This window comes from Vigna angularis, chromosome 2, assembly GCF_016808095.1.
Source record: "Vigna angularis cultivar LongXiaoDou No.4 chromosome 2, ASM1680809v1, whole genome shotgun sequence".
NCBI lineage: Eukaryota > Viridiplantae > Streptophyta > Magnoliopsida > Fabales > Fabaceae > Vigna > Vigna angularis.
In genome coordinates this window covers 14616761-14688849 of record NC_068971.1, presented here as the reverse complement: position 1 = coordinate 14688849, position 72089 = coordinate 14616761, and the positions used below count along the sequence as shown (strand labels likewise).

At 36.5% G+C, this 72089-nt stretch overlaps 4 protein-coding genes, 1 long non-coding RNA gene and 1 pseudogene across 5 annotated transcripts; 3 read left to right on the top strand and 3 right to left on the bottom strand.

The window, feature by feature from the left end:
- Nucleotides 1–451: 451 nt before the first annotated feature.
- LOC128195548 (uncharacterized) lies at nt 452–1515 on the bottom strand. Its single transcript, XM_052873499.1, has 4 exons — nt 1239–1515; nt 938–1158; nt 694–855; nt 452–616 (listed from the first exon to the last, which is right to left on the bottom strand). Exons 1-4 carry the CDS (start codon nt 1500–1502, stop codon nt 508–510), a joined length of 756 nt encoding a protein of 251 aa, XP_052729459.1. The 5' UTR covers nt 1503–1515; the 3' UTR covers nt 452–507.
- Nucleotides 1516–21313: 19798 nt separating this feature from the next.
- LOC128195286 (uncharacterized) lies at nt 21314–23420 on the top strand. The gene is made up of 3 exons (XM_052872526.1): nt 21314–21681; nt 21944–22523; nt 22854–23420. Exons 1-3 carry the CDS (start codon nt 21314–21316, stop codon nt 23418–23420), a joined length of 1515 nt encoding a protein of 504 aa, XP_052728486.1.
- Nucleotides 23421–28539: 5119 nt separating this feature from the next.
- Nucleotides 28540–29748, bottom strand: LOC108328855 (uncharacterized). The gene is made up of 2 exons (XR_001832160.2): nt 29665–29748; nt 28540–28752 (listed from the first exon to the last, which is right to left on the bottom strand). It is a non-coding gene; the product is annotated as an uncharacterized LOC108328855 (long non-coding RNA).
- A 13826-nt stretch (nt 29749–43574) lies between these two features.
- LOC108328274 (protein trichome birefringence-like 34) lies at nt 43575–45946 on the top strand (annotated as a pseudogene).
- A 1014-nt stretch (nt 45947–46960) lies between these two features.
- On the bottom strand, nt 46961–51128 carry LOC108329630 (proteasome subunit alpha type-4). The gene is made up of 2 exons (XM_017563940.2): nt 51000–51128; nt 46961–47925 (listed from the first exon to the last, which is right to left on the bottom strand). Exon 2 carries the CDS (start codon nt 47917–47919, stop codon nt 47167–47169), a length of 753 nt encoding a protein of 250 aa, XP_017419429.1. The 5' UTR covers nt 47920–47925; nt 51000–51128; the 3' UTR covers nt 46961–47166.
- An 18218-nt stretch (nt 51129–69346) lies between these two features.
- Nucleotides 69347–71534, top strand: LOC108328350 (uncharacterized). Its single transcript, XM_017562209.2, has 3 exons — nt 69347–69555; nt 70864–71039; nt 71161–71534. The coding sequence occupies exons 2-3, from the start codon at nt 70878–70880 to the stop codon at nt 71302–71304; spliced, it is 306 nt and encodes a 101-aa protein (XP_017417698.1). The 5' UTR covers nt 69347–69555; nt 70864–70877; the 3' UTR covers nt 71305–71534.
- Nucleotides 71535–72089: the final 555 nt, after the last annotated feature.

Sequence of the window (72089 nt, the reverse complement as noted above, 5' to 3'; positions counted from 1 at the left end):
GCAGAGGGAAAACCATTTCTCTGAAACCTGCTCTGCATTTTACCGAAGGCTTTTGCCCTTCGGTAAATGCCCTCGTCTGCCCATTATCGAAGGCTTTCGCCCTTCGGTAATTACCGAAGGCTTTCGCCCTTCGGTAATTACCGAAGGCTTTCGCCCTTCGGTAATTTCCGAGGGCTTTCGCCCTTCGGTAATTACCGAAGGCTTATGGCCCTCGGTAATTACCGAAGGGCGAAAGCCCTCGGTAATGGTTAGCGACAAGGGATTTACCGAAGGATTTTTGGCCGTCGATAGGCCTTCGGTAAACATCCATTATCGACGGCTTTTGGCATTTTCCGAGGGCTTCTGGCCTTCGGTAATGCCCTACTTTTTTGTAGTGAATCCAAGCAATCTTTCTACTCTTAACAATTGATCTCCCGTCCATCATCATACTTGCTGGAATAGAACTGTATATAAAAAAATGTTTTAGCATTCAGTTATATAACAAAGAAAGTCCAAACATTGAGGTTCTTACCAATCAATTGCTTGTCTGAGTTGTGTGGGAGGAGGCCTGTGCAATGAGCAGAACCACAAAGCATAGTTGTCTTGCACAGACATAACAAGAAGTTGCCAATGGCGCCTGAAATTCATAATAACGTAACTATTAAATATTAAAATCACATATGGAACATTATTATGTTAACAAAGTTCACTTACCCGGATATATAAGGCAAAAAGTATATTTTCTTGCCCCTTCGAAAACTGCTTATCATTCTCATGTTGATATGATCAAAATCATTTGATTCATGAATGTCTTGGGGATCAATGAATCCATAATCATCAGAACGCCCCAACTTATTAGTGACCCCAGACATATACCTGAAATCAAAAATTAACTTTGATATAAGGATACTTGATATATAAATCAATTTTATATATAAATAATTGGTCATAGACTTACATCGTCCATAGTTGAATAATTGAAATATTCAACTCTTGTGTTCCCGACGCAAGCTCACGGACATCTTGGCTATTAAGGTATATTGGGACCTCAGAGCCATGCCCAAATACATTAGCATCATACTGAACCTCCAAAGGCTTATCATCAAGGATGTCAGCAAGTAGATGCAATGAAGAAAGAGGGTCATCCTCAGATAGAGGAATCTTCTGTTGTTCCTGCGTCTGTTGTTACATGAAAAGATAAGATAAGTTTTGACATCAAAAACCTTTAAAATTGAGAAGTGTAAAGAAGAATTTCATACCGAGGGGTCAGAAACTGGTTTAACCAAAAATTTAGGCCAAGTGATAAACGACTTATATGCTTGTTCCACAGTGAAAATCTCTTCCGTGGACAGTGGAACCGAGGCATCTGGCATGATCATTTCATCCACTGAGACCTTCACCTCATCCTCTAATAGTTGCATACCATGACATACAGTCGCTGACCTAAACTCTGTTCCACGAGCTACCAGCACCATCTCATCTTCTTCTAAAATGTATAGCAGACATGGACTACCATCGTCCATGTCATCCTCTGGGATGGCTGATGCGAAACAACTTCCTTTGCCGCTTCTCCCTGTCAGAGTAAATGTTAGATTATACAAGAGATAGAAATAATTGCACATAAATGTTTATTAAGTTTACCTGTGGGAGGGGGAGGGACCACATGTTCCTCTATAGGAGACTGCATCGGGCGCATGCTCTGAAACTGCTCCTGGTAGAGCATCTGGAATTCAGCCCTCACCTCGGCCCTGATCTCCTGCATAAGGTCTTGTCGGACCTTTTTTGTGATCTCTTCTGTCATCCTTTGTGTATCGCTGTACGAATATGAAGGCTGACGAGAAGAGCTCCCAAAATAATCCGTAATGCCCACTCCAGGACCTGCAGCACGTACACGTCCAGGGTGCTCAGGTCGTCCAATTGCAGCAGCAAGAATATCCTGGCGACCCTCTGGAGTGAATTGGCCTTGGGAGCTCTGCTCAACCAAGGCGTCCTGTAACATTACAAAACACCATTATTCTTTAAATAGTTTAATGTAGTATGTATAATGACAATATTCATTATTTTAGGAACAGTGATAACTTACAATTTTTTCAGAAATCTCTCGTGCAGTGTCGGAAGAGTAGGTGCCTGATGGTCGCATACGGGCCAACTTCCATTTCTCATGTCTAGACGGTGGAGAAGGAGGCTGAGGAGGGCTACCACTCTGAGATGGTGGTATAGCATCTGCCTTTTGCTTGAGGATTTTCTCCTCAAGCTTCCTATACCCACCACGAGATAATAGGTGGGGGTTTTTGTTCTTAGCACTTGTTCCTTGTGCTTTGCTTCTAATTGCCTGTCACATACACATTAATTAATGAGTTCATATGATATATATTTGTTAATGAGGAATTGAATAATATGAACTACACTAACCTGCCATTCCTCTGACATCCGACTCTCTTTAAAAACCCGCCAAGTCTCCTCATCAATGGACTTATATGCATTACATGGAGTTTTATGTTTAAGGTGTCCAAAGATGTACCTTGATGTCAACTTGCTTTTAAAGTTTCTGAAATTTTCTGCAACAGTTGACAAACACTTATTTCTAAGTGTTGGGACATTTGGAATGTCAAATGTCATCTGAAAAAAACATAATAAAGTTGTATTAGTACAAAATTATCAATATAAACAAATTATAATTCAAATGCTATTAACTAACTTACCAATATATCTTGCCAAATAATGTTCCGATCACCCTCGGACACATGATCAAAAGATGGAATGAGAATGCTAATCTTATTACGTGCCACTACTCCAAGGTATGATCGGAAGTCATCTGCATGGGGGCCAGTTGCCACACCCGTGGTGACATTCACATTCACCGGAGTTCTTTCACCACTATTTTTCCTGATTAATAGTTGTTTCATCCTAGTGGGTCCTCTAGTGGATCTGGGTGGGGGAGCCTCATCCCTTGAAGAATGTGGATGATCAGCCATATATCTGTCAAAATAAATAACAACATTAAATTTTCTTTCAAGACTTATGTAATATCATATAAATTAACAAAACATGTAATAGTACAGAAATTGAAAATTCATACATAAAGATATGGATTCATCATATGTATATTCCCTCATCATGATCTGACCGAATTGCATGTACATCATCGTCAACTACAGATTGGTCATCCAACTTTGTTGTAGTTTGAAATGAATGGTTGTCAGCAATATCAATATTAATTAGATTGTCTTCGTTAACTTCAATTTGTTTTTTGCCTTGAAGAGCAACATACCAATGGTCAGACGAAGGATCTTTGACATAAAAAACTTGAGATGGTTGATGTACCATGATAAACGGTTCGTCTCGATAACCCACCTTGCGAAAATCAACCAGTGTCATACCCGAGTCATCTATTTTCACACCACTCTTATTGTCAAACCACTTACACTTGAACAATGGAACGGAAAACTTGGTGTAATCAACCTCCCATATCTCTTCTATTATACCATAATATCTCATTGATCCAAGTACAGGAGATTGATCTTTTGATGTGGAAAATTGAAGTGACTCAGCTTCTAAACTGACTCCACTATTTTGTACTGTGCTTTTATCATCCAAAGTCTTCGTATAGAATGTGCAATTATTGACTTCATAACCTGTACAACACACGACATCAAACTTCAAACCATTTGCAAGCCACAATAAAGTTTCAGAAGAATGTGGCTCTTTGTCAATTTCAGATTTGAACCAAGACATAAATGTTTTGTTATGCTCCATCAATTGCCATTTCTCTGATTGTCTTGGATTTTTATTCTTAACAATGGCTTTGTGTGCTTCCAAAAAAGGGATCACCTCATCTGTGTTGTTCAATATATAAAGATGCGCTTGCAACAATTCTTCGCGATCTTTTGTCACCACATTGACACCTCGGATGCTTTTACTTGTAGAAAATTTATTCAACCATGCTGTGCGAGGAACTCCTATTGGATTCGTTGATGTCATGTAATCTGAACAAAACTCGATACTTTCTTCAGCAATATACCTTTCAATCATCGAACCTTCAGGATGATATGGATTTTTAACGTACCCTTTCAAAATCTTCATATAACGCTCAATAGGATACATCCATCTTAAGTATACCGGTCCGCACAACTTGATTTCTCTAACCAAATGAACAAGTAAATGTACCATGATGTCAAAAAAAGATGGAGGGAAAAACATCTCTAGTTGACACAAGATGATAACAATCTCGCCTTGAAGTTCATCTAACTTTGTAGGATCGATGGCTTTACTACATATTGACGAGAAAAATGAACACAACCTGTTTATGGTGTGCCTAACATTTTTGGGCAAAATTCCACGAATAGCCACCGGTAACAACTGTTGCATTAAGACGTGACAATCGTGAGACTTCATGCCAACAAGCTTTAAGTCCTGCATTGACACTAAACTCTTCATATTTGAAGAGTATCCTTGTGGTACTTTGATACTCTTTTAACATACACAAAAACTTATCTTCTCTTGTCTAGACATTGTGTAACATGCAGGGGGCAAATAAGTACGTTTACCAATCTCCTTCGGTGCCAACTCTTCTCGGATATTCATGTCAACCAAATCCAAACGAGCATTCACTCCATCTTTTGTCTTTCCCTGAATGTTGAGTAATGTACCAATCAAGCTATCACACACATTCTTTTCTACATGCATCACATCTATGCAATGTCGAACATCTAACTTTGACCAATATGGAAGATCAAAGAATATTGATTTCTTCTTCCAAGGGGTCGTTACAGATGACTTCTTCGATGTTTTCCCAAATACATGATGTATTTTATTAACTTTTTGAAGAACTTCAAGGCCAGTAAGTGGATTTGGTGCTTCGTCCCTCTCTTGATCTCCATTGAATGCTTTTTTTAACCTTCGATATGGATGATTACGTTTTAGAAATCTCCGATGACGCAGATACACCGTCTTTCTTCCATGTTTCAATTGATGAGCTGCAGTGTTTTCTTCACATATAGGACACGCTTTATGACCCTTGACACTGTATCCTGACAAATTACCATAAGCAGGAAAGTCATTAATGGTGCAAAATAACATTGCACGCATCATAAAAGTCTCTGAAGCGAATGCATCAAATATTTCAACCCCGTCAACCCACAAAACCTTCAAGTCTTCAACTAGTGGGCTTAGATAAACATCTATGTCATTTCCAGGCTGCTTTGGACCAGATATCATCATAGACAACATCATGTACTTCCTCTTCATGCACAATGCAGGAGATAAGTTGTAAATTATCAATATAACTTGCCAACAACTGTGATTGGTACTCAGATTACCAAATGGGTTCATTCCATCAGTGGCTAAAGCAAGCCTAAGATTTCTACACTCTTTACCAAATTCGGGGAATTGTCGATCAATATTTTTCCATTGCTTTGAATCAGCTGGATGACGAAGCAGCCCGTCAATTTTTCTCTCATCTGCATGCCATCTAAGATTTTTAGCATCTTTGGGATTCGCAAACAAACGCTTAAGTCTGGGCACTATTGGAAGGTACCAAACTACTTTCAAAGCAGATCCATTTTTTTCTATCTGACCATTATCTTCACTATTGTTTTTTGACTTGTATCGTGATAAGCCACATTTTGGACACTCTGTCAAAAATTCAAACTCTTTCCTATACAAAATGCAGTCATTGGGACAAGCATGTATCCTTTTATACTCCATACCCATTGGACAAAGAATTTTCTTCGCATCATAATTACGAGTGGGCAGTGTATTTCCATCTGGCAACATTTCATTCAACAACGTCAACAGTTCTGTAAAACTCTTATCAGTCCATCCATTGCTCGCCTTCAAATTCATGAGCCTTAACACCGCTGACAAACGTGTGAACTTAGTTGAACCGACATACAAAGGTGTTTCTGCATCAGTCGACATCGTCTCATACACATGAGCTTTGGCAAAATTTTCTGCTCCAACATCGCGGATCATGTCCTCCAATTTGTCTTCATCCGATCGATCTTCTTCCATGGTGGAATCAGTAACATTTACACTTTGAGAGTCAGTGGGAAAATCCATTTCTTCGCCGTGCCAGATCCATGTTGTATAGCATCTTAGAAAACCATCACATATAAGATGTTCTCTAATTTGAGTTGCGTTCAACTTTCTCCCATTCAAACAGTTCACACAAGGACATCTAAACTTCACTTCATCATCAGTTCTCCCCTCATTACGTTGCGCAAATTGTATAAATTCCTCTACACCTCTCTCGTACTCAGCACTAATACGTGGTAAATTAATCCAATTTCGATCCATATTCCTAAATATTACATAAATAATATTTTAAGGTTTATAAATAATACAAGAACTACAACACACATTACCAAAACTATAGCAAAAACCATATCATACATTACCAAAACTATAACAATTTCATGCACTATCAAAATTAAAGCAAAAATTATACCAAAACTATAGAAACTTCATACATTACCAAAACTATAGCATTATGCAAAAATTAATGAAGCAATCACGTTAAAAATGCAAATGGACATAAATACCTGGAAGAGGAACGGCGGCGGAGAGGGTGAAAAACGCAACACAACGGCGGCGGAGAGGGTGAAAAACGCCAGGAAATCACGATTTTGAACGGCTAAAACTCGTTTTTATCGTCAAAAACGAATAATGACCGAACAATTTTGAGTTTAAACGGTTAAAAACGCAAAATCTGAGATGAAGTGTGGTTCGAAGGAAGAAGAAACGCGAAAACAGAGAGAACGCGCGAGGAAGACGATGCACTGTTCCAAGTTTTGTTTTTTAACTCTGAACGGGGGAATCTACCGCGGTTCACTACTTAACCGCGGTATAAAAGGGTTATATGCCGCGGTTTAACCCCCAACCGCGGCATATACTAATTTAAAAAATTATCAGAAATGGCATTTTTGAAATTATATTCAAACTATATGCCGCGGTTCAGCGGGCAACCGCGGCATATACCTCGAAATATTTCAAATGAACATTAAATTAATTTCATATAGGAGAATATGCCGCGGTTCCCCAGAGAACCGCGGCATATACCCCTGAAACGTGTTCAACACAACTGTCTCCCCAACTGCCTTTCAGAGAATTTCAGAAGTTACAGGGGGTATATGCCGCGGTTCTCTGGTGAACCGCGGCATATACCCCCTGTAACTTCTGAAATTCTCTGACTGGCAGAGAAGTTGAGACGTTACAGGGGTATATGCCGCGGTTCCCCAGAGAACCGCGGCATATACCCCCTGCAACTTTTCAAATTCTCCGACCCAGTCAGCACCTGCAATAAATTGGCAGGGTATATGCCGCGGTTGTGCAGAGAACCGCGGCATATACTCTGTTATTTAATTTTTTATTCATACGTGGCGTCAAAGGCTATGGTTGACTGGGGTATATGCCGCGGTTCCCAGTAGAACCGCGGCATATATGTTCGTTTTATTTACAAAACTGCCACCGCGCACCATTATGCTGCGGTTTTCGTTGAACCGTGGCATAATGTGCGCTGTAAAAACCCGATTTTTTACTAGTGTGAACAATAAAAGCTAGATAGGTTGAGAATAGTTTATCGTATTTGGTAAATTAGTCGGAAACTTGTGCATTTTCCAAATTAATTTTCTATATAGCAGTGATTTTGGCTGAGAAAATTTCATAGTATACATCGTAGCCGTTAACATGTTATACATTGTACAATTAGTAATCTTTATTGTTTGTCTGAAACTGTTGGAGGATATCTCTGCAATCTATCCTTTAAGCACACAATTGAATCTTATTGTTGTTCTCTCATGTAATTTTGCCTATCAGTTCTAGTTCCCTCTATTTATTAATTATTTTAAACTTGCTTTGACATCTATAGGTTCGGGTTTTGTTGCCTTTGCTTTTTTTTTTCCATGATGGTTGAGGCATTAATAAATAACTTACTAGTCACATATGGAAGATAAAGAAGTCCATTTATGATTAGTTATAGGAAGAGAATGTACTCATGTCATAGTTCAGATTCTCTGTATATTTGTTTTTTATCCATGGCTTTTCAAGGTTAAAGTCACAGTATACACAACTTTTATCAAACACTGTAGATACATGTTAATTTCATCCTAGGTATGTATTGATTGTTTGATTTCATATGATACATGTTAATTGTAGTTTGTACATAGTTTACTTATAACTTTGATTGATGATAGTTTGTCATTGTTGTAGGATAAAAGTCTTCATGGGCCTTTGGCAATGGAATTTCAGTTTTCAATATCTCCAGTGGGCTAGGACTTACCTGATGAACTGTCATTACATTGCATGCCAAGAAACCTAGAACTAAGCTCTTGTCATTACTTTGCATGGCAAGAACTCAGAACCGAAATCTGATTTTGTAGAGAAAAGATTAATGTGTAACTCAAGTCTGAAAAACTACTCTCTAAGTGTATCTCACGTGTTTGCCTATTACTCTCCTGTTCTCCCCTTTCTCTTTTCTGAGGTGCCCTATTTTTGCTAAAACTAAGGAAAAACCAAAGAAAATATAAGATTGTGTTAGCTTATTATTGACTAGCCCAAAACTGTCTTGGCCCAACTTCAACATTACAAGACTGATTTTAACAACACTAGGCTTCTAAGTGCAGTGCAACAAGCTGCAAAGGTTTACACAGCTCTGACTTTGGACTCCTTCTCAGCCAAACATTTCTTCAATGACAGCTTAACTCAAGTCCATACGCATTGAACTGATTTGTCATAGTTGCCTTATACATTTTTTCACTATAGATACTGACGAATGTAAGTTATCTTTATTGTCATAATTAAATTTATAGTAAAATTTAATTAACTAATTATATATTATTTTTTTTTCTTACAATATTTTTCTAGTTGGAGATGTCAACAATATCGTGACAGTCAAATTATTGAAGTTAGGGAAAATTAGTGTTTACATATAATTAGTACATGCTTATAGGTTATGTTTTGGTGATGTACATGCTTATAAGTACTGATATGATATATATGTTACGATTGTATATATTATCTTATAAAGCAATGTCATGTCATGTACTAGACCACTTAATGATTATATTTTGAAATATTATTGTACCAATAGTTTTTATTCATATTAATGAATATTCTTTTTGAGACTTTTGTCATATTTTTCTTCATACTTTATATTTTTCTTTGTATATAATAGAACGAATAGATAACACATGTTTGTACATAATAGAACTAATTTATATTTTCTTTTGAAAATATTATATATTTTTTGAAATATTTTATTCTAAAATTAATTATTATTTTTTTAAAATTTAGATCAATAGATAGCGCTTATTTAAAAAATTGCTATCTATTGGTGGCTGACAATAGATAGCGCTTAAAAAGCGTTATCTATAATAAAAAGCGCAAATAGATGACATTTGATATTCCAACTGTCACGAGCCTAAGGAGTAGGTCTTTATCTACAATTGCCAAAAGATTTCGAGGTTTTAAGACAAAATTGACATCAATATATATATATTTGGAGCAAAAAGAATTGAAACTTCATGTTCGAAATATTCTGCAACTAACGAAGAAACTTGGCGTCGGTTTGTACAACTAGGTAAGTGTAGGTAAAATCATTCAATTCATAATTCCCCCAATTTTATAAATTAACAATTGTTTCATTTTGTCACAGGAAACAAGGTCTAAAGTACAAGGTATAAATGCTCAAAATAAAAATTCACACTTACTATCTCGTGGTGGATATAGGAAGCTTGAGAAAAAATAATCAAGCAGAAGTCAGATAGTAGGCTTCCACTTTCTGACGATGGTGACCCTCCTCCTCCTCCTTTACCACCATCTTGGCACAAGAAGTGAAAGTTAACTCGTCTAAGATCATCGGGCTCCTACACTTCCGACAGTGTTAGAGACGTATTAGAAAGAATTGTAAGATGTCATTTCTCTTATTTTGAAAACATTTTTGTTATGTTATAGGACTTCTTGGTTGAGCAGAGCCCCCAAGGTCAATTCACACAGGAAGGTCGTTAGGATATTCTTGCTACTGCTATTGGATGACCTGAGCACTCAGGACGAGTGTGTGCTGCTGAAATTGGCATAGGCATTAGACAGTTCTTTGGGTCTTCCTCGCGTTCATCTTCATACGGATTAAGTAAAGAGTATGAACAAAAGCTGAAGCAGGACATCACAAAGGAGATCACACAGGAGATCACAAAGAAGGTCAAAGTAGAGTTGTATGATGAAGTCGCTGAAATGGTTATGCGTCAGTTCTAGCAGTATGAGAGTTATGGCATGTGTCCGCAACCATCTCCTAGCGAACATGTTGTGCTTCCTATAGGTAAACTTAATAATCATTTTTGTTTATTAATTTACTTTTTGTATAACCTAACATTTAATTTGACAGATAGAAGCGACAAAAGAAGTTCCTCAGTTGTCAGTGCCCTAGGGGACGGCATGGACTCGTCCATGTCAACTATATATTCTACACAATATCGGCACCATGCTAGTGGCTTGTGGCATAGTCTTTGAGGCCGTTGTTGATGGATTGGCAAGTATACCAAATCGCACAAGTAATATAAAATGGTACGACCAAGTATCGTATCCCTGAAGACTTTTGACACTAGAAAATTGTGTGATAACTCGATTAATTAAGACTTAAATAAAACGAGATCATTGGTTTAAGATGCAAAGACAGAAAATAAATATGAATGCAAATTAATCAATAGTAGAGTAACACAAAGATGAACAAAGGTTGTTTATAAAATGAGATGATTATGTTGTTAGGGTTTGATTTCACCACGTTTACTCTCATGTACATAAGAATTCTTCTTTTTGCATTAATGTTAACATCACTCACTAAATTACTTAGAACTCAATCCCTCGGCGCAATAAGCCTGCCTTAATTCCTAGTTCGTGCAATTCCTAGCGTTCCTAGAAAATTAAGTCTAAAGATCAAGAGCTTAAGACGACCAAGTACTCATACCCTCATCCTTGAGAAATATTACCCTTGGGAGAATTCAACAAGAACCTGAATTGTAAGGAACCTCCCGGCACTCACGCAATTCATAAATCATGCTACTAAATGAGTTAAATAGAGCAAGCGTTGAAACAGATGAATTCCCTAACAATTAATGAAAAAGCATATAAATTAAGAATCAATTCAAATACATGAGAGTTCACAAGGTTACATCATCCCCCAACAACAAATAGAGTTCAGTTCCCCATAGACATGGAGAAACTAGATGAATAATGGAAAAGCATGAGACAGTGAAACCCTAAAAGTAAAAGAGGAAGCTCCCGCCTCCAGATCTGCCTTCAAAGAGTAGAAGAGTGTGTTGTTGTGTTGCTCTAGCCAGAGATACAAAACCTAGAGTGCATGGGTCCTTTAAATAACATCAGAAAAGAGTAGAAATAGGGCCCGGTCCAAAAGAGTCAAAACAGAGCAAAAACTATGCCTAATCCATGACGCACGGCGCTCGGGCGTCCCATTCAGGGCGCCCTGGCGGTGGACGATCCTCATGTAGGGCTTGAGCCTTCAATTGGACGCCCAGGCTTCGGGGTCCGACGCTCAAGCAGCCTAGGAGGACGCCCGGGCGGTGGACTTCATTTTTCCGAGGCTCAAGCTTCCAGATATGGCGCCCAAGCTTCGTGCGGTCCCTCCTTTTGGTGCTTTTCAAGCCTTTCTGAGCATTAACTCCTTAGCACTTCATCTCTGCTTTTCGTATTTTCTCATTACCTATCAAAATAAGGGAATTTAGTCATAAAATCATCAAATTCAACCTTAACTCTCTTATTCACACAACTTAATGAAAAAGCATGAGTTCAAGCAAATTTCTAAGTGAAAAAGGGTGTATTTAGTATCAAAATTACATCACAAATAACGATATTTTCAACCGTTAACAGCCGCCACTATAGTGCATCGTATGGAGCTAGGAGAGGATGAGGTCAAGGTCACGGTCGATGAAGTTGTCGTACCAGATGCGCTTGTTCCTGTGCTTTCATCGCCTTGCCTAGACATTTGGTTAGTGTTGTATCTGATCCCCCGGTAAAGACTCCTACTATATACTTCTCAATTTTAAACTTTACTTCTTATTGACGTCAAAACATAATTAGTTTTTCATGTAACAGCAGACAGAAAAAGAGGGAAGTCCTACATTGAAGAAGATTCACTTATATGAGGACGACCCTCTTGGTGCATTACACCAGCTTTCTAACATCATTGCAGATGCATCGTTGCTTATTCCATGGGATTCTACTATATTTGGAGAAAACTTAGAGATCTCATTATACTTGCATAAGCAAGATGTTAAGGAGCTTGCATCGGAGAAATAAGAGATTAATATTACACTCGTTCAGTTGTGGATGATGTAAATTTATGACCACTTATTTATATAAAATTGATTTATCAAGTTACTTATAACTTTATAGGGTTTTTTATTATATATTGTTTTTTTTTCTTTTTTTAATGTACAACTTAAATTCATACTTACATTCTATAAGTTATTTATTTCTCTTTAATAATCAATATATATATATATATATATATATATATATAATTTTTAATAAATATAAAAAACTTTAGTATGAATTTTATTAGAATTAATTCAATAGGGCTAGACTCAATGTTTTTTTTGTTGTGTGTAGAACTTTACCACAGTGTATTTCGTAATGCTTTATTAAATGCTATAATTTTTCTTCTTTAAAAAATTAATAAAATTAATAAATAAATTATAGTCAATAACTATATTAAAATATATATTATATATTTTATTTAATAATATAATAATAAGTATGATATAAAATATTAATTTAAATATAATAAAATATATATTTCACCGTATTACCATTCCTAAATAGAAGGTATATATTTAAATTAAATATAATTTTAATGATTAGCATACATATAAAATTGTTATAATCCATTCTTTATTAATAGTGTGTATATATTTATATTATATTATCTTGCATATAATTATGTATTATATTTTTGTAAAGAGAAAGAATAAGTTAATAGTGCATATTTATCCATCACATTGAAATTACAAAAAGAAATGTTGATAATTTTGAATTGATAATTAATCCAAACACTAAAGATAAAGAACACAAATACTTGAAAAAGATATATAAGGAAAGTTATAATTTCATTTTAAGAAATGATATTTTGGTATACACATTGTCAGAATCATTAAAAACGCACCCAAAACCCCTTTGAACGGACGCCAAGTGTTAAGCAACGAGGATCTGGAAATCAGATAGTGGAAGGCAGGTGTTGGCAGATGAGTGGACGCTCGTTTTGAAGTAGGAAACAAAACTGATTTTTTTGAAATTCCCGTCACACTCTCTGCATGCACCCTTCTTCCCCAAAACTCTGAAATTCTTTTTTCTCCTCCTTCTCTCTAAAAGCTCTCCCTTCTCTCTACCCAAAACTCACCCTTTCTTTTCTTCGATCACCGTTCAGGCACCATAGGAGCACTTTCGGCGTCCAGAACTTTAGTTTGAACCGAACAAATTCGAGTTCTGAACTGGTAAGTACCCTTGTCTTTAGCCATTCGTTCTCTGGTACATGCAAATCAAGTTCTGGTTGAATGTTGTCATCTTGTCTGAGCCATTGTTGGTTTTCTATTGTTTGGTTTAGTTCGAAGAATTGTTGAGCGTTGAAGGTAGAAGAAATTGTAGTCAGGCAAACCATATTCTGTTTCTAGGACGATCGTTCTCTTTATAAGGTAAGGGAAGCTTATTTAATTTAATTTGTATATTTGTCGTGCTGTATGAACGATCGTTAATTAACTGAATGAATATGATGCATGATGGTTGATATGTTTGGATTGTCTGAACGTTCGGTTATCTAATGATTGGAAATGAAATATGATTGTGTTATGTTCTGATGTATGAAATATATGAAATTTCTATGATATGGATTGTATGAAGTATGAAAATGGACTATGATATTAATATATGAAAGTATGAAGATATATGTTTAGAAATTTAATTGAGATAAATGATTATGATATGAACTTCTATATGAAAGAGTACTTTGTCACCAAATGGTCATCGACCGTTTGGTATTTCATAGTGAATTTGGTTAGACTTGGATTCTTTCATTTGGGAAGAATCTTAGTTGAGAACGATCGTCTTCATTTCGAAATACTGTGCATGAACGATCGTTCTGAGTAGTGCTTGGTCTTTCACCAAGCGATCGTCTGAATGGTGTTTGGTCTTACACCAAGAGAACTTCTGAGTAGTGCTTGGTCTTTCACCAAGCGATCGTCTGAATGGTGCTTGGTCTTACACCAAGCGATCGTCTCATTTCCTTTTATAATGTATCTTGATGAAAATAGTGTTCGTCCAACTTCAATAGTAATGCTTTTATTGTAATGCTTAGTAAGGCCGTTCGGCCGTAACCGTACGCTCTTCTTAGTGTAAGACTGATCTGGTTTATGATTAAATGTAATTATTCTATTATATATAGTTTATACTGTATTTTTGGGATGTTACATTAGTGGTATCAAAGAAGTTTTGTTCCTTAAAGAACACTGTAGGTTATGAGTATATTATGCTTTTGTTGTGTGCTCAACGTTCGTTTGATGAGTATTTCAAACTCTTTGAATTTGACTAACGATTTATTTTCTCTGCTTCTCAGAGAACTAATGGCACCGAGACCTCCTCCTCAACCTACCAAACGTGATGCATCTGACAACACTAGATTGTTGGAGTCAATGATAGAGGCTCTTCAACAGCAAAACGATGCTCTAGTACAGCAAAACACAGTCGCTCTACAAAGCTTGGAGGCTGTCAAAGCGAACACTGAAGTAACCCAAAGACAATTAATGGAGATATTAACAGCTACTAGAACCACAGTCGGACCATTCACTTCATCTGGGAATCATCAGAACGAGTGGAGTTTGGAGAGTTTTCTCCAACATCACCCAGCCAAATTCAATGGAAAGTGCCTTCCTGATGAGGTAGATCAGTGGCTACGTGATATGGAGCGGATCTACAATGCTAAGAGGTGCCCTGATGATAATAGACTGGCATTCATAGAGTATCTCTTGACTGGGGAAGCCAGTCATTGGTGGACGAGTATGAAGATGATTCTAGCGGACGCCCAAAGTCTCATCTCGTGGGAAGTTTTCAGAAGCAAGTTCTATGAGGAGTATTTCCCAAATAGTGTCCGTTTTTCCAAGGAAGTGGAATTCCTTCAGTTGGTGCAAGGGGGAATGTCAGAACCATTAACACCGCACCCAAAACCCCTCTGAACGGACGCCAGGTGTCAAGCTGAGGAGAGTCAGAAATCAGATAGTGGAATGCAGGTGTCAGCAGAGGAGCGGACGTTCATTTTTAGCAAAACTGAGTTTTTGAATATTCACGTCACACTCTCTGCAAGCATCTTCTCCTCCAAAACTCTGATATTTCTCATTTCTCCTCCTTTACACTAAAAGCTCTCTCTTCTCTTTAAGAAATCTCACCCTTTCTCTTCTCCGATCATCATTCAAGCACCGTAGAAGTACTTCCGGCGTCAAGAGCTTCTAGATAAACCGTTCGGTTTGTGAAGCTAAGCTGGTAAGTCCTTCTCTTCACCCAATCGTTCGTTTTCCTAGACATGCAACTCCAGTTCTGGTTTTCTGTGTTGATCGCCATTCTTCAAATGAGTGGTTCTAAGAGTATTTTGATATTTCTTGGTTTAGTTGGAAAATTGTCCAGCATTGAGGGAAGAAGAACTGGTAGTGGTGAACCGAACTTCTGTCTCTAGGACGATCGTTCACGCTAGAGGTAAGAGAAGTTTATCTAATTTAATTGTATGTTCGTTTGTACGTTCGTTGATAATGAATGCATGTTGTTGAGTGGTTGAATGTATATAAAGTATGAATGCTGATATGCTTGTTTATATGGACTATGATTATTTACTATGATATGGATTGTATGAAGCATGAAAATTTATTATGATATGAATTTATAAAGTTATGACATTATGTATTGAGAAATGAGTTGAAGATAAATGATTCCTAAGTGTGAAATTCCCCTATGAAAGTGTACGTTCGTTACTGAATGGTCTTTGATCGTTCGGTTTTCTGAGTGAACTTGGTTAGAATTGGATTCTTTCATTTGGGAAGAATCCTAGTGTTGGATGAGCGTCTACATTTCAAAATACCATGCTTGAGCGTTCGGCCAAGTATAGTTGTGTCCTGTATTCCGTTATAAATTTAAGTATCTATATATATATATATATATATATATATATATATATATATATATATATATATATGTATCTATGTATTTAGTTGTATATTGTAGTTATTCTTAAACACTATCCCAATAGTATCTAAGTATAATTATCAAGTCTATTTTCTTTAAGTTTAGTAGCAATTGGTCTCTTACCAAGTGCTCGTCCTAAATAAGTGTTTGGTCTCATACCAGGTACTCGTTCTATCTCCTTAAGCTAAACTTTCTAATACGAGCGTTCGTTCAAGCCCTCTAGGGTTCGCTCACTATAGTGTTCAGTCTTTGACTAGCAATTGGATTTCTTGATACTAAACTCAAATAAACTAAGTATTCACAAGCGTTCAGTTTCTTCATGTGCATCACTTTAAGTATTAGTTTTGAATGTCTTGAAGTATCCTTATCCATTGGTTTCATTCAGGAGTCTTCGTACTTGGTCTGGCCTTTTTGATGTTCAGTTGGAGCTCTCAGGAGTCAGTTCATCTAATTGGCTCATTGTTGTAATTAACGTTCGTTCCATTGTTTATTGTGATACATGATTGTACCTGTTATCTTCCTCAACCCGATATAAATCCCTTGGCCTTAATTCATTTCGAAATTTGAGATCTCTCAGTTTCACTCTACGTGTTCGATCACCTTCTTGTTTTGATTTGTATGACCGATCGGTATTTGGCTTTTGTAAACTGTTCGGTCAGACTTGTATTCTTGTACAGTTTAAATATTGTATCTTTTCTGTAAGGCCGTTCGGCCAGAACCGTATGCTCGACATAGTGTAAGACTGATCTGAATTATTATTAAATGTGATTATTCTATTATATAGTTTATACTGTATTTTTGGGATGTTACATTAGTGGTATCAGAGCAGTTTTGTTCCTTTAAAAGACACTGTAGGTTGTGAGTACACTATGTTTTTGCTGTGTGCTCAACGTTCGTTTGATGAGTATTTCAAACTCTTTGAATTTAACTAACGATTGTTTTCTCTGCTTCTTAGAGAATTAATGGCACCAAGACCTCCTCCTCAACCTGTCGATCGTGATGTATCTGATAACACGAGCTTATTGGAATCTGTAATAGAAGCACTTCAACAGCAGAACGCTGCCTTGGTGCAGCAGAACACTGCCTTGGTGTAGTAGAACACGACTGCTGTACAGAGTTTGGAAGCCGCACGTGCCAACTCTGAAGCGACCCAAAGACAATTGATGGAGTTCATCGCAACCATAAGGAATACAGCTGGAGCGTCCACTTCTAACGCTACCCATCAGACCGAGTGGAGCTTAGAGAGTTTCCTTCAACATCACCCAGCTAAGTTCAATGGGAAGTGTCTACCGAATGAGGCCGACCAGTGGTTAAGGGACATGGAAAGAATCTACAATGCCAAAAGGTGTCCGGACGACAATCGCTTGGCATTCACTGAGTATCGGCTGACTGGAGAGGCTAGTCATTGGTGGACTAGTATGAAAATGATCGTAGCGGACGCTCAAAGTCCCATCTCGTGGGAAGTCTTCAGAAGCAAGTTCTATGAGGAGTATTTCCCTGATAGTGTCCGTTTTGGCAAGGAAGTGGAATTTCTTCAATTGGTGTAGGGGGGAATGACAGTTTTAGAATATACCAACAAGTTCAAACACTTAGTGAGATTTAACACTATGGCGACCAGTGAGGAATGGTAGTGTAGGAAGTTTGAAAATGGGCTAAGGAGTGATTTGAAGCTGCTGATATCCAACCTATGTATTAGGTCCTTTCCTACCATGGTTGAGAGGGCTAAAGTATTGGAGAAGAATGTGGCAGAGGTGGAACAACAGAAGAAACAGTAGCAACAGGCATCTAGAGGACCGATGTCTTCAAGAAACAATGTGAATCTAAGAAGGACACCTTACGCTCGTCCAGCGTTACCATCTACTTCTGGTGGGTCTCAGCCACAATCTTTGATGGCTGCCGGTCGGTCTGGACAGCAAGGGACCGTAATATGTTTTCAGTGTGGGGGACCACACTACCGTTCATCGTGTCCTCATCTGATGGGAGGAAAGTTTTGCACTCGCTGTAAAAGAAATGGTCATCTGGAGAGCGAGTGTAACATGGGGGGACGAGCGGTCATGAGGCCACCGAACGCTGGAAGAGTTCAACAAGGGAGAGGCGGTCGAGCGCAAGCGGCTGGGCGAGTTTATGCTATAACTGACGCTGAAGCAGCAAGCTCGGGTACCCTCATCACCAACACTTGCTTATTGTATGGATATGTGTTGTATGATTCGGGGGCAACACACTCCTTCATCTCGAAGGCGTGCGTTGAAAAATTGGGTCTAGTTGAGAGCGAGATGCAGTTCGACTTGGTAGTGTCAACCCTAGCGGCTGGTGAGGTTAGGACATCTACTATGTGCATTAGATGTCCTATTGAGGTGGAAGGGCGTAGATATAAGGTGAACCTCATCTTCTTACCTCTAAAAGAGTTAGAGGTGATTTTAGGAATGGATTGGTTGGCTGCCAATCACATTCTCATAGACTGTGGTGCTAAGAAGTTGGTATTTCCGGATGAAGAAGAAGAAGAATTATCTGTGACGCTTGGTCAGCTAAAGGAGGACATCATGGAGGGCGTCAGCTGTTTTCTGATAATGACGCATGCAGACAAGGAGTTCGGAGACTTAAGACAAGTACGATCGTCCAGTAGCAAGCTGAGTGAAGGACGATCGGTTGTGGACGAATTCCCAGACGTCTTTTCGGATGAAGTACCTGGACTACCTCCTCCTCGCGAGGTAGAATTCACAATTGATTTAGTGTCGACAGCAGGGCCTATTTCTATTGAACCTTATCGGATGTCACCAGTAGAGTTGGTCGAACTCAAGAAGCAAATTGAAGATCTAATGGATAAGAAATTTATCAGACCGAGTGCATCACCTTGGGGAGCGCCTGTTCTCTTAGTGAAGAAGAAGGATGGCAGCTCTCGGCTTTGTATTGACTATAGACAGTTGAACAAGCTGACCATCAAGAACAAGTATCCCCTGCCTAGGATTGACGATCTGTTGGATCAATTGCATGGGGCTACCATATTTTCGAAGATTGATTTGAGGTCCGGGTATCATCAGATTCGAGTTAAGGAAGAGGACGTTCAGAAGACTGCCTTCAGGTCCCGTTACGGATACTACGAGTATGTAGTAATGTCGTCGGTGTCACTAACGCACCAGCACTATTCATGGACTACATGAATCGCATCTTTAGGCCGTACTTGGACAAGTTCGTGGTCGTCTTCATTGACGATATCCTCATCTACTCCAAGAGCTGTGAAGAGCATGAAGAACACTTCAGGATGGTGCTGGGCGTCTTGAGGGAAAAGGAGTTATATGCCAAGTTATCCAAGTGTGAGTTTTGGATGAAGGAAGTGCAGTTCTTGGGGCACGTAGTCTTTGCTGGAGGTATCTCAGTGGATCCGGCAAAGGTACGAGCAGTATTGGAATGGGAGAGTCCGCGTTTGGTCATTGAAGTCCGAAGTTTCGTGGGGCTCGCGGGCTACTGTTGAGACTTTGGCAAGTGTACCAAATCGTTCTAAGTAATAAAACCGGTAAGACCGGATATCGTTTCCCAAGAGACTCGTGTAACACTTTACAACCGTATAATAATTTAACTCACTTAGACTAAGAATAACCTCTTTTTAGTATGGTTCAAGTACAATAAAATTCCAATTCATATATACGTGATAAAATGAACTTCTTAGAGACTAGAAGATTGAAAGTGGTTAATGGATGATGAAACAATATGGATTTGAGATGTTGGAGAATGATTGTAATTACTACGCTATCATGCAAATGCAAATTACTACTTCTTCAATTAATTGCTTTTGTCAACCTTCCTATTATACTCAGACCCAATTCCTTGGTAGAAAGAGCCTAGACTCACTTTTGCAGTTCCAATCCCTTGGTAACCTAGAAAGTTCATCTGCATTACAATTAGAGGTTTAAGACAACTAAAGGGTCAAGCTCTATCCCTAGATACAATCCCCAATAGGTGTTAATTCCAGTTCCAGATCCGCATAATATTTCCCAATATCAAGCAGATCTAAGATTCATGCTATGGTTGATCAAGTCACAACAAGCTTTAAGAGAAGGAAATTAAACACTCACAATCAAATGAAAGAAGCTTAAATTCATTAAACTCAAGTGCATTTACATGAAAGTTTCGTAACTACATCATTCCCCAACAAATTGAAATTAGTTCTCCATAGTCATGGAGAACTTGAGCTTACAATGGAGAAAAATGGAAGAATGGGGATCCAAGGAGGAAGAATGGAGAGTTCCCACTGCCCAAAACCAGCTCCCTGAGGTCCGAAAATGGTGTTCCAAGCTTCAGCCGCCAAGAAGATAGCACCTTCAGTTTCAGAATGCTTTAAATAGATATAGGGTTCCAGATCAGCAGAGGTCGCGCCCGGCGCCCTCTCAGTCGCGCCCGGGCGCGAGCCTCTCTGGAAAAACAACTCCACTGAGCGTGGACGAGCGTCCACTTCTCGATGCCGAGCGTCCACTAAGCGCCTCTCTGGACGAACGTCCACTGACGAGTGTCCACTGCGCTTCCTCGCTGGACGTCTTCGCTGGACGAGCGTCCTCTGCGCGTCCACACTGGACGAGCGTCCACCGCGCGTCTTCGCTGGACGAGCGTCCTCTCGTGCGTCCACAGGGTGAGCGTCCTCTTCTCTCTGAGTGAGCATCTGCTCGTTCTTCCACTCTGGACGAGCGTCCACTTATCCTGGGCAAGCGTCCTCTCGTGCTGGGCGAGACTCGCTGTAAACTCGCGTCGGGCGCCCCATTTGTCACGCCCAGGCGCGAGACTCTCTGGAAAGTCGCGCCCGACGCCCCTTTGTCACACCCGGGCGCGAGACTCTCTGGAATGTTGCGCCTGGCTCCCCTTTTGTCACGCCCAGGCGCGAGATGCCTTCCTTACTCCTTTAGCCTCCTCCTTTTGAATCTTTTCCTTGGTTCCCACTCTTAGTAGTTAAGTACTTCTCTAATACACGCAAATTGCCTACAAATTTGAGGAATTAATGATGAAAACTTATATGTAAAGCATACACTAAACTTATTCACAAACTTAGATAAAAAGGGAGGATTAAACATGTTTCAAGCTTCAAAAGGGTAGATTTGGTACGAGAATTGGTTCAAAGATAATGGTAAAAATTACCGTTATCAGCTACTATAGGCGCTTTATTGAAGGATTCTCTAAGATAGTAGCTCCGTTAACTGAGCTGACCAGAAAAGATCACCCGTTCGCGTGGACCGATCGGTGTGAAGCTAGTTTCCAAGAACTAAAGCAGAAATTGACGAGCGCTCCAGTCTGGGTTATTCCTGACACGGCCAAACCGTTCGAAGTCTGCTGCGATGCTTCTCATCAAGGTTTGGGCTGTGTGCTTATGCAAGAGAAGAGAGCAGTCGCGTACGCTTCTCGACAACTGAAGATCCACGAGAAGAATTATCCTACGCACGACCTGGAGTTGGCAGCTGTAGTATTTGCATTGAAGATTTGGAGGCACTATTTGTATGGATCTACATTCCAAGTCTTCAGTGATCACAAGAGTCTCAAGTACCTCTTTGATCAGAAAGAGTTGAATATGAGGCAGAGGCGTTGGCTGGAGTTCTTGAAGGATTACGATTTTGAACTGCTTTATCATCCGGGAAAGGCTAATGTGGTGGTAGACGCCTTAAGCAGAAAAGCAGTTCATGTCTCGGTTATGATGGTAAGAGAACTCAGTCTAGTTGAGAGTTTTAGAGATCTAAGGTTGCTGTAACCTTCGAATCAGAGAGAAGCAATCGGCGGATGAAGACCTTCGAATATCCAGTAACGTCTTTGACCGAATCAGAGAGAAGCAATCGGCGGATGAATACCTGATGAAGATTTTGAGCGCACTCGGCTCAGACAAAGCAAAGTACTTCAATACCGGAACGGATGGTCTCCTTCAATATAGAGACAGGATGTGCGTTCCAAACGATGGCGAGCTGAAGAGGATCATTCTTGAGGAAGGGTATCAAAGTCGCCTTAGCATGCACCCTGGCATGACTAAGATGTATCAAGACCTCAGAAAATCTTTCTGGTGGCTAGGAATGAAGAGTGATGTCGCTTGTTTTGTAGCATCCTGTTTGACTTGTCAACGAGCAAAGGCTGAGCATCAGAGACCGGGCGGTCTACTACAACAGTTGGAGATTCCTGAATGGAAGTGGGACAGCATTTCGATGGATTTCGTGACCCACTTGCCTCATACGGTCAAGAATCACGACTCAATCTGGGTGATAGTGGATCGGCTGACGAAGAGCGCACACTTCTTAGCTGTCAACTTGAAGATGTCCATGACGAAGCTTGCACAACTCTACATCAACAAGATTGTTCGTTTGCATGGAGTTCCGTCCAGTATCATCTCTGACCGAGACACAAGGTTTACGTCTCGGTTTTGGCAGTCCCTGGAAAGTGAATTGGGTAGCAAACTGCAAATGAGTTCAGCTTATCATCCTCAGACGGACGGTCAATCTGAGAGGACCATCCAGACGCTTGAAGACTTGCTGAGGACGTGCGTCCTAGATCACGTGGGCGTATGGGATGAAGTCTTACCACTAGTGGAGTTCACCTACAACAACAGCTTTTAGTCCAGCATCGGAATGGCTCCATTTGAAGCTCTCTATGGGAGGAAGTGCCGAACGCCACTATGTTGGTTCTAGGAAGGAGAGAAGGTGTTGACTGGACCTGAACTTATTCAGCAGACAACCGAGAAGGTGAAATTGATTCAAGACAGATTGAAGACGACGAGGAGCAGACAGAAGTCCTACGCTGACAAGAGAAGAAGGCCTTTGGAGTTCGCTGCAGGAGACCATGTCTTTCTTAGACTGAACCCAACTACTAGAGTAGGCAGAGTCGTTCGTCCCAAGAAGTTGTCTCCCAAGTTCGTTGGACCTTACCAAATCTTAAGGAGAATTGGACCAGTTGCGTACGAGTTTTCCTTGCCTCCTCAACTGTCCAATCTTCATCCAGTCTTCCACGTTTCTCAACTTCGGAAGTACATAGCCGACCCTTCTCATGTACTGGAGTTAGAGGACGTTCATTTTTGTCAAGACCGCACGCTGGAGATGCAACCAGTCCGGGTTGAAGACAGCCGCACCAAGTACTACAAGAGGAAAGCCATCAGATTGGTGAGAGTGGTGTGGGACGAGAAGACTAGCGACTCTACATGGGAAGTGGAGGATGCCATGAGAGACATGTATCCTCATCTGTTTTCGGTTAAGTCTTAAATTTTCGAGGACGAAAATTTTTGTAGTTGGAGGGAATGTCAGAATCATTAAAAACGCACCTAAAACCCCTCTGAACGGACGCCAGGTGTCAAGCAACGAGGATCTGGAAATCAGATAGTGGAAGGCAGGTGTCGGCAGATGAGCGGACGCTCGTTTTGAAGTTGGAAACAAAACTTATATTTTTGAAATTCCCGTCACACTCTTTGCATGCACCCTTCTTCCCCAAAACTCTGAAATTCTTGTTTCTCCTCCTTCTCTCTAAAAGGCACCGTAGGAGCACTTCCGGCGTCCAGAGCTTCAGTTTGAACCGAACAAATTCGAGTTCTGAACTGATAAGTTCCCTTGTCTTAAGCCATTCGTTCTTTGGTACATGCAAATCAAGTTCTGGTTGCATGTTGTCATCTCGTCTAAGCCATTTTTGGTTTTCTGTTGTTTGGTTTAGTTCGAAGAATTTTTGAGCGTTGAAGGTAGAAGAAATTGTAGTCAGGCAAACCATATTATGTTTCTAGGATGATCGTTCACTTTATAAGGTAAGGGAAGCTTATTTAATTTAATATGTATGTTTACCATGCTGTATGAACGATCGTTAGTTGACTGAATAAATATGATGCATTATGGTTGATATGTTTGGATTGTATGAACGTTCAGTTATCTAATGATTGGAAATGAAATATGATTGTGTTATGTTCTGATGTATGAAATATATGAAATTTCTATGATATGGATTGTATGAAGTATGAAAATGGACTATGATATTAATATATGAAAGTATGAAGATATATGTTTAGAAATTTAATTGAGATAAATGATTATGATATGAACTTCTATATGAAAGAGTACTTTGTCACCAAATGGTCATCGACCGTTTGGTATTTCATAGTGAATTTGGTTAGACTTGGATTCTTTCATTTGGGAAGAATCTTAGTTGAGAACGATCGTCTTCGTTTCGAAATACTATGCATGAACGATCGTTCTGAGTAGTGCTTGGTCTTTTACCAAGCGATCGTCTGAATGGTGCTTGGTCTTACACCAAGCGAACTTCTGAGTAGTGCTTGGTCTTTTACCAAGCGATCGTCTGTATGGTGCTTGGTCTTACACCAAGCGATCGTCTCATTTCCTTTTATAATGTATCTTGATGAAAATAATGTTCGTCCAACTTCAATAGAATTTCCCTCTAACGTGTTCGGTCATTGACTGACGTTAGGTTTCTTTATGTGAATTCTTCTAAGTATGGTTCTTTAAATATCTTGACATGTCTGAATTATTGGTTCCGGCCTAGAGCCTTAGTACTTGACATGGTCTTTTCGGTGTTCGGTTAGAACTCACAAGAGTCAGTTCATTTGATTGGCTCACCTTTTTAGTAACGATCATTTGTTCTAGTCGTTCACGTTTTATATTATGGAACTCGTTATTAATCCTCTCGATCTTAATCTATTTTGGAACTGCAGATCTCTCTATCTCGCTCTAAGTGTTCGTTCTCGTCCTGAATAGGATTGAACTTTCGGTTTTTGGTGTCATTACTAATATTTGAACAAAGATGAAATGGAAATGATTGATAATGAAAGATGAAAAGAATATGATATGGATGGAAATGTTGTGGATTATGGATGAGCGTTCCGGGGGAGGAACGAATCATGAATAAATATTGGAATTTGTAAAGTATGAGTGTGGGCATGCTAAGCTGGCTGTTCATCCTGATGTTCCGTGAGTACTTGTCTTCACGTAGAAGAGGGTAGGTGATAAGTTATCGTTGAGGCTATCAAATTAATACTACTTTTCAAGGCAACTTCAGTATTGCCAAGTAGTATCTAAGAAAGTAGATAGGGCTAAAATAATCTTGAGTCGTCTCCCAACGAACACGGAATTGCTTTCGAATATTTCAATCTTATGAATGCAATGCAATAAGAATAAAAGTAATGTTTGGATAATGTTTAAAGAACAAATAAGAAATCTAAAAACAGTTATGATTAAATAGGCTAATTCCAATGCTTTTCCAAGATAGATTCATCATCGGTTATTCACGGATAATTGTTCAATTGATTATTGTTTAAGTTTCAAATTAATTAAAGTACATTCTCAATTAATTTGAGGGCGATCATGCATTTAACCAAAATAAATTCTCAATCAAATGCAAAACCTTTCTAGATTATTCAGAATAAATTCAACCAAAGTACATTCTTAATCAAATTCTATTGTGTTTAATCATGTCTATTCTTAAATCTCCTAACCAAGTTAAAAGTTAATCAATCAAAGTAAATTCTCAATTGATTATAGTTCAAATTATTACTAACAACCAAAGTACATTCTCAATTGATAGTAAAAACCATTTAATCATATGAAAGTTTCTAAATTAAATCAAAGTAGATTCTCAATTAAACCTAGAAACCCTAGAACTCATATAATTAATATGCATGTAGATTCAAACACATTATGATGCAAAAATCTTTACTTTTATCAAGATAAAGAGATGAAAGACATAGAGAGAGAACAACTTAAATAAATAATCAAAATAAACAATTGCATTAACTTAACGTAACCTCAGAATCCATCAGGGAATTACAGCAGAATAGCCCTAGATGCTTAGCTCTTCATGAGTGGAGTTGAATACAAGATGAAAGAAAAGTGAGAGGAGTATGAGAGAATGAATTCATTAAGTGAAGTCCCCTAAGTCTCTTTAAATAGGCTTGATTGGGCTTGGACTCTGAATATTCAGTTGATAGAATCTTTTATCTTATATCTTCCAAATAACTAAAAGATTTAAATAATTATAACATTATTTGGAAGATATTTTTTGTTGATATTTCCAAATTAAATTAATTTAACAACTTAACTTTATTTTTTTATCTTTTCTGACTTTTCAAAATTGCACAAATACCCTGAAATTTTCTCTATCTGTGCTTTAGCCCCAACTGAATTCTCCAAAATTGCAAGAAAGCCCCTCAGTTGACCAGAGAAGGCTTGTTGACCAGCTTTGACTCATATGGTCGTGGCAAATGGAAACTCGCCACGTGTCAGCCTCCTTCTCCACCCAAAATTAGGGTTTCAGCAGATTGGGGAAAAGGGCTTCCCCCTCCGCCTCTTCCTGCGCCGCGAATTGAAGAGTAGCGTGTTGAGGGTTTTCGCTGTTTGCATTTTCTGAGTGCAGGTGGTGGCCATTTTGGATGCTGGCTTGGAGGAGATGCTCGCGATTTCACGTTTCTGGTTCTTGATTGGTTTTCTGTTTGTAGGTTTGGGGTTGGAGATGACGGCGAGGATGCGCGATGATAGCTGCCATGGGAGATGCGTGTTGACGGTTTGATGCGTAGAGGCTTCTCTCGATGGCTGGGGCGATGAAGAAAAGGGAGTCGCGGTCAGGAAAAGGCGTACAGTGCTCCGGCGATGGTGGATCTCGCGATAAAGGTCTTCGCAATTCTGGGATTTGGGTTGTTGCAGGTGCGAGTTCGTGGTTGCGGCGGCCATAGTGGCGCGATTGCGGCGCGGTGAAAGGGATCGCGAGTGAGAAGAATGGTGTCGCGGCGGCTGGCGTGGTGGAGGTGCACAGTTGTTTGGATCTGGAACGTGGTGGCAAACTCGCGAGGAAGAAGACGGTGCCGTGCGAGAAACGTTGTGTCGCGACAGCCATGGAGATGCGAAGAAGATGATGGAGGTTGCGGATGATGATGCGCGACGGAGGCGGAGCGGCGGCGCGGTTGATGGTGGCGGCCTGACCTGTATCCGCGGCGACTAGCTGGAATGGTGGTCGTGGAGGTTGCGGCAGCGGCAGACGGTTTCACGGTGGCGGCACATGGTGGCGGCTAGGGTTCTGCTGGATTAGGGTTTCTCTGTTAGAGAAGACAGGGCTAACGTGGTAAGAGGCATGATGTGGCATGTTCTGGTTGGCTAGATCTGTGTGGGGAGGATTTGGACACGTGGCATGATCTGGTGGAGTCTAGCTTAGGAGTGGTGTGTATAGGAAACTTAGGGAGGTGTAGTAGAAATGACTTAGTGTTTGGGCTTGGTCTTTGGCCTGTTTCAGAAATAGGAGTGTATTTAGGGATTTTAGGGGGTGCAAGGGTAAAGTTTGCCTGTTTGGCCCATCTGTATATTATTTTCCAAATAAAATCTGATTTTGGGCCTTGAATTGCCAATTGTACCAATAGAATTTATAATCTTAGCTGCACAAATATATATTAGAATATCCAAGAATAATTTATGCGCTAAAACTCACTTTTTACGTCTCTTTAATTCCCAAACCCAACAATTCCAATCATCATAAATTCATTTAAAATCAACCATTTAAGCACAATTATGTTATCAAAAATTTGAATTTAAAAACATAAATGTGGGCATAAATATGCACTTATCAATAGGCCATGTGTGGGAACGGCAGGAGATCCTAGTCCTTAGGGGTACTTTGGACAGATAGGACTAACCTCGGGTGGCAGCTGTTGAGGGTATCCCAGTTACTACATCACCCGGGTGCAAGAACACTTGTAGCTACACAGATTTCATACAGTCCGGACAGTCAGTCTAGTATTAAGTTTTGTATGAAATGTATGATGAATTATATTGTTGTTTGATTTATGAAATGTATGCTTATACATGAATTAAATTACATAAGCTTACCTTGTGTTTCTTGTCATGTCTTGTTTTGTACGTCTGTCTTTGTCATTGCAATGATCATCCGTGGTGGATGTGAGCAGAAGGAGGCGTACTTCTGGAAGAGACGCTGGAGGAAGATAACCTGGTCGAGGTTGAAGTCAAGACCGAAGAGTAGGACGTTCGGCCAGTAGTCTAGTTATTGTAAGGTGGTCGTTTAATGACCTTCCCTTTTTGTTTTAATACGATCGTTCGGTATCTTCTTTTGTGAACCGATTGGTCAAAAGTGTACCTATGTACAACTTTGTTTTATTGTAATGCTTAAAGGTCGTTTGGTCGTAACCGTACGCTCTTCTTAGTGTAAGACTGATCTGGTTTATGATCAAATGTAATTATTCTATTATATATAGTTTATAATGTATTTTTGGGATGTTATACACATAAATTTTTAACATTTGACATTATTTTTTATTTTTTATTCTTTTTATTTAAAATTATTAAAATTTATTTTTTTATAACTATTTTATCATTATAATTCAAATGAATATAAAGGAGCATTTCTTATCATTACTCTTTTATTTTATAAAAGTCACATAAAATATGATAGTTTAATTTTTAGTACAACAACACATAGGAAAACAGGATCCACCATGAAATCCCCTCGTAATGCATTCTTTCGCGCAATCGCCGTTGCATGGCCCTATGCAAACGCTACCCGGCGGTAGGACAACACGCCCTACACATGTTGTTGGCCCTACAATAACAACAAATTTAAACACATATAAATCACCGTTTTCAATAATATAAGATTAATTACCTATTTCAATAATATAAGATTATTTACCTATTATTTTCGAAAACCCTATGTACTACAATTTTTTTTAAATGTTTTTCTGAATATATTGGTAGGAAAAAGTGTCAAAATCAAAAGCTCACTCCAATTAAGTAAATAAGATAGTAACATTATATATATATATATATATATATATATATATATATATATATATATATATATATATATATATATATATATATATATATATATATATATATATATATATATATATATATATATATATATATAATGTTAGGTATTACTTTTTAAAAGATATTAATTTTAATACACTCAAATTTAATGTATTAAAAATTAATTTAACTCTAATTTAATTTTTAAATTTTGGTGTTATACAAAGCAGTATTTATTTAGAGAAAAAAAAGAAACACTTTCATTCCCAAATATTTATTCTCTCTTTTTATTTTAAAACATTCTTCACAGTAAATTACATGGAGAATTTTTTATGAGACAAATGAAATATCTCAATTGACTATAATATATCTTTTATATGTTATTTTGTAAGAGACAATACTTTATATTACTTTCATAAAATATTGAAACAAAATGTATAAAAATTATAAATTGATTTAAAACCAAAATACAGTTTTTTAAAATAGGTTAAATGAAAGATGTAATATTATTTAACCATTGAAAAAATTGAACGAAATTATTTACAAGTTATAAGAAATCAATATTGAACAAAAGCATTCGTAAACTTATTCTAAAATCCGAAGTAATTATATGATCCATTTTAAAAACCAAATTAGCTTCTTTTACATATTGCATTTCTTCAAAAGAAACTAAAGAAAAAGATTAATATATATTTTTTACCTGAAGCAATTAGGATAAAGGCAATGCATAGAATTCCAATGAACAAACTCCTCATCTTCGAAACTTCCTTTCAAATTTGATATTTTTCTGTCTAATGTGGGTATGTTAGTTTATATCATGACCCTTGTATATATACAAATTATTTTCCTCCAGAATTTTATCCAACAATAAAATAATAAAAATAAATAAATTATGCATTAATTAATTTTTTAATTCAAAATACAATAGCATAAATATTTTACTATACAAAAAACCTCAGCAAAAAATAATCAAAATATATAAATTAAATTAAATATATTACATATTTACAGATATTTCCTCTTTAAATACTTTCCTTAACAAAATCGTAATAAACTCAACAATATATAGTAAATAATTTTATTTTTACCATACAAAGAAAAGCACAGCAAAGTCAAATACACAATAATCAAGATAATTAATTTCATAATTTAATATATAATAATTAAATTTAATTGAATATGTAAAAATTAAATTTAAAATTTAATACTTAAATTTAATACTTAATACTTAAATTTAATACTTAAATTTAATGCTTAAATTTAATACTTAAATTTAATGCTTAAATTTAATACTTAAATTTAATGCTTAAATTTAATACATATTCTATAAATATTTCTTTAATAAAATCCTAATAAATTAGCATGTATACAATAAATAGTAACTAATTGTGTTTTAACCATACAAAACAAATACAACATAATCAAATATATAATATAATTCATTGTTTCCTTAATTTTAACAATTAATTTCTTAATTAAAAGAATATAATAACATAAATATATAATTATAACATCCCATTTTTAATAATAAAATACTAGTAAAACTAATATTACATATATGATAATGGAACTACTATAAAAAAAATAAACCTACGAAAGACCAGATCTACACATGTACAATTATCTGACTTCCCAACTGTTTCACTCTCATCTCTCGCTAGAGGAGACGTAAAGAATGTTTTCCTAAGCTCACACCATTAAGGTGATCATCGTAAAAGAGAAAACTTACACAAAGACATATAACACAAAAGAAAGGGTAAGCTAGAATACAAAACATGTCATATATCATTTATAACCTCTCATCCTTAAATCAAATATGTAACATTCACCTCCAAACATCTTAATATGAAAAGACCTACACCGACTATCCGGACTTAGAATGAATGTCGAGCTATGACATGTTGTGCACTTGTGGTGGTCTCAATTTTGCAAAGTCATTGTCAATGGGTTTCACCCTACCACCCTCACAAGGTTAGTCTGTTATCACGTCGTAGGCTCCAGAAAGCACCTAGGCTAAAACCACCTACTACTTTGACCAAATGTTATCTATTTGAGAATGAAAGATCATTAGAGTGTTAGGATAACTCTCAATACTGAGCTCCCTGCATTCATTCTAAAGATACATGAAATCACATCGAAGGAGTCCCTCTGTGGAACCCATTTTACCAATCATGAAACCATATGAATCCATATGAAACCATATACATATAATCTTTCACTTTTACATTACATACGAACATATATAACACTAATTATACTTCAAAGGATCATAAACAACCCAATAAGTCATCAAAAATCACATGAAACCATTCCATATACATTAATACACAAGAATAGTCCAAGAAGAACCACTAAACAACACAAAACCCCTTTAAACTCATACTTAGGCAAGGAAAACAACTTTGAAACCCTCACCAACAGCTTCGGAAGGGTTCAAAACTCTAGAAACAACCTAAAGAACATTCAAAAGAGATATCTATAACCTTAAAAACCTTCCAAAACTGGTGTAGGGGCGCTCGAGGAGCACCCAGGCACGAGCCGCACTAGAACAAGGGGCGCTCGGGCACCATGAAAACACACAAAACACTTCAAAATTTACTTTCGATGCACTTGAGATTGGTTCTATTTATCAAAGGGGTTCTCTAAACATTAGAATTGATGTGAAAACACATTTATAAGTAGAAATAAGCATCAATTTGATCATTAGACTAAAGACTAGTGCATCAAACCATTTTTTGACAATCCAAAAGCACCTAAACTCATATTTTCACCTTCTACACCAAATTTCTGCAACCTAACCATTTGAGCAAGTTCTAATTGACTCAATAACATATTACAAATCATCAACTATAACCAATAATTTCAAATTTAAAATCTCACTAGTTAAAACCCCTAAAATGGAAACTAAAACCATAAAAAATTCAACATTTCAACTACTAATACATTTTACCTTAGATTTCTCGTAACTAAGAGCTTAGACAAGTTTCAAATGACCATAAAATATCTCCAAAAACACAGTTTCTCTCATTTGATCATTAATTCAAAGTTTCACTCCTCAAAACCCATCATTTGAACTCAAAACCAACCAAGACACCATTAAAGTACTACTAACTACTCCAACAAGTCTTAATTCACCTATAAACGTACTCTAAAACTGAATTTACCCATTCTAACCCCTATCTCAAAAAACTGACATACCAAATCCCTCCATTTCTTACCAAAAACACTTACCATTCAACTTAGTTCAATTTCCCTCCACATTTAACCCAAAACAACACAGTCACACATCTTAATAACACAATCCAACGTAAAATTTGAAGTTCACCACAAAATCAAACAAGTTCACCAACAATCATGTGATCAAACACAATTTCACAACCACAATTCATATCAATTTCCAACAATTACTAAACATCATACTATCAAAACATAACACTAGCTTCCCTTACCTCACAAAGAATAGTCCAACTCTAAAGAACATTCCGTCGATTTCTTGAAACACAAGGAATTTTTAGACGGACCTACAAAACACCAAATTGAAAGTGGACAGAGTCCTTAGGACTTCAATTTAACTAACAATAGAAGGGAAAACAGAAAAGCCACATGCAAAAGAGGATTCTTGGACAGAATCATAGATTGAAATCTAATAGAAATAAGGGTAGAAACTTATTTTCTCTATGGTAGAAATTGATCAGCTAGAAATGTAGACCTCGTCGCCATGATCGATTAGACACCTCCAAATCGTCAAAGAGATGACTCAAGAGTTAGAACTCTTACAGAGAAGATAGAGAACTCTAGAAAAGTGATTTCTAGAGAGATGATAGGTTTTAAAATAATGAAACTTGTTTATAACAAAACTATTTATAACTAAATCATTTAATATTAAAATAATCGAGTCTCACTCTTTTTAAACTATCATCACTTCTAAAATATCATTTTCTAGGGTTTTACATTCTCCCCAACAAAAAAACTTTTCTTCCTCGAAAATTCACTTATCGGATTGGAGGAACAACCTATTCTCCTCTCATTCTCTATCACAACCACCTATTTGACAAAGATATTACTCCCGAACAACTTTACTAACATGAAAAACCTTGCCTCTATGCAAAAATGCTCTAGTGTTCAATAACGTAAATTGGTCTAAGAACTACACTCAACACAAATTCTCAACCTCTAAACCTGAGCTTTTAAGGATCTTTCTTTAACATAACCAACCACCTATTTCTTTCATCTATTCTTCATTGTCTCTTGTGAATTTCCTCTAAAACTTATAATAGCCTTGACTTCTGAGCAACCATTGATTGATCTCCTTTGACTTTCTATTAATCCCTTTTAAGAAGCACTATATAACTAACTTGATCACTACAACTTCTGTTTTAACTACCACCTAGTATCCTCTTGATCACCTTTAACCACACCCATTCTGGGAACTTCACATTGCTTTACTGATCTCCACTCTTGAGTAACATAGTTTCCAACTATGCTATCGCATTACCAAAGTAAAACACTCTTCCATTGCAGTAAAAAAACCAATTTGAGCACTCCATCTTCACTTTGTTAATTCACTGACCTGAACCATAAGCATTTCTTGACCCATTATTATGTAATCATACTTAGATTTGTATCTTTCTCGACTTGAGATCACTAGCTCGATCAATATCAAGCCAACTTATGATACATCGCAAACTAGGATTGTTCAAACTGTCATTTCTCAACCATTTTGAGAAACCCACTAGTTATAGTATTTCAACTATACTAATGAAATCTCTTTCAACTTCACTTCAGACCCCAATCTTTATACTCTTCAACCAACTCTTAGTTAATCCTTATCAAACCAAGAACTTGAATCTCCTATTTATTCAAACCATATGTTAACACTTCCTTACCTCAAGATTGAGACTACAACTCGAAACCATAGCTCAATTTATCTCATTCTTTGTTCCACATCCATTAATACTTTCTCACTTTAAGGTGGACACTACAGCTTGAAACCGTAGGCTAACTTTGTCTTCTCTATCTTTTACTTATTTCCTTCGTGCATAAACTCACTTCTGACTTTTAAAGATCACTAAACATTATCAACTCATTCTCAAATAATGACATCACTACCCAAACCACCATCACCTGATTAAGAAAGCTCATCATGGATACCTCTTACTGATAAGAACATGCCCACCGTCATTTGTTGCGCTACTCGGATCCTCATACTTCCTTACTCACCAATTTACTGAAAAGAACAATTCATTCATGACAATTGTAACCAGAAAACGATCACCCTTGAAGAACCTTCTTCAAAACTTCTATGTCCTTGCAAAACCCTGATAACTCTTCTCTTCCACAATAACATTGTCATTCCATTTCCTCAACATTGTTTCTACTCCATGAAAACGTACATGCCCAAACTCACTCCTAACTACTAAGCCTTATACTAGATTGTTTCAAATTGCCCTCTTCTTCCCTTATGAGATTCATCAATGTTAAACTGGATTTTGGTCGCACAAAATCAGAACAAACTAAGTTTCCCTACTAATAAAGTATAGGGACAACCTAGGCATTAATCCTTGGACTCGATATAATTAACTTTCAAGTGTTTGGTTAATTCTTGTTTTTATTCTATATTTATTAACTAATTACTACTAATGCAAGGTGGGGAAATTAAAAATAAAACAATGAAATTAAAAAGAAAAGAGTAAAGAAAACAAATCTGTTTAAAAGAAAAAGAAGAAAATAAATGTAATTTGAAATAAAAGAAAAGAAATGAGAATAAAACTCTAAACTACCTAAAACAGAAACAAAAATTAAACTAATATGAAAATTACATGCAACTAAAATGACCTAAAACTAAAATTGTAAACAAGCAACTCAAATTGGAAATTAAAAGCTAAACAAATCCTAAAAGCCAAATGAATATGCTCATGTATGAAGTAAAACTTAAATGTTGTAGACATAGATGTACAATCTAAAGCAAAGACAAGTCAACAAGATACATCTAGAACTAATGATCAAAAGCAAAGAATCTTGGGAGAAACTTATGAATCAGAACCAACTCTAGTCTAAACACTGGTAAAAACAATAACCTACACTATCAACATCATTATCATTATTCACAAATTGAACCTTCTAAAACAAAAACTAAAATTGAATCCAACAATCTGATACATCTTAAAACTCATAAGAGAAACTAAATTGTGCAGAAGCAGAACCTAATTCTAACCATTACGAACATAATATAACCTAAACTACTAAACAGAACAAAGTCATTGGATAAAAATCACAAATTTGAACTAATAATTGATTAATTATTATTCAGGAAGACATCTTGTTCATAATATGCCCACCTCGGGGTCTCAAATTCTATTATAGATCTTAAAATGAATAACAATCAATTGATTTACCAAAACCAACCATATTCAACTCAACTTTATGATTTTTAACCAAATCTAAAACTGAAACACAATTGAACCTATTCTAAACATTTAAATTCCTAATTAACAGTGATAGAAGCCAAAACCACATGATTTAGAATATTTTTTTCATTCATTGAACTCCTATCTAACTCGAGAAGACATCTTGATAATGCACGCCCACCTCGGGGACGTTTAATTCCAAAAAGAATCATAGATGTGCAGCTTTACGAGTTCAAATCAGTTTTTTTCAAAACAAAACAATTGTAGAAATCTTAAACTAAATAAGATCAAAATTTAAAAGGAAGAAAGTGAAAATTGAAACAAGAAACCGAACATAACATCAACGATTATTCAGAATCAAAAGCTAACACTACAGTCATACCAAAAAACACAGAGGAAGCTCATTTTTGTCACTCTCATGAATTCCTCCGCGAAATCCAGTAACAAAAATCCTATTCTACAAAAGCGAATAAACCCTAAACTAAAGAATGAATGTAAAATTTGCAGGTTCTGAGAGTAAAGTGTGTCTATATATATTTAAATGGTAGAAGCCCTTTTTATAGGGTCGAAGAAGTGAAGAGAAGATAAAAAAAAATGGAGCCTTGACAACTTTTGAAGCTTCTCTTCAACGCTTCCTTCACTTCAATCGGACGGCTAACCTTCTTTGTCCACGTTGGTCACCAGCCCTCCGATTATCTTCAACCTCTCCACCGATTCTGTCGATTGAGCCTCCTGCACATGCACATTCAATGGATCATCTCCATTCAGTAAGTGGCACGAGCCATAGCTTCCTTCTCTCCCATTCGCTCTTCTTTTTCGCTTCTCCCAAGCCCTAGCTTTGAAGGAGATTTCTCCCTATGAAATGCTTGAGTGTTTCTCTCATAGCCAAAAGAAGCATATTGCTAAAGACCCCGGAAAGCAGTAGCTCCCAGCACTAAAATGTTGTGTTCAATTAATTGTGAGTCAGCCCAATGTAGTGGCACCAACACCAACTCCAAGTGGCAACAGTGGCTGTTGATGGATTGGCAAGTGTACCAAATCACACAAGTAATATAAAATGGTAAGACCAAGTATTGTATCCTAAAAGACTCTCAGCACTAGACATTTGTGTGATAACTCGAATAATTAAGATTTAAATAAAATGAGATCATTGGTTTAAGATGTAAAAGACTGAAAATTAAACATTAATGCAATTTGATCAATAAAAAAAGAGCACAATGATAAACGGATGTTGTTTAATATGAGATGAGTATGTTGTTGGGCTTATATTGCACCAAGTTCCCTCTCATGTATGTAAGAATTCTTCTTTTTGCATTAATGCTAATGTCACTCACTAAATCACCTAAACTCGATCCCTCGGCGAATAAGCCTGTCCTTAATCACCAGTTCATGCAATTCCTAGCATTCCTAGTAATTAAATGTGAAGATCAATAGCTTAAAGATGACCAAGACTCATATCCTCATCCCTGAGCAATATTACTCTTGGGAGAATTCAACAAGAACCTGAATTGTAAGGAACCTCCCGACACTCATGCAATTCATAAATCATGCGATGAATGAGTTAAACAAAGCATGTAATAAGCACAGATGAATTACTCTAACAATTAATGAAAAAGTATGTGTTATTAAGAATCAATTCAAATACATGAGAGTTCACAAGGTTACATCATCCCCCAACAACAAATAGAGTTTAGTTCCCCATAGACATGGATAAATTAGATGAATAATGGAAAAGCATGAGATAGCAAAACCCTAAAAGTAGAGGAAGGACATTTTTGCATCCAAATTCGCCTTCAGAGAGTGGAAGGGAGTGTTGTTGTGCTGCTTTAGCCAGAGATACAAAACCTAGGACGTTTGGGTAGAGCGACAGCAGAACAGAAACAAAGCCTAGGCCCAAGTTAGTGGCGCTCAAGCGCCCTACTTAGGGCTCCCGAGCGGTGAGCGGTGTCTTCCACGCTCAAGCCTTGCAAAAGACGCCCAAGCTTCAAGTCTCCGGCACTCAAGCGTCCCCAAAGGGGCGCCCAAGCGGTGAGCGGTGGTCTTCTACGCCCAAGCCTTAGAGATGACGTCCAAGCTTCGAGCCTCCAGCGCTCAAGCGCCCAAAAAGGGGCACCCGGGCGGTGAGCGGTACTCTTCTGCACTCAAACCTTCAAAAAGGACGCCCAAGCTTCGAGCATTCCTCCCTTTTGGTGCTTTTCCAGGCCTTTCTGAGCTCCATCTCCATGGCACTTCATCCCTGCTTTCCATATTATCTCATTTTCTATCAAAACAAGGGAAATTAGTCATAAAATCATTAAATTGAACCTCAGCTCTCTTATTCACACAACTTAACACAAAAACATGATTCCAAGCAAGTTTCTAAGCAGAAAAGGGTGCATTTAGTATCAAAATTACATCACAGATAATAGTATTTTCAACCGTTATCAGTGGCCCAGTATTTCTTTTGGCTTTTCAAGCCCAATTAGAAGTCTGCAAAAAGAAGTCTGAAAAAAGAAAAAGAATGTATTAAAGAAGAGTAAAAAAAATACAACCTATTCTAAAATACATTTTTATTTTTTATTTCTAAAATATTTTTCTAAAAAAAGTCTAATTATTTAAAAACCTATTTTATTTTCCTAAAAAGAGAAAATTAACCAAATTTTTATTTAAAAGCTACTTTTAGGTATTTAAACTAATCTATTCTATTTCTAAAGAATTAAAGACTAAAGAAGCTTAAGAAAAGAATTTTAACAAAGAAAAATATGTAAATATAGAGTGTTATCATTCAATCTTGTAGTTCTCCCTATGATTACACTAGGTCCAAACCATTATTGTTCCAATCAATACACCACATATCTCTTGCACTCCTCATGCTAAACAGGAACTATCCCATTATGAACTATTAACATTGGTTCTACTTTAGACACCAATTTAATAGCGAACCTCACCACTCTAATGTGGAAGTTTTAGTAACTGCTTGAGAACACCAACCAAAAACCCTAACACCAAAAGACTTACTCTTCTCTTCTATACTTATACTCATTAAACTCTTCTGATTCTCACGACCTTTTGTCTTTACTTTTCAACTTGATCCACTTTTGATGTATAACCACTAATTCTCCTTCTTGAAACACGACACTTCCCTTGAAAACCATAAACCACCCAAAAACTCTTTTAAGACTAACAAATAATTCTTGCAATCACACCCTAAACTCAAAAAAGGAACAACGCCATTTATCCTTCACTTGCATTGGTCATACATCCATGGTTCACATAACACTAATCATCATCATTTGTTTAACCCTCACTTGATGCACTGCCACGGTTTTCTTTTTCTTAAAACGAGGAACACTTCCGAAAGACCAAAAACTACTAGAACAAAGCTGGAAGATGATCAAGCCTCTTACAAGATTATACTCCAATCTTATTAAGAAACTATCTCATATATTCTTCAAACCTGAACCCTTTGATCACTTCAACACATGTCACACAACTTAACAATCTTCGTGTAAACACTACCACAACAAACATTACCCATTTCACTCAAAACCTTCTTCAACAATTACCCTCTTCAACTCAAAATTTTCAATAACACAAACCCTGCCTTTAAACCATTGAACCTTATAATACCTTTAGCCCGCAACACCAATTCTCTGATCATCTAGATAATCACTTCTGCAACTTATATTGCAAACATCCACTTTCTTTTTTTTTTGAAACCTTTTTTCTCCTTTCCTCATTGATTGTGCTCTTAATTCTCTAGTCTTACCTTTCCTTTCAAAATGGACGTTCTGATGTGCTTCTTTCTTTGGTGCTTGAAATCTTCAACCTCAGTCCAAGGTCAAAGCTTGCGTCTATGCGAACCACTAATCTTGAAACATCCCTCAAAACTTGACTCTAATGCATCCCCTTGTTGAGAATATCTAACTATCTTCTTCTAATTATTACTCAGCTTAAAACCCTTACAATACTTCAACTCTCCTCAAAGACTTCATGTTCTCTCATCTTGGAAATTCCACCTTCTATTAAACTCTCCTTAAATCTGCTTTATGTCCTACACAACTGCTTTTGAAACTCTTCTTCTTCTAATTCCTTTCTAGATATTGATTCTCCTTAGTCCACTTCAGAATTCCTATTCCTTTCTTAACTTAAGCTTCAAACCTTCCACCACTTTTCTTCTTCAGACCTCAAACATCACTGATATACCAAACTATGTTGCCTTTTTCAACCATTACTACTTCATTTCTCACCAACACCTTCCTTTTTTTGACCTCTAACGTTACTGATACACAAAACCAATTGATTTATCAAACCTTGTTACACCAATTCTTACCCAAACTCCTTTTGGTAACTTGTGATTTTTACTCCTCTAATTATGTTCTTGAAACGAAAATGACGCTTCTACCTCCTCAGATCTTAATCCATTCCTTGAAACAAAAAAGTTATGATCTTCTAACTCTCTCTCTCTTCGAGACAAGAATTTGTCTCAAAAGCTTTAACCAATTCTAATGAAAGTATGCAGGTCAAGTTATCCTTGAATATGCATTCCCTTACTACTATAGAGCATAATACACTACCACAAAGGCAAGAACAAGACAATAATCATTATGGACAACAAAACTAGAATCACAACCCTTTCTTTTTCTCAAACCTTCATAATTAAGAAAGGAAAATCATCACTGATAAAATCATGAGTGTGCACCCTTACTACTCTTATGAAGACATTTTTTATTCTCAATACTTCTTGTTAGATACACAATTCTACTATATAGACTTAGAGAACATGGTAAACCATATCATTTAGACTCAACTTTCCACAGGAAAGACACGACAAACCCACAACTCACATGTCATCCTAAGGACAAACTCCTCTAATACCATAAATGTAACATCACATTTTTAATAGTAAAATACTACTAAAATTTACATATATGATAATGTAACTACTATAAGGAAACAAACCTACGAAAGACAAGATCTACACCTGTAGAATCATTTGACTTCTCAACTGTTTCACCCTCACCTCTCGCTGGAGCAAATGTAAAGAATGTCTCCCTAAGCTCACACCATTAAGGTGATCATCACAAAACAAAAAACATAGACAAAGACAGACAATACAATAGCAAGGGTATGCTAGAATACAAAACATGTTATCATTTATAACCTATCATCTTTAAATCAAATATGTAACATTCACAAATCTAAATATCTTAATATGCAAAGACCTAAACCGATTGTCCGGACTAAGAATGAATGTTGAGCTATGACGGGTTCTGCACTTGTGGTCGCCTCTACTACTTGGCAAAGTCATTGCCAATGGGTTTCACCCTACCACCCTCACAAGGTTAGTTTGTTACTGCATCGTAGGTCTCTAGGAAGCACCTAAACTAAGACATCCTTCTACTCTGACCACATGAATCAATCTTCTCTACTTGAGAATGAAAGATCATTAGAGTGTTAGGATAACTCTCAATACTAAGCTCCCTGCATTCATTCTAAATATACTTGAAACCACACCAAAGGAGTCCCTCCGTGGAACCCATTTTATTAACCGTGAAACCATTTGAATCCATATGAAACCATATACATATAACCTTTCACTTTTACATTACATACAAACATATATAACACTAATTATACTTCAAAGGACTATACACAACCCAACAAGTCATCAAAAATCACATAAAACCATTCCATATACATTAATAAACAAGATTAGTCCAAGAAGAACCACTAAACAACACAAAACCCCTTTAAACTCATACTTAGGTAAGGAAAACAACTTTGAAACTCTTGCCAACAACTCCGAAAGGGTCCAAAATCCTCCAAAACGACGTAAAGAATGTCCAAAACGGATATCCAGATCCCTAAAAACCTCCCAAAACTGATGTAGTGGCGCTTAGGGGTGCTCGGGGAGTGCCTAGGCATGAGCCGCACCGTAACAAGGGGAGCTCGGGCACCATGACAACACACAAAACACTTCAAAATTGACTTTTGATGCACTTGAGACTTGTTCTATTTATCAAAGGGATTCTCTAAACATTAGAATTGATGGGAAAACACATTTATAAGTAGACGTAAGCATTCATTTCATCATTAGACTCAAGCCTGGTGCATCAAACCATTTTTTGACACTTCAAAAGCACCTAAACTAAGATTTTTACCTTCTACACCAAATTTCTACAACCTAATCATTTGAACAAGTCCTAATTGACTGAATAACAGATTACAAATCATTACCTATAATCTAAAACTTCAAATTTGAAATCTCACTAGTTAAAACCGCTAAAATTAAAACTAAAACCATACAAAACTCAACATTTCAACTACTAATTCATTTTACCTAAGATTTCTTAACTAAGAGCCTAAACAAGTTTAAATAACCATAAAATATTCCCAAAAACACAGTTTCTCTCATTTGATCATTACTTCAAAGTTTCACTCCTCAAAATCCCATAATTTGAACTCAAAACCAACCAAGACACCATTAAAGTATTATTTCTATATTAGATTTCAACTAATTAACAACTCCAACAAGTCTTAATTCACCTTTAAACATACTCTAAAACTGAATTTACCCATTATAACCTCTATCTCAAAAACTCACATACCAAAACCCTCCATGTTTGACCAAAAACACTTACATTCAACTTAGTTCAATTACCCTCCTCATTTAACCCAAAAAAACACCATCCGACATCTCAATAACACAATCCAACATAAAATTTGAAGTTCACCACAAAATCAAACAAGTCCACCAACAATCACGTGATCAAACACAATTTCACAACCACAAATCATATCAATTTCCAACAATTACTGAACATCATATTATCAAAACATAACACTAGATTCCCTTACCTCACACAGAGCAACCCAACTCTAAAGAATGTTTCGTTAATTGCTTGAAATGCAAGGAATTTCTAGACGAACCTACGAAACACCAAATTGAAAACGGACAGGGTCCTTAGGACTTCAATTTAACCAAGAATAGAAGGGAAAACATAAAAGTCACATGCAAAGGAGGATTCTTGAACAGAATCACATATTGAAATCTAACAAAAATAGGTAGAAACTTACTTGTTCTATGGTAGAAATTGATCGGCTAGAAATGACCTCGTCACCGTGATCGATTCGACATCTCCTGATCGTCAAAGAAATGACTCAAGAGTCAGAACTCTTAGAAGAGAGAAGATAGAGAACTCTAGAAAGGTGGTTTCTAGAAAGATTATATGTTTTAAAATAGTGAAACTTATTTATAACAAAACTATTTATAACTAAATCATTTAATATTAAAATAACCATTTTTCACTATTTTTAAACTATTATCAATTCTAAATACCATTTTCTGTAGTTTTACAATAATAACATAAAGAATCTTATAAAATTAATAAATGTAGTAAAAATGCTTCCCGCCTTTATACAAAATTAATTTAATATTTAAAAAATTATAGTTTTAAATAATTATTTTTTAAAATACTCATACTCTTTCATTATTAATAATATATTTATAAAAACTTAATTTAAATATTTAAAAAATTTGTAGTTCCATTTGTAGTTTTAATAATTATTATTTTTTAAATACACACATTTTATGTTTTACATTGTTTTGAAGTCTTTACGTCTTGCATTTAAAAGATATTGAAGATAAATTCAGAGAGACCATCTTATTTACTCTTTATCTCATACAACTATAAGTAATGCAAGTACAAAAGTAATCCTAGATCATTACGTACGCATCTACAATGCATTGAAGTTTTGATCCACACTATAATATAATCCATGCTTTAAACGTATGCATGAAAAATACTTTAAAATTGCAATTATTGAAACCAGAAGTTGTATAGTATATATAGTTTTCTTTTTTTTAAGCTAAAGAAGATTTATTAAATCTAAAGAGATGCATGTGTTACCTAACAATTCATACAGCACACAGCCAACTGCTCTCACCCAATTCTATAAATATATAAAATTTGAAAGGAGAAACTTACTCTAAACTATCTCAACTTTTATTGTGTGCGATCAAATAGGAAAATGAAAGATATCAAAGTCTAACAACACGTCTATGATTAAATCATACCATATAAATAAAATATAAATTGAGTTAAACTTAAAATTTATAATTTAATATTGGATTTTCTGTACCAACTTGTTATATTATTCCTATAGGAATCTTCTATTGTCAGATTTTGAAATGTGGAAGTTATCGAACTAAGAGGGTGCTATGTGCATCATACTCTATTAAGTTGACTAGGGAAGCTAAAATACAAATCTCTCTCACCAACCGATGGCACTAAGCTTCAAAAAGGAGACTGAGGAACCAAGAATGCAAAATGAAAATGGCAAAGACACACCAAATGGTGGTTGAAGGGAGTTTATGGGGAATCAGAAACACCTTTTGTTCTTCGGTGATCATCCTAGCCACTCTTATAGTTGCCACTACCATCTATCTAAGAAAGTATACGGGACACTTGTTTATAGAAATAAGTGCTCCTACCGATCCTTCATCATCACAATGTAACTTGTTCTCGGGTAAGTGGGTTTTTGATAATGAATCTTATCCATTATACAAAGAGAAGCAGTGCAGCTTCATGTCAGAAGAAGTGGCTTGTGAGACATTTGGAAGGAAGGACCTTAGTTACCAGAATTGGAGATGGCAACCTCACCATTGTGATCTTCCAAGGTGTGTAATTCTAAGATAATTATTACGTGTTTATGATCTTAAACAATCTTTAGGTCACATACATAGCAGAAGAAAAAATACAATTTCATAATGTATCACAGTTTATATATGCCTGGGATATGGTATATATGACTAATGAAGTTTGGGTATAGTTTTTGAGGTATGTGGAATGTGGTTGTTTCCATGTTAATAAGGTTCAATGCCACAGCACTGCTTGAAAGACTAAGGAACAAGAGACTTGTGTTTGTGGGGGATTCACTCATCAGAGGCCAATGGGTTTCCATGGTCTGTCTTGTTGACTCTATACTTCCCAAAACCCTCAAGTCCATGCACTCCACTGCTAATGCTTCACTCAACATTTTCAAGGCCAAAGTAAGTCCTTATTAAACATAGGACTCCTACATAGCCTATTATTGTCTATGTTGCTGACACATATGTTTCATTAATATGTTTAAATATAGAATACAATGCAAGTATTGAGCACTATTGGTCCCCACTACTAGTAGAATCAAACTCAGATGACCCAGTAAACCATAGGGTACCAGAACGCACAGTGAGAGTAAATGCCATAGAAAAGCATGCCAAGTACTGGACTGATGCAGACTTTCTGGTTTTTAACACTTATCTGTGGTGGAGAAGACCACTTATGAATGTTCTGTAAGTGCAGCAGTTAACCTAATCATCATTCCTTTCATCAACTTGAATGCAACTGCTCCAATTTCAATTCCAACACCAAATCACGTGATTTTACTGTATTCATCACTAAATCGTGCTTGCTTGCATCCAACTTCGCAAATTGATTTTGATTGTGACAAATTTACAAGCAGGTGGGGGTCGTTTGGAGACCCAGATGCTGTCTACAAAATGGTTAAAATGTTGAGAATCTATGAAATGGCCCTTAGGACCTGGTCTGATTGGTTGGAAGTGCATGTCAATCGTAAGAAGACCCAATTGTTTTTCGTTAGCATGCCACCTATTCATACAAGGTACCTCAGATTACAATATTTCTTGAGTCAAAGTAAAAACCACTCATGATCAAGCTAGCATCACTGTGCCACTAACTTTTTCTAGATATAAACAATCATTAACCAAACATATAAGCAAGATAAATCGTAGAAAACCTTAAAATTTGACTTCTATATACTCCAAATTTTACTATCATTCAGACATCTTCAAAGGATGAGCTTAAAGTAAACAAGTATAAGTTGGGATAATATCCTCTACTTAACAGTAAGAAACTTCTTATTAATAACCCTAACAGAAAACTGAAGTTGTACAATCACCTTTGAAATTATAAAAAAAAAAAAAAAAAATCCTTTATTGTTCGATCACTGACATTTAGTTTGACCAGAAAGTAACTCTTCACCAGCTCTTGTGAACATCCCCCTACCCACAAACGCCAAATATGCATTTAAGTGCAGTGCATAACTGTAAATTACTTTTGTAATTGAAAAAAATAATGCAGGGCTGAGGAATGGGGAGCAGCTAATGGTAACAATTGTTACAACGAAACAGATATGATTACAGAATAGGGGTATTGGGGACAGGATTCTGATCCTAAAATGATGCAGGTGGTGGAGAATGTGGTTGATGATTTGAAAGCAAGAGGTTTGAGTGTTCAAATGCTGAACATCACACAGCTCTCAGAATACAGGAAAGGACACCCATCTATCTACAGGAAGCAGTGGTATCCTCTAACCAAAGAGCAAATTGCAAACCCAAAAAGTTATGCAGATTGCATACATTGGTGCCACCCAGGAGTTCCTGATGTGTGGAATGAACTCCTTTATGCCTGTATTTTTCATCAATAACATAACATACTCTTAGTGTCAAAATGGATCATAGCCCGCGGGTTAACCCGGCCTACTATAGATTTGAGCTGAATTAAATTTGAAAAAATTATATCTTTTTTATGCGGGTCAAATTTTAATCCGGTTCATGCGGGTAGAACCCATGATGGGTTGGATTGGCCCACCAACCCACCTACCTAATTTTATTTTATTAAAATATAATTTTAATTTTATAAAAAATATTTATTATTTTGTTTTTGTTTGAAAAAATTATTTAACTTCTTTATTTTCAAAATTAATTAAACACGGAATAAAATTTGTTTATATTTAAATTATAAAAAGTTTGTAATTTTTTTTTATTTTAAAAAAATTGTAATTAAGTGAATTAGTGAGCCAACTTATTTATCCACCAACCTGTGGTGGGTCGAGTCGGATTCAAATTTTCTGGCTCGCTAATAAATGAGTCGAGTTAGATTGACTCACTAAATGACCAACTCGTGATGGACCAGATCGAATCAGGCTAGATGGCCCGTTTTGACAACTCTACACGTATGTGTTGAAAATTTAGTGAAAGTAAAATTATATTTATTGTTCGATCAATAAAAGTCAAATTTTGTACACAATTATTGATGACGCAAAAATTCAAACTTGTACCATTGTATACAACAATATTGAGGATTATAAACATGAAAAATAAATGCATTTTTGATTTTGTACTTTCTATTGAACTTGGTCTTAATCTTTATCCTTCCGGTCAAATTCACTTCACACCAAAAGCGTAATTACAAAAATCATCTAATTAATTTTAACTCAGTATTGTGTAGAGTTTTTTTTAATTGTCATCTGATCATTCGGTACTAAGTTTAAGAAAATAACTTTTAATCCTATAAACAAATATTTGAGAAATAAAACCATTGAAATAAAATAAATGAATACCAACTCAAATAAACCGATAAGAAAAAGATTAACTAAATCTAATAAAACATTTTTATATTTTAACAATAATAAGAGCAAAGTATAGTTGATTGGTTGGTTGAAGAGGCAAAATAAATAAGCGTCAGATTGCGGGTTGATGCGTTGTTTCTTCTAACATCACTAACTCAAATTACGGACAAGAAAAGGATAATGGACAGATAGTAAGAGAAAGGAAGGGGTGCAAACATCATAGATCAATGTCCTGAAAATAAAAATAAATACGACCTAAAAAGCAATTAGCATTACTAAGAAACACAATGCTTAAAGTTTGAACTTTGAAACAAATTTCGGACATTTTTTTGAAGTCTATTCTGAAAGGAAGAACGTCCAAATGCAGTGTTTAGGCATAGCATATGACATGAAACAACCTAAGCAGTTTCTGTTGCCGGTTGGGTCACCCCAAACTTCACCAACAGCTTAGTTAGGTTTTCGGGGGAGCAAACTTGATACTTGACTTTTCCTGAGGGTGAGAGTAAAACCTCTGCAAGTTCAAGCTTTTCAGAGGTAAGACTTGTGCTGTCCATGGTTTTACTCAGTACCTTCAGTGCAAGTTGAACTGCTTCTTCCCTTGTGATATCATCCTTGTAGTCCTGTTTCAGAATTGACTGGGCAGCCTGATTGTTGGCACCAATAGCTGCAGCTTTCCAACCACCATAATTTCCACTGGGATCACTAGTGTAAAGCTGAAAGCCAAAATTCTTGTCCCAACCTGCAAAGAGGAAAGATACTCCAAATGGTCGAAGACCACCGAATTGTGTGTAACCTTGCTTGGTATCACAGAGAGATTGAACCAGCTGCTCAACAGGCATTGGCTCTTGGTAAGCGTATGCATAACGTTGTGCCTGGACCCTAGCAGTATTGATTAGGATGTTGGCATCAGACATAATTCCAGCAACGGCACATGCAACGTGATCATCAATCTTGTACATTTTCTCAGTGGAGGTTGAGGTTTGCAGCAGCTTAGATGTGACTTTCTTTTCGCCAACCAGAACAACCCCATCTTTAGACAATATCCCTATTGCAGTACCAGCATTCCCAATTGCCTCCATTGCATACTCTACCTGGTAAAGTCGTCCTTCCGGGGAGAAGATTGTTGTACGACTATCATATCTTCGAGACATGTTGGTCTGAAATTTTAGTTCAGAACAAAGAAAAGGAGAACAGAGAAATGAATAAAGTATAGCTTTGGAAAAAGAAAATACATGAGAAAAGGCACTCCTATTGAGTAAAAATATAACCATTTAAGCAATTGTTATATTAATACCTTGTCATGAATAGATTAAATGACCGCTTCAAATAATACCTCTATCATCATGCATTTTTTTTTTGTCAATGCTTAATTTTTTAAATCCTCCCATGGATTAATTTTGTTAGCACTTATCTCTACATAGATTGCAAGCTCAATAGAACAAAAATCAAAATAACAACTTGAGAAAACTAGAGTAGTATACCAGTTTTATGAGGTTGTATTACAGCTAGACTCCACTTTCTGAGATACACATTTGGGTCTGTTCTCTACATAGGAAGAGAGTCCAAATGCCCAACAAAACAAAGTACCAAACTAGTAATCATGACTTCACAACATTCCTACCTATAATGTTCTTAATATTTGCAACTCCAAGAAAGTATAAGATATAAGTCTGCGATTTGTGATCAGAGAATATCAAGCTTCCATAGAAAATTAAGAAAACTGAAAGCATGATGTAACAACATCGAGACCATACTTAGGTTCACATATAAAGCCAAGTATTGTTCTGAAGACATGATGATAGGGTGTGGACAGTTACAAAGGTTTATTGGAGAATAAATAAGGGAAATAGTAATAAAGATATTTGAGTTTGTTAGACGTAATTAAGAGTTAGTTACCATGTCAACAAAGCCAGTAAAAAGGAAGAGAGGTTTGCATAAAAAAATAAAAAAAAGGAGAGCGGAGTTGGAGAGGATAGGAAATATATTGTTGGGAGGATTCTAGTTCCTCGAATAACAGAGCTATTACTTCCTGTCGTATCTTACATTTTGGAATGAAACACTATCATTTTTCTTTCTTCTAGAAAATCCTTCTTTTTTATAATTTCTAATCCAGCTTTTGTATACGTATCAAAGCTCTTTTCAGGCTTTGTGGGTATTACTTATGGTGAACTCAAGAATGATAGAGTCACAATTTGAGGCCCTAGAGTGGACCATGGCAAATGGAGTTCAATTACCAAATGTATTTGAGTCAAAATTGGATGCAAGGCTGACCAAGATCAATGCGCAATACAGGAAATTTTAAAAGGTTAACACATTCGGAACTGCAAGAGAAGATTAAATCTGGTAGTGTTTTTGTCTTGATGCAAAATAGAATTTAACTCATGTTTGTAAGAACAAGCAACTCAATGTCACGGTGATGTTAGAGGAAAAGGTGTAGGAGGAAGGTTCACCACATACAGAGGTTGTAATTACTGAAGAGCAGCAACAGATAACTCATCATACCTGCTCAATATAATGGGTCAACAACTCTCAGATATTTGACAGGGTAGGGACACGTATTGGGTCAGAAGGTAGTGATCTTATGTGATTGTGGAGCAACTCACAGCTTTACTTCCACGGAACTGGTGACCAAACTCCAGTTACCAGTAGTGGAGTGGATACAATCAATATTCATTTGAGGTTGGTGACAGCCATAAAATTGTGTGCAGAGGCAAGTATAAAGGGTTGTTAACAGAGTTACAAGAGTTGACGGTACAACAAAAAAATTTCTTATTTAGTTTGGGCAGAGCTGATGTTGTTCTGGGGTATGGAGTGGCTAGAAAGTTTGGGAGAGATCAATGCAAATTTTGATACTCTAACAACCTTCAAATTAAAAATTAATGAAGAAAAGAAGTTATTGAAAGGAAAACCTGAATTGGTCAAGATTGCTACTTCTTTAAAAACAGTTAGAGGGGTTTTGCAAGAAAAGGGACGGGACAGGGGTACATTCTGGAATGGAAGCAAATATTAGATAGAACGACAAAGAAAACAAAGATTTAAGAGCGGATACACATGGTCATTTATGAATATTCAAATGTTTTTCAAGCTAGAGGTAAACATCTATCTCCTCATAGGAAGCAAGATCATGTAATTTTACTAAAACCAGATTCTCAAATTTCATGTAATAGACCATATAAATATCCCCACTACCAGAGGACAGATTGAAAGATGACCATAAATTCACAGAAAAGATAATCTCTCGTATCAATAGCTCCAAACAAACAACTGTGACATTCTGAAGCATCAATTAATGGTTGGGGCTTTAACTCTTCTATTTAAAAAGTAAGCAAATTACATTTTAAAAATCACATGAATTAAACAAATACATGCTAAGAAAAATGAGAGAATAAACCTCAGAGGACATGTGGAAGTAATGCATGACTACTAACATAGAAACTCAGAAAATGTCAGCAATCCAGAAACGTCCAGCTAATAGTCAATACAAAAATCACTTTAAAGATTTTACTGCCCAGACAGTAGATAAAGGGACAGCAAACACAAATCTTCCTTCCACAAAATCAATCACACAATAAACTCAAGTCTCATACTTATAAACTGGATACTAACATCAATTCCATCAAACTTTATAACAAACATATCCAATCTCTAAAATTGCCCTAAAAATTTGGGGCAGAAATATTAGTCCTAGAAAATGTAAGATGTTCACACTAGTGTAAGGAGCAACCACATATGTCTACCCATATTAACCCTCATACACTAAACAAATTAGTTCCTGAGAAAGACCAACGTGACTCAAACTAGTGGAATCTCAGGAACCGGAATAGGGTTTTTGCCTTCTTGGTGGGACAAAATTGAGGATTTCCTAATGAATAAATCATCATTCATATTCGATAAATCAAGTATCCAACTCTTAGCCGAGACCCATAAAAAAGTGCAAATATGATTTCATCTACCGAATCGTAATTTTATTCGAAGCGCACAGATTTTCCAGAATGCTAAGAATCTACTCTAACTTTTGTCAACGTTTTAGAAGGTGAAGTTCTTAAATACCCGATTATTATCATGGGGAAATACGATTCAGAAAGCACAGAAACAGTGATATGGTAACACAATCCGAAAATCAAAAAAATAAATAAATAAATAACCTTTCACTACATTTTAGACAGAATGCGGGGAGATGAAAATTGCAGGATATAGAGGAAAGATAAGCAAATACAAAAAAGAAAATTACCAGAAATGGTGAAAGCGAGGACGATGATCGGAGAACGGAGAGAAAGAGAGAGAGAGGAGAGAGAAGGTGTTAGCGCAGTGAGTGTTGCTGAAGCTGAAAAGAGAACGAGAGAGAAATCAAAAATCAGTAATTTTATAGATAATTATTTAGTATATTATAATAATAATTAAATATTTTTAAATATATAAAATTATATTTAGAATTTGTATTAAAGAAATATATTAGAACATAGAAAAAAAAATTTTAAATTCATAATGGGCTCCATTTCATAAACTTCATTTAATGCTTATAATTTATCTTATTTCGAAAAATAGAGAAGCCGCCTTTTAAATTAACCTATCACAGTTATTTTTTATCATCACAATAAAATTTTGATAATAAGAATATAAAATTAAAATAGTCTGTCATAAATCTATACTATTATTTGAAATTTTCTTTTTTAGTATTCACATTCTATTTTTTAAGTATCATGTTTTCTAAAATCAATTTTACTAACATTTTTAAAATTTAATCGTTTTTTTAATATGATATTTTCCTTTAAATTTAACCATTTTCTTAAATTAAAAGAATTCTTGATAATAAAATTATAAAATTTAATTATATTCTTTATTATCATAAAAAGAGATTTTAATAGTAATTTATAACATGTTTCCAAATTAAAATATTTTATAGTATTTGAAATACAAAGCACATTAATATTTTTTTTCTCAAATAAGGTTTACTGTTAAATTTAGGAATAAATATAAGTTATCATTATTATTTCAATTTCAAATTGAGTGAGATTGTTGGTATTAACACCTATTAGAAGAAAGAAAAGTTATTTAAATTATTATTGAATATAAAATTATTGGATGTATTAGATCAATTATACAGAATAATTTCCTTAAACCTATTATAAAGATAATTGAATATAGAAATAAATAAATTTATTAAAATTAATATAAAGAGCTTAAAGATATAGTAATTTAAATAAATAAATAAAAATGGATTGGATTGAGTTAACTCATATTTTAACCCTTAAAAATTGACATATTATATGGAATAAATCAAAACAAGTTGATAGGTTGAAATTTCGGGTGTTTCATCCTACATTTCTAATTTTCTAAAATACCCCTAATTAATGAGGTGGTTATCCAGTAATTTTATGTTTATTGAGAAATTTTGTTTAGCATTAAAACCCTATACCCCATTTTCCCTATCAGGAAACATGCGCCCCCTACACCCCATTTCTCCTATCACAAAACATGCGTCCCTCCACCCTATTTCTCATATCACAAAACATGTACCACATTTTTCATCTATTAAGAACCCCTACACCCCATTACACCCATTTGAATTACACCTCATTTGAATATGATAATTTGTTCATTTCTCTACATTCCATTTCATTAAGTGTTTTCCTCTCCACTCCATATTAGATGAAAGCGAGAGGGAGAAATGAGATGCAAGAGAAGAATATTTGTGCACACTCACAATGTTCAAAAAAGAATCTTTGACCACCTTTTCATTAGGAAGATTATATATATATTTCCTCTAATTAGGAAGATTCTAAAGATATTATCTCAAATTACAACACTTCTCCTCAAGCTGGATCATACAAGATTGTATAAACCAAGCTTGGAATAGTCAAACTCAATTGTAGAGAACGTCAATAAACCAAATTGGACAACAATGGACAAAAGCGAACTAGCACAATGAAACTTCAACTTCGACAACAATGGACGAGGGCGAACTAGCACCATGAAACTTCAACTTGGACAGTAATGGACGAGAGATATTTCCATCGAAAAATGGATGATGACTTGCAGGAGCAAACAACAACAAAATACAAGAACAGATGAAGGGCCTCCAGTGGCGAGCATCAACAAACTGCAGGAACTGGATTGCCATCAATAGTGGCGAACAACAACAAAACTTCAAGAACATGATTTCCATGAGTAACATATGGGAGGCCTTCAAAGGCTAACAGCCACAAACATGTAGGGACTTAACTACCCTAAACAACAACAAACCATCAGGGACTTAACTGCCCTGAACAGCAACAAGCCTTCAGGAAACAACTGTCCTGCATAGGCTAACAACAATAAACCTACAAGGACTACACTACCCTACAACGACTGGAACTAAAAGGCTAACAGTCATAAACCTGTAGGGACTTTAACCACCCTGAACAACAACAAACCTTAAGGGACTTAATTGCCCTTAACAGCAACAACCTTGCAGGAACTGAATTGTCTGTAGTGGCTAATAACAACAAACCTATAGGGACTTAACCACCCTACAATGGTTGAAACTTTTCTTCCCCTCACGACTGAACGACATATGCACGTCAATGACAAAACATGAAGGTGGAAGAACTGGTGAGGATCGATCCATACTTGGGGACAAATCTGAAATCCCTAACATCGAACGAGCCAAATCAGCGGGCGGTCTCATAGAACAACTCTTAGTGACCTGTTACAACAAGGCATTAGAACAACTCTGAGTGAGTTGTTACAACAAGGCATTGGCAAAACCAAAAACACCAAAGATTGGGACTTATGATGGCATCAAAAGCCAAAGACAGGTTGGAGGTCCAAAGTTCTCTGTTGGACTACTCCAAAAAGGTAATACTTAACATTGTATCACAAGAAGTACGGTTCAAACTCTAGCCCAAAAAATAAAGTTCTCTACAAGGGCTGAAAAATATTTACCCTCACGGCAAACAACGAGAACGATGGCTAGTGCACTTCATGAGACACTCTTAATCTTGACCAAAGAAAATACGCCAGCTTATGGAGGCAACAACAACAAACTGCAGAGGTTACAACTGCGTTGACGCCGACTATGGTAGCAACGAAACGAAGCAATGTTGCTCGAGAAACAGAAACGAATAGAGAGGTACATAACCCTTCGTAATGGAGAGGAAGATGACGGAAGAAAAACAACAAACATTGCCGCCCAAGAAGTTACCGAAACACTGACACACTTCGTAACTGTTAGAGTTTTTCCTTTCATCAAACAATTGGAAGGCAGAATAGGAAGGAGGAGAAAGTTCATTGACAAGAAGAACTCTGCCACTTTCCAGCTCATCGCTCGCGATGCCTCTGACCCATCTTTTTCCCAATCCAACCGTGTCTTCGCCCGCGTTGACAACAACCCTGTTTCCTTCTCTGACGCTGAAGATGCAGGCTTCGACGATGCTATTGGTGACTACAACGACTACGATGGAGTTAAGTGATTTTTTAGAACGTCCGGGAAACGGACAATAAGGGAAAATGGAAGGCTAAGGCCCCATTACAGATTTGGAATCGGAGACCTTCTTCACAATTTTTCAGCAAATCAATTTCCAGGTGCAACTAGATGGCACCTTTCAGGATAGAGAAGAAAATAGCGGAAGCAGTAGAGGTAGGAATGATAATTGACTGTGACAGCAGCGACGACGACTGACTGTAGTGGTGGTGGCTGACTGCATCGGAGAGAACAACAAAGGGTAGTAGTTGCAAAGTGGAAATGCCCAAAAGCTACATCTATTGATTTTGCCCTGTTATTTAGGTTCGACTAAATCCTTCTAGGCCATTGAGCAAGCATAAACATTGTGTTGTTGCTGAAATTCTTAAGAAGGCACGGATATATGTTCCACCCTTCACCCCAATGTTTAATAATGTCAGCTCCAGCTCTGAAGCACATGCTTCATAAATTGACTCAAGGTCTAAATGTATGAATTTAATTGACCTTCTGAATTCAGGATTGTTTGCTGTTAAGTATTTTTTTTGTTCCCCATACTTTGGAAGGTTATACTGTTGTGGACATGTTTTTAGCATCACATGTTTCTACAGGTTCCCTGTTTACTTTTTGTCCGTTTTGTAGTATTCTTACTTTAATTATTTCTATAAACTATTATACCAAGCTTCTGATTCTTGCCATCCCTCAAATCTTTAGTCTATATAAACTCATGAGATAATTTTTAATAGAAACACACAAGAGATATATTTTGATGAGTCATGAATGTGTTTAATTATGTAGTGGACACGGGCCTTTTCACCTTCCCTCCTCTTCCTCAACTCAAACAATAAAGAAAAATTTTTGACTTCCGAGTATAGTTGTTGTTTTTCTGTTTTCTCCATGCTATGTTGGTAAATATCTACATCATCCAATGGTAATATCATGGGCGTACAAAACATGTTAGTGGTAAATTGTTGAGGAAATCTATGAAACACTGATACCTTTAATTTGCTTCATATATCTGTAAATGATTTTAGTGCTTTGGATACTTTCACCAATACATATTTGTAAAGTATCCTCCAAGTCTTTAAAGAAGTTGTGAAGTGCCACATGCATCTCATAAACAGTAGCACTGCCACATCTGTAGCTTATACAAAACCAATAGAATGAGGTCCCAATTACACATTCTCAATGCGATGAAGATCATTCTCATCTCTTGTTCTTCTTCATCACATCTTCTCAATCACACATCATTATACATGTAGGGAATCCCTCTTTACTTATAGTTTATGAGATATAAATTATGTATGCTTTGTTGAATCTTCTTAATATTTACCAAGTTTAATGTTGTAGTTATTCTTATTAGTGTCAACCATTGTACTCAACAATTGTCATTTACTTTTGTGTCTTAGGTAAAATGTATAATTTGGGAAGCACCATCCACCATGAGACTATTAAAGATGATATGTTATGAGTGGTGGTTGTAGATATTAAAGATTGTTTTGCTCTTGTTCCTATGCCTAATGAGGAGGTTCAAACAGTGGGACAAACACTAAGGAATTTTGTCATTTGGCCATCCAGATTGGCAAAGCCAATTTTAGTAAGTATTGTTATTCATACTTATCTTAATTATTTATGTATTTCTTGTATTTGGATGCATATATTATTAGACTTATTTTGTGGTCAAATGTAGGACATTTCTAAGAAGACAAACATTGTTACACCTCCACAACCACAATTGTCTACTCTACAACAATTTGGTGCAGCGGTAGGGACAATGGGGAATAAAACTATTAAGATAGATATGCCTCCTGAACTAACATCCAAGATTGCTACCACCACTTTATTTGTATGTCATAGGGATATTTGTGAAATTGTCATTGGTAATTATGAGAAATAGAGAAGATTGGGAGAAAATATCCCTTGTGTGTTTAGACTACACATAGGGTAGTTTATTTATATTGTAAGATATGGGCCAATGTGATGAGTTAATATTTTCTCAATTTCACTTAGTTTACTGTACCAAATTTGATCAGGGAATTGTACTAAAATGTCCGGTATTATTCCGTTTTTGTTAATTGTGCGTAATTTGGTCGGAAATTCTTATTTTAATTAATTTGAATTATCTGATTATTTTAATTAATGATTGCAGCAAAAATTTTGAATGACATTCTTGGACATTTGGAACAGCATCCTTTTGTAGACGGTGCTAATTAATTGGGAGAAGCTAGTTCCATTGATTTACTTCCGTGTGTTGAAGTGGAAAAAAATGAAAATGTTTGGCTCATGAAGGAAGTTTCGGTTTGTTGTTTTTGGATGCAAAGTAGTCCACGGCATTGTGCTTACCATAGCTGGAATACCACACTTACGTGCCACTCTTTTATTCCTTTTGCCTAAAGTGATTGCAAAGAAATACATTCTGAAAAGAAGCAAAAACACACGGCCCTAAGACAACCCTATTGACAATTCATTTTGTCAAGTTCATTTTGTCAAGCACATCAACACATGCCACATAAGTCACGACCCACATAATAGAAAAGAGGTGCAGATTTTAATTCTCGGTGCTTTCCACTCTACACATAAACTTTTGACTTTTCAATTGGAGAAGACAAGCAACTCTCGGTGTGTGCTTATTGGAGAGGTCCCTCATGGCTTTGCTACGTAACAATTAGTTATTAAATTGGGAGCCATCACTTGGATGAAAGCCAATGGTCCATTCACTTTGTCTAAGATCTGCAGATTTCTATCTCCATGCCTTTCTACTACACACACAAAACATCACGTATGCTAGAACCAAAAGGGCCATCACTCACAGTATTATTCTCCACTAAGGTTTTGTGTTGGCATGTAGTGATACTTTAGGAGAAATGCACGTACACTTGGGAAGAGCTCCATGCAGGCTTCTGATTTCTCTGCTTTGTCCACTCCACACATAAGCTTTTATCCTTCCATGGGTAAAAGAATTCACGGACCCAAGTAAATCCCAGCTGGGAGAAGTAGTTCAAATGAGGATACAACCCTTTCATTGTATAAGTCACGGTGCAGCAAAGATAAAAAAACATACGGCCCTTGGACAACTAAGCATCAGCAAAATATATGAAGGGATAAAAAGTGGGAGCAGCCACTGAAGGGAATATTATCCTCACTGAAAAGCTTGGCAGAGGATCAATTTCACAGAGACAAGAGATGCCTCTGAAAAGCAACGTGCAGGAGAAGACGTTCGGTTGCCACTGAGAAGAGTTTCTGGTTGAGCTTTCATTGCAGACGGTGTCCAGAAGAGAAGGAATGGAGCTTAGCTTCAATAGGTGTTGTTTGTATCTTGAACCAATCTTATTCTACACGTTGGAAAACATTGATTGAAGTAGCTTTATCCTCTTTGCTGTTAACGTGTTTATGTATGTTATTTCCACCATGAATTGTATTGGATTGTTTAGTTTATGTGTTGCATCTTATTTTATTCGTTCAGCAACTGTCACTACACGGCCATGTTCAATAATTGTTGGGATATGATATTTGTTTAATTGTCTTAGGAAGGGATAAGTCCTTGGGTGTGCTTGAATAAAGTATAATGTGTGAGAGGAGTGGTCACGGCTTGCTTGCTGAAAAGAACATTCATTTGCATAAAAAATAAGAAAAAGGTTTGTCTAGAAGTATAGCTCATGTGGTGATGAATAAAAAAATTGAAGGTGGAAACTAAATTGAAGTATGTGTCACGGTTTTGGAAAGGAAAAGGAAGTGGGGTCTTGGCTTTGAATATTGCATGGTTTCTATTCCCTTTCTTAGAGTAATCTACGGTTTTGGGGAGAGAAAAGAAGTGTATTTTAATCATTTGAGAAGCTCATGGTGCAGCACGTTAATAGGTAAGGTTCCATTTGTTTATTCTATTTCTTTCTTTGGATGTAAAGCTTGTTGATTAGATGGGGGTAGGTAGTAGAAGTGGTGATTCACGGCTGGAAGAAAAGAGAATTGTCTTTCTTGTTTGAGATTGAAGAAGTGATTAGATGAGGTATGTGTACGGTGGTAAGCTTGAGAAAGGGAATTTTTATTCAATTGCCTTGGAGTAGAAGGAAGCATTGGACGAGACTAACAAGGTGTGCACGGAAGTGGAGCCCTTTTTATTTTCTTTACTGCACCAAGGAAGAATACATCCCAATTGAAACGTGATTGACTTTTGGTGCATTCCAATTACCAACTTCCGCATTTTTTTTTGCTTAATTATGTGCGTATGAGTTGGCGCCTATTTGCGTTTATGGAATTGTCAGTTTGATACCTTTCGGTTTGTTGCATGTTTAATTTGTTCTAAGCAATTTTCATTTTAATATTTTTAGTCATATTAGGTTGTGTTTGATTTTAAATTTTAATTTTTCCGTACCAAAAACAAAACAACCTTTTGAAACCCCCCCACTACGTGTTTGATTCGAGACTGAACCGCAATATTGGTCCTTGAGAGACGACCTAGGAGTCACTTCCTAGTACTATACTGCATTAACTTTTGTGTGAGGTGCGACCCTCTCATCACAATGCCCTTAATACAAAATAGACTAAGCCCAAATAACAGAAACACACATCTTAACATCTAACACTCCCCCTCAAGCTGGAGCATATAAATCATATGTTCCAAGCTTGTTACAAAGATAATCAATTCTAGGTCATCGTAAGGACTTAGTGAATATGTCTGCCAACTGGTTGCTTGAGTTAACAAACTCAGTCTTGATATCTCCGGATATGATTTTTTCTCGAATGAAATGACAATCAACTTCAATTTGTTTGGTTCTCTCATGGAAGACAGGGTTAGAGCTAATATGGAGAGCAGCTTGATTATCACATATAAGTATCATGTGAGTGACATCTCCAAATTTCAATTCACTAAGCAATTGTTTAAGCCACACAAGCTCGCAAGTAGCTGATGCCATAGCTCTATATTCTGCTTCTGCACTCGACCTTGCCACAACACTTTGCTTCTTACTTTTCCAAGATATCAAGTTGTTACCAATAGAGACACAATATCCAGAAGTAGACCTCCTATCAGAAGGGGAACCAGCCCAATCAGCATCTGAATAGCAAACGATTTTTGTATCGTTGTTAGGGCCATATAGCAAACCTTTTCCAGGTGATCTTTTAATATACTTCAGTATACGAACAACTGCATCCCAATGGTCTTCACATGGGGAGTTTAGAAATTGACTCACCACACTAACTGTGAAGGAAATGTTAGGACGCGTAATAGTAAGATAGTTTAATTTACCAACTAGTCTTCTGTACCGTTCAGGATCTGAGAAAGGCTCCCCCTGATTTGGTAGGAGTTTGATGTTAGGGTCCATAGGTATCTCAACAGATTTACAGTTCATTAACCATGTTTCCTCCAAGATGTCTAACGCATACTTCCTCTAAGATATGACAATACCATCATTGGATTGTGCTACTTCAATACCCAAAAAGTACCGGAGTTTGCCAAGATCTTTGGTTTGAAAATGATGACAAAGGTGTTGTTTCATCTGAGAGATGTCAAGATAGTCGCTTCCTGTGAGAACAATATCATCGACATACACTATTAAGTAGATACATCCAGCACTCGAGTGGCGATAGAACACTGAATGATCCGCTTCACTGCGAGACATACCAAATTGTTGAACAACACAACTGAATTTACCAAACCAGGCCCGAGGAGACTGTTTTAGGCCATATATAAGGATTTGCGAAGACGACATACCAATCCAGATGACTCCCCTTGAGCAACAAAGCCAGGCGGTTGCTCCATATAAATTTCTTCCTGCTTATCACCATTGAGGAAAGCATTTTTGACATCAAGTTGGTAAAGAGGCCATTGTCGAAGAGCGGCCATGGCAATGAATAGGCGAACATAGGTCATTTTTGCCACTGGAGAAAAAGTATCACCATAATCCAAACCAAAAATCTATGTGTAGCCTTTGGCAACCAGTCGAGCTTTCAGACGATCAATTGTGCCATCAAGACCAACCTTGATAGCATACACCCACCTGCAACCAACAACAGACTTTCTAGATGGTAATTGGACAAGCTCCCAAGTTCCACTTTCCTGTAAAGCACTTAATTCATCCATCATAGCTTGACGCCAACCAGGATGAGTTAAGGCATCACCCACAGATTTGGGAATTGACACAAAAGAAATGGATGAGAGACAAGTATAAAAAGATGGAGATAATTTGTGGTAATTAAGAACAATATAATGGGGGGAAGGGTTACGGGTAGAGCGTATACCTTTATGGAGGGCAATAGGCAAGTCAGACTCAGTTGCTGGAGCCGGAGGAGACACATAAGGCGGCACCGGAAGTGAGTCATGAGGGAGACAATTACGGCGACTATAAACCTGAAGGGATGGAGGTGAAGGATGATCCTGTGGTGAATGAGAGTCTAAAGAAGGAGAAGACAAAATGGGTGGAGCATCACCAGGAGGATCACAGATAAGAGGAATATCAACAGTAACAGGGAGAGGTACAGAACTAGAAGATAGATGTGAAAAGTAAAAAGAAGACTCATCAAAAGTGACATCAGCAGGAGTGGAAGCAGGAGGTAATATATCATTAAAGTCATGAAGAAGGGCATGAATTTTACCCAAATATTCTGCCATGGGACCAGGATTGCTCGGACCAATAACAGTTAATAGGTCCTGACAAACACCATAAAGACGCTGAGTGTCATTTGTGTATAACAACTTCGCTTGTGCCCATACTTCTGAACATGTCTCATAGGATCGAAACATTTGTTTCAGTGAGGAGTGAATGGTGGACTTTATAACAATGCATAACTGAGCATCAATTTTCATCCAGCGGGAAGTGTCATCTATGAGAGCAGTAGTCACATTTTGAGTAAGATGATCCAAGTACCCCTGACTCTTCAATCAAAGTTTGATGTCGGACGCCCATGTTGCATAATTTGTGTCATCTAACTTGTCAATGGACAAGTGTACATTCACATAATTAGTATATATTGAGGGATCAGAAGATCAGCCACCAATAGAGGTGTTTGTAGACGAGGAAGACGCCATGGAGAGGGAGAAACCCTAAAAAATCAAAGTGCTCGGATTGACGCAACGACCACAGATCCAGAAAGAGGGCGAGGAGGCGATCACGGCGGTGCTGATCGGCGGCGGAAAGCTCCAGCGACGCGTCGGCACGCGCGACGACAGCGGTGACTCGTGCAGCGGCGCGTGGGTGGTCCGTTCGCCTTGATCTTCGTACCACGGTGGTCGCCCGGCCAAGACGATTCCGATGATGTGGTCACCGGTCGATTCTGGAACTTCGGCGACGGCGGCGACAGCGGCAGGGACTGACAGCGGCGGTGACTGACAGCGGCAGTGATGAGTGCCGGAGACCGTGGAGTTGACTGGAACTATTCCTTTGCTCTAGATACCATATGAGAAATAGAGAAGATTGAGAGAAAATATCCCTTGTGTGTTTATACTACACATAGGGTAGTTTATTTATATTGTAAGATATGGGCCAATGCCCTTAATACAGAATCGACTAAGCCCAAATAACAGAAACACACATCTTAACATCTAACAATAATGATCTTCTCTCTACAACAGTTCTACAAGTTTGGAATTTGTAAGTTCAACCTTGAAAAACCATGAAAATACTCTCATATTGCATTCATGTATTGATTCTAACATTATTTGTTCATATTGAAGGTATTTGCAGCACCTTAGCTTCGAGAGAAAGAATGCTACTATCTATGGATTTCTTAACCCTGTTATCATTCAAAGTATAGGAAATAAATCAGAGGAGGTGCAAAAATACTTAACAGAGATGTTTGAAAAAGCTAGTAAAGAGGTCTATTTAGCACCTTACTTGCATAAGTAAGTACACAAATTTTGAATTCTTGGTAACTAATTTAAAAGTTGTTTTTAATTAATATTATTGTCACTTGTAGGGGTCATTGACAATTGCTAGTAATTGTTCTGGATCGTTCTCTTGTAGTTCTCTTATGTTCCTTGCATAAGAAAGCTAACACATTATCCATCAAAAATATTTTAGAGGTGTAAGTTTTCCTTTCTATTTTTTCCTTCCTATATGATTATAATGATATAATGAATGTTTATCTTCTGTAGATCTTTGGAAGCTCATTCAAGGTCGCGGGGTATTCCATCTATATCTAGGAAGAAGATGCAAATAATGATACCTAATGTAAGAGAAGTTGACCTTTGTTCTGTATTTTATGATTTTGCTATTCTTATGAGGAATTGGCTTGTTGGTTTACCAAAATTGATCAAAGCTACATGGTACAAAGGCTATAGCTAGAGTATAATATGATCTTTTGTGTCCTTAGTTTGAATGAGTTTTGATTATTTGTGTTTATATTGCAATATCGACGTCAATTGGGCAGCTATGAGTGTGGGTATTACGTAATGAAGCACATGCGCACCATTATTTGTACAAACATTACTGATTCATGAAATAAGGTATTAAAATTCTAACTAAATACTTATCTAACTGTTCATTACAAAATTGTTCTAACTTAATTATTTTATTTGTAGATCTTTAATGATTCAACTCCAATGGAAGCTCCAGACATTGTAGACATTAGAACTAAGTGGGCTTCTTTTATTTTAGGTTTAATACCTCTTTTGGTCCTTCGAAAGGGGGCAAATGTTCAATTGGGTCCTACCTTTTTTTAGAAGTTCAATGTGATCCCAAATTTTGTAAAAAGTGTGCAATTAAGTCCTTTTTGGAAACGATGTTAATTTTTTAACGGAGCAGCTGACAGGGTGGACTAAAGTTGCTACGTGGCTGTGTGAGGGTAATACGTGGTTTTCCTAATTCGAAAAATCCTAAATTTGAAAATTAGGAACCTAATTAAAATTAGAATTAAGAGGGAAAACTCCCAATTTGAAAGGATTATGAACCCTAAATTGGAAATCCCAATTTCTTTCTACCCTCTTCTTCTTATGTCTGCTTCGTCACGCTCATGTGAGGGAAAGATATAGTTTTCCCCTCTCTTCTTCTCCTTCGGCGCTGCTCTGCAACCATATGGCAGCTTCCTTTCTCTCACGTTGGGACAACTCGCGACAACTTTGGGGTGGTCCGCGGCGGCGGAGATTGTGAGCGACACAGCGGCAAAGGCGCGACCCTTGGGGTTTCGATGGTGGTTCGCGCGGTGGGTCTCGAGCAACAGGTTTGCGGAGATCAACGAAACTTCGCCGAGGTTGGCCGCTGGATCTCTGGGTTTTGGTTTTTGTTTTTGGTTCTGGTTTTCTGCAGGTGGAGGGCTAGCCTCGCGGTATGGTTTGACTTCTTCGACCTGGTTCGTCGGCGGCGAAGGACGGAGCTTCTGGTTTATTCCTTCAGCGGCGATCTTTGGTCTTGGAATGAGGGGAACTCAAGCAAAAAAAAATTCAAGTATACTATGTTTGCTAACAATAGATTCATCTCTGTATGTTTGCGTATGGAATTCGGCTAGCAGATTCTATTCCTTCTAAATAACATGATTCCTGAATGCCGTGATCATTTTGGGTGACAAGAACAAGATGAATGCCACGTATCACCCTCACACAACCACGAATCACCCTCACACAGCCACGTATCACCCTCACACAGCCATGTATTACCCTCTCACAGCCACGTAGCTAACTTCAGTCCACCCTGTCAGCTACTCCGTTAAAAAATCAACGCCGTTTCCAAAAAGGACTTGATTGCACATTTTTTACAAAATTTGGGACCACATTGAACTTCTAAAAAAAGGTAGGACCCAATTGAACATTTGCCCCCTTTCGAGGGACCAAAAGAGGTATTAAACCTTTATTTTAAGTGTTAGTAAATTATAGAAACTTGACTATAATGTAGTGTAGGTTAATGTTTTATTTGGATTTAATATATGGTTTGATGTACAAATTATGTATTAAATATTATTACATAATTTAATGTTTGAAATGAATTTCATTATGTTAGTTTAATTGAAATGTTCATTTCATGTTATATTGATTATAAATTGATTGATGAGATTATAATATAGAAAATTAATTGTAAAGTGAATGGATATGTCAAATGTAATAATAATTTTTTTTTACAAAACAAGTTTTTATGATAGGTGAACAATGTGTGTAATAAAAGCTTATTTCTGAAAAGTATATATTATGATAGGTGAACAATTACTTGTCATAATATATTCTACATATTATGATAGGTGAAAAAATCTACATCATAAAATGCTACATATTATGATAGGTAAATCCAGCTGCATCATAATGAATTTGCTATATTATAACTGATAAGTGAAACTCTGTCATAATACACTGAACCTATCATGATAGGTGACAGAAAGTCTGTCATAATACGCTGGACCTATTATGATGGAGTTTTCTGTACGTCATAAAATGCGTAGACCTATTATGATGCCTAGAACTATGATGTCAGGTTACCTATCATAATAGGTCATTTTTACCTATCATAAAAAGCAATTTTTCCACTAGTGTCATCTTCACACTTCAAGTCCTTGTGAACTATCTTCTTCTTGTTGAGGAATTGCTTCATGTGCTTAGCATATGTAGGAATTTGCTGCAGTGCTTCGGTCAAGGGCATAATAATCTCCAATTGCTTGAAGACCTCCATGAACTGCCCAAATTGTATCTCTTTTTTAGTATTTGAAAAGCTTTTTGGATAAGGAAGAGATCTCTCAATTTTTCTCTATTTTCTCTCACCCTCTTCTTCTTTTCTTTCTCCCTTTTCATCCTTCTTGTCCTTCCTCTCAACTTCACTTTTTCTCTCTTCAAATTCTTCTTCTTTTTCACTCAAATCATCGTTTTCTTTTCTCTCTATTTTTCTCTCTTCCAACCTCTCATTACTTATGCTCATGATAGCATTACACTCCTCTTTAGGGTTAACTTCAGTATTAGCCCCAAACTACTTTTCAGATTTCTCCTCCAACTTTTTAGCCAATTGGCCAACCTATATCTCCAAATTCCCTATAGCAACTTCAGTGCTCTTATGATTAGAGATAGACACTTGCATGAACTGTTGGAGTATCTCTTCTAACTTTTTAGTTCTTTCATATAATGAAGATTGTTGTTGCCATTGTCATTGTTGTGGTGTACTGAATTGCCCAGCTTGCCCTTGACCCATACTTGGGTGAGGTTTTCATCCTTGGTTGTAATTACCTGGACAAAATTGATTACCTTGACCCATAAAATTGACTTCCTCTTTGGTAACTTCCGACATAGCACATTGACCATTAATATGATCTCAACCACACAACTCACAAAGTTGCTGTTGAACTTGGAGAAACGTTCTGCAACTCCTTGGCAATTGAGAAATTTTTTTCGTCAAAGTTTCCAGTTGTTAAGTCATAATCTTGTTTTGTGCCAACAAAGCATCTTGAGATTGTAATTATAGAACTCCTTTTTGTTGCAATTGAGTTCTTTCACTATGCATCTCATTATCATTTGTAGCCATATCTGCAGCTTATACAAAGGGTAGTAGTTGCAAAGTGGAAATGCAAGGTGACACCCTTTCCTCCTTGCGACTGAGATGGATCCTCGTCAACCCATCGCAGAAGTGTGTTGCGAGGAAGATGAAGATTCTGTGAGGCAACAAAGATGGTAGCAATGGCAGCTATGGAGGGTCAGAACAGAGAGGAGGAGATCCGACGAGTCGACTGGAAGTGTCGCGGTGTGATTCCGACACCGGGACAGCGGCACGTGACAAACACGCACACAAGATCCAACGGAGAGAGGAGGCGCGTGCGGAGGAGTCTGAGACGTCGACCATCAGGGTTAGGTCGCGCTCAAAGAGACGATCTAGATCCGCTGGTCACCGGTCGAAACTGCGACGGTGGCCGACAGCAGACGGTGGCCGGCAGTGATCGACAGTGGAGATCGATTGGGTTGCGGCTAGCAACGACTGACGACGACTGGTTCAGTGGAGGCAGTTGCCTTTCTAGGGTTCCCATAAGACTTTAAGTCTCTTTGATTCTGAGTGCATATGAATGGAAGCCAATGAGAATGCCAATGTTTGGGCATTAGAGAAGGACCTATTCTAATTTTACTGGGCCAAAGTATGGAAGAACAACTTCTTTAGTTGTTATTAGAGTAAACCAACCTGTTGTTGGTCATGAAGATTTTAGGTGGCTCTTGTAAAAGACATTCAATTGATCTGAGGATCATAAGCATAAACTTGGCTACAGAAACTGGAGTAGGACTGTCCATTGAAGGTACAAAGGTATAGGTTAAAAAAGAGATTTTTAGGGGGCCGCCGGCGGCCATGGCGGTCAGCCGTGGATGGACAACAAAGACAGCGGAAGTAGATCAAACAAGCTCTGATACCATGTGGACAAAAGACTGATTTATTATTCTCAATCATAAAAAATACATTCTGATACTTTCTATTGTGTAATAATCTAATTCTCCTAAAAAGGGAAATAAGGAAACTAAGAAAGTAAAATAAAGGGAAACTAGGAAAGTAAAATAAAATAAAGATTATATATCTATTTCCTCTAATTAGGAAGATTCTAAAGATATTATCTCAAATTACAACATGGGTATTAAGGGAGATCCAAAAAAACTCTGTGCATCTTGTCCTCAACATCAAATACAAGAACGTGTATGCATTCAATACTTTTATGAAGACTTGAATTCGTCATACAGGAAATGAGAAAATGTTGTAAGTAGAGGATCTTTCCTAGACAAATTGCCACGAGATACTAAAGAGCTTATAGAATGAAAGACATCAAATAACTAATTGTTTGAAACCAAAAAACAAGAAAATAAAGGAATTAGACAAAGAAATCTTGAATACTTTTAGAAAGGTGGAGGTAAACATCCCTTTACTAGATGTTGTAAGACAAATTCCAAAATACGCCAAGTTTTTTAAAAAACTTTGCACAAATAAAGGGTGTGTTAGGGATATTGAGGTCATTAACTTGGAAAGAAAAGTGTCAAGCTTGATTAAGAGACCTATTGAAATACCACAAAAATCTAAGGATCCAAGTATGTGTTCTTGTTCCTTGTGTGATTGGAAGTACTAAGTTTAACAATGCCATGTTAGATTTAGGAGTTTCTATAAATGTAATGTCTTTAATAATTTTTACTTTTCTTTCTCTTGGATCTCTTAAGACTAAAAGTATGACCAGTCAATTGACTAACCATAGTCATGTGTGCTTGAGGATGTGTTTGTCCATGTGGACAAATTAATTTTTTTTGTGTGGATTTCTACATCCTGGACATGAAGGATGATGAAGGAATGAGTTTGACCACTGATATTTTGAGAAGATCATTCATGATGACAACACGTACCAAGATAGATGTGTATGCAAGATCATTGACTATGGAGATAAAAGATAAGAAGGTGTAGCTTAATAATGTATTGGAAGCCATGAAACACCCAATTGAAGATCATTTTATGTTTTGTATTAATTTATTGAGTGATGTAGTAAATGATTTTTATTATAGTTTCTTAGATGTTTTTTCTACATTTTTTTCATCTTTAGATTTTCTTTTTAAAAAATGACGTACACTTAGCTGATGGAGGTTGTTAAATTTTAGCGTTTATGGTTCATCTTTTGATAATGGTTCAACTAATCTTGCGAAATTTTTGGAGAGATGTAAGGAAACTAATTTTGTTTTGAATTTTGAAAAGTGTCATTTTATGGTAGAACAAGGTATAATTTTAAGTCACGTTGTTTCTAGGAATGATATATTTGTAGATCTTGCTAAAATTGATATTTTTTGCAATTACCTTACCTCTCTTCTACACGAGAGGTTCAATCTTTCCTTGGACATGCAAAGTTTTAAAGGAGGTTTATCTAAGACTTTAGCAATATAGCTAATCTTCTCTTCAACTTACTCTAAAAGGATGTAATATTTGACTTTGGAGAGAAGTGCAAAGATGCTTTCGAGACCTTGAAAAGGGCGCTCACCACCATTATTATCATGCAATACCACCTGATTGGACATTACCATTCAAGTTGATGTGTGATTCATCAAACTTTATGGTTGGAGCGATACTTGCACAAAGAGATTAGAAGATGCCACATGTGATATATCATGCTTCCATGACATTGGACATTGCACAAACTAACTTCATCACCATTGAGAAGGAATTATTAGCTACTGTTGCCTTGGATAAATTAGATTGTACATACTTGGTTCTCCGATAATCGTTTATACTGATCATGCTGCATTAAAGTTCCTTATGAAGAAAGAAGATTCTGAATTAAGGTTGATTAAATGAATGTTATTGGTCCAATAGTTTGACATTGAGATTCGAGACAAAAGTGGAGAACACAACTCAATTACTAACCATCTTAGCAAGATTGAAAAGGAAGAAGATGACATTCCTATCCAAAACAAATTTCGTAATGAAGTCTTACTAGCTTTGACCATTGTAAAAGGTAAGTATCATGCACCTTGGTTTGTTGACATTGTTAACTATTTAGTTGTTTATGTTATTCCCCATCCTCCTCCAAATCTCATAGAGCCAAGCTGAAAAGTGAGGCAAAACATTGTGTATGGGATAAATCATTCTTATGACGCATTGGAAGTGACCAAGTCATAAGAAGGTGTATTTTAGACATTATGATATTGAATATTGTTATTCATCACATTTTAGTGGACATCAAGACATACAAAGAACAAGTAGGAAGATATTGTATTGTGGATTGTATTAGCCTACCATCTTTAAAAATGTACAAATGATATATAAAAATTGTAAACAGTGTCAAAGAATACCTAAATTCATCACTTGAAATGCTTCAGATTTAAAATTTTACTTTTCAATAGATTTCAAAGTGTAATTCGATTTTTTCAAATTAAACTATATTTCAGATACAATTATAACAAAAAAAAAATTAGCTTTCAATCTTATGCTGTATTTATCATATTTTATTAATGTTACTAAAATGATAAATACTTTCAAATATGAAATAAATATTTTTGGAAGCTTAAATATCTTGAATTTCTTATTATGAACCTGTGTAGTTTTCACAACTTTATTATTACAGAAATATTTGGATCGCATTTAGTCATGGAGTCACAACTTTTATATACCTGTTTAAAAAAAAAGAAAACAAATGGACTAAAGAGAATTATAATTGATAATTTTAAAAATTAGAATACTTTTTTGTTTTTAATTTTATAGATTAATTTAAGTTGGATTTGCCATACAAAGGGTTTAAGCCTCATAGGTCCAATCGCATACTTCTCACTCCTCTTGTTTATCATTTCGTTGAGTGGAAGCGGGTCTGCCGCAGCTCCACCGCCTCCTCCAGTCGCCGCCACCGTTCAGCGAAACGGAAAGCGCCAAGAAAATTTTCTCTGAAATAGACTCCGTTTCCTCGTTTGGGAATTATTTCATCACTGCTCGTTGCTTTCTATTTGCTCAAGGTTCGTTAATCCTGCAATTTCTCCCAACTTTTGTGCGATTTTATTTTTGAGCTTTTTATTTGTGTGGAACTGAACTACACTATCATGCTGGGTGATATCCTTCACCTCCTTTCAACATTGATATCGGAGTGCGGGTTACTGTTAAAGTTACCTGATTGAGATAATCACCGAGATTCATGTGCTTCTCTTTTTCATAAAATCACTTTTTTGATTTCACTTATTGTTTATATTGTAATTGTAAAAAATGCGACTGTATTATTTATTTTTGTTTTATATTTTCAAATGATTGTATGAGTAAGGTTAAGTTTTAAGAGTTTGTATGCGTGTACTAGTTGTTTTGGACTTTTTCACATAAACATTTATGCACTAGTTATTTTCTCCCAATATTTCTGTGACATTTGATGCCTTAGGAGTGTTCTTCAGGAGACACTGTTAGTTGGATTCTTGCAGTCTCTTTGTTCCTTTACTTTTGTGATCCATAAAACAACATCAAAGCAAATTTCTTGAGAGAACTTATGAGTTATGACTCTCAGCTGTTTCTAATTTGTTTTTTTCTAAAGTGTATTGTACCTCATGTAAACAACTTATTGCATGTATGGAAATTAGTTTAATCATATTTTATCGTCAATTATGTAAACAACGTGTACATTAGTACATATGAAATAAGCACACAGGGTCTGTTGGGATAAACTTTTTATAAACACCTTTAAGAAGTTAATAGGAGAGGGATTCTACAAATTTATATAGGTATGGGCTAATTGTAGTTTTTGAAGAAACTGTTCTCGTTTTTTTCCTTTTATTTATTTTCTTTAAGTACTTACAGAGAAATTTATCTAAACATACACTTGTTGCCGAAGTCCTTAAGTAAGGTGTTTATCAAAATGGACCCTAAATAAATATAGTTATTTTCAAAACAGAAAATAAAGCTAAAATAAGATATTATTTCCATAATTATAGGTAATTTATAAAAAGGAAATAGAAAACAATTTTGTCTGTAACAGCTTCTACAAATCATGTGTAGTTGGCCAGTGTTTTTCCTCTGTCTGGTGGTGTGCAAGGTCTTGTTCTTGCGAAATACGTACTGAGTTTTCAATTTTGTGTACTGTGTCCTTCATCTGTCTTGTTGGTGAGGACTAAAGGATCAAATTTGGCTGCTGGGAGCTATATTTGAGTACCGTCTATAGGGATTTAAATTTTGCGAGTTTTGGACGAACATTTGCTTGTGTACATCCCTGGTTTCCAGCCCATGAAGTTCAAATGAGTTATTAATGTTATTCATTTTAAAAGGATTTAAGTGGTGTGTTGCAGGTTGGTAGGAGAAAATGAAGCAGGTAGTAGGAATGGTAGTTTCCAATAAGATGCAGAAATCTGTTGTGGTGGCAGTGGATAGACTATTCTACCACAAGGTGTATGATCGATATGTCAAGCGCACCTCCAAATTCATGGCTCATGATGAGAACAACCTCTGTAACATTGGTGACAAAGTTAGTAACATTATCCATCTAATTGGTTCATCACTTATATTGTGCCCCTTATTCTCATCAATTAATTAGTGCACTTGTTTTGCCCAAAAGCTACATCTATTGATTTTGCCCTGTTATTTAGGTTCGACTAAATCCTTCTAGGCCATTGAGCAAGCATAAACATTGGGTTGTTGCTGAAATTCTTAAGAAGGCACGGATATATGTTCCACCATCCACCCCAATGTTTAATAATGTCAGCTCCAGCTCTGAAGCACATGCTTCATAAATTGACTCAAGGTCTAAATGTATGAATTTAATTGACCTTCTGAATTCAGGATTGTTTGCTGTTAAGTATTTCTATTGTTCCCCATACTTTGGAAGGAAGGTTATACTGTTGTGGACATGTTTTTAGTAGCATCACATGTTTCTACAGGTTCCCTGTTTACTTTTTGTCTGTTTTGTACTATTCTTACTTTAATTATTTCTATAAACTATTATACCAAGCTTCTGATTCTTGCCATCCCTCAAATCTTTAGTCTATATAAATTCATGAGATAATTTTTAATAGAAACACACGAGAGATATATTTTTGATGAGTCATGAATGTGTTTAATTATGTAGTGGACACGGGCCTTTTCACCTTCCCTCCCCTTCCTCAACTCAAACAATAAAGAAAAATTTCTGACTTCCGAGTATAGTTGTTGTTTTTCTGTTTTCTCCATGCTATGTTGGTAAATATCTGCATCATCCAATGGTAATATCATGGGCGTACAAAACATGTTAGTGGTAAACTGTTGAGGAAATCTATGAAACACTGATACCTTTAATTTGCTTCATATATCAGTAAATGATTTTAGTGCTTTGGATACTTTCACCAATACATATTTGTAAAGTATCCTCCAAGTCTTTAAAGAAGTTGTGAAAATCCAATAGAACCTCAATGAGACATGAAAACATAGAAATATTTGTCTCTTGGTTAGAGGTGTCTAACTGGCCCGATGGGCCACCTAAAATATTTGTATCAAGCTGGCTGGCCCCCTGGACCAAGCCTATTTTGACTGTACTCTTGGT

Bases quoted from the DNA above. Each gene is read 5' to 3' on its own strand.
- LOC128195548 (XM_052873499.1), bottom strand. From the start codon at position 1,502: ATGGACGATGGTAGTCCATGTCTGCTATACATTTTAGAAGAAGATGAG. The intron at 1,159-1,238 runs GTATGAAATTCT...ATGTAACAACAG, and splicing joins AACCAGTTTCTGACCCCTCG to ACGCAGGAACAACAGAAGAT. The intron at 617-693 runs GTAAGTGAACTT...TATGAATTTCAG, and splicing joins TTTTTGCCTTATATATCCGG to GCGCCATTGGCAACTTCTTG.
- LOC128195286 (XM_052872526.1), top strand. From the start codon at position 21,314: ATGGTAAAAATTACCGTTATCAGCTACTATAGGCGCTTTATTGAAGGA. The intron at 21,682-21,943 runs GTATGGATCTAC...CCTTCGAATCAG, and splicing joins AAGATTTGGAGGCACTATTT to AGAGAAGCAATCGGCGGATG. The intron at 22,524-22,853 runs GTTCGTTTGCAT...TGTTGGTTCTAG, and splicing joins AACTCTACATCAACAAGATT to GAAGGAGAGAAGGTGTTGAC.
- LOC108329630 (XM_017563940.2), bottom strand. From the start codon at position 47,919: ATGTCTCGAAGATATGATAGTCGTACAACAATCTTCTCCCCGGAAGGA.
- LOC108328350 (XM_017562209.2), top strand. From the start codon at position 70,878: ATGAAGCAGGTAGTAGGAATGGTAGTTTCCAATAAGATGCAGAAATCT. The intron at 71,040-71,160 runs GTTAGTAACATT...CCTGTTATTTAG, and splicing joins TCTGTAACATTGGTGACAAA to GTTCGACTAAATCCTTCTAG.